Here is a 52577-nt window from a genome sequence, read left to right as displayed (position 1 = left end):
GGAGTTCAGCTCTGTGGAAAAGTTATCTTTTTGCTGAGCCAAGTATGGTGGATACATCGGGTGGCCCAGGGTGACAATGCCCAGCACGGGTGACATAGTTTCCCTTAACCTTCTGCACGGCTGTCATCAATAATCAACCTTGATATTTTTTCTTTCAAATCTGGATAGAATTTCAAAATGACCAGCACAGAACTCCAGGTGGCCACCACCAGGTTAGAGTTGGCGTGTGGAGTGAAAACTCTCTGCCATCTCCTGCCTCCAGTGCTCTGGGACGCGGGGCAGCGTGGGGCCAGGCGTGCAGCGAGGGCAAGGCTTGTTAGCACCTGCCCGTGTCCAGAAGCTGTCAGAAACAGCCTGGTCAGCCAAGTCTGCGTCACCCTGTGTGCCCAGGAGCCCTGTCCTGTTTCTTGGGGCCTGTGAGCCAGAGAAAAGGCCCCCGTCCCAGGGGAGTGACAGGCGGCAATTAAGCTGAGCTGGGTGGGGAGGTTCCCGGAAACCACTGCTCTCCTTGGAGCGGCCGCCGGCAGTTGGAGTGTTTATTTGATTTCTGACTTGGTAAGCCTGTAATTTACCTGGTGGAGCAGACTGCGTCCAGCTGCCCGAACCCTGAAATACTGTGTCATTAAAAGCAGAGCCTGGGCCCGCCCCAACCCACGGGCACAGCTCGGGACGTGCAGCCCTGGAATTCACTCTGCGCCCCAAGGAGGGGCTCCAGGAGCGCAGGTCTGGCAGCAGGGGTGGAGGCTGAGGCCTTGCTGCAGGACAGCAGCCCCTCTGCCTGGACCTGGGAGGGCCTCTGGGAGCCAGTGCACAGGAAGAGACCCTCCCCATGGACACAGGAAGGTGGTGGTCTCTTCTTTAGCCTGGGGCTTTGAGCTCAGGCTGGCAGTGAGCAGACCAGGTACCAGCCCAAGTGTCAGGAGACCCATATTCTGGCTCCAGCTCAGCCACTGATGTCTGGGCAAGTGCCCCCTGATTCAGGCTTCAGTTTCCTGTCTCTGGCATGAGGACATACAAGGTCTCCAAAGGCTGTTCCAGCCAGAGAATCCGCCTGCCACTCTGGCCGTCTCTTCTCAGAGAGCCAAGACATGGCCTGAGTGCCCAGCTGTCCTAGGACTTGGGGACAGGTCCCCAAATGACTTATGCCATTTCAGGGCCATATTCAGAGCTCTCTCCTCCCAACATCAAGGGCAGTGGAGGCTTGGAAACTTTTGACAAATGTCAATGTTAGGTTTCTTCAGTGCCTAAGCACATAACCTGGCATGGTTTGGGGCACCAGGGAAGTTTATGAAGTGAATGTTTTTTTTTGGGTTTTTTTTGGTTTTTTTTCTTGTAAAAATTTTTTTTTTAATTAATTTTTTGGCTGCATTGGGTCTTCGCTGTGGTGCACTGTCTTATCATTGCAGTGGCTTCTCGTTGCGGAGCACCGGCTCTAGGTGCTTGGGCTTTAGTAGTTGTAGCACACAGGCTCAGTAGTTGTGGCACACGGGCCCAGTTGCTCCACGGCATGTGGGATCCTCCCAGACCAGGGCTCGAACCCATGTCCCCTGCATTGGCAGGTGGATTCTTAGCCCCTGTGCCACAAGGGAAGTCCCGAAGTGAATGTTTTGAAGATGTGGACTGCCCTGCCATCAGAGGTGTAGAACAGAAGGAACATAAGATTGTGATACGACTCCCTTCTCATGCAATAAAGCCAAAAGTCCATCAGTCATGGCCTTCCTGACACTTCTAGCACCTTCAGCCATCCAGGTGGCCACCAAATGAAATCAAATAGAAAAGCCTTCAGAGAAGGGAGACAGTTAAGGACAGAAAGCTGATGAGGTGGCAGTGGTCAGCCACCTCGTTTATCTGGTTGCCCTTGGCAGTCTGGGTCACTTTCAAGGCTGCACATGAGAAGCATAAATAAGGGTGGTCAACTCAGGCCCACTGGCAGCAAAGTAAGCGCTGCTGGAGAGGGTGGGCCCAAAGGAACAGCAGCGCCTGGAGCCATGCTGTGTGGGCACAACCCTGGTGCACATCTTCATAACCGAAGTGTGATCCTGGCCCAGATGCCAGCTCATCTGGCGAAGCCCTATTCTTGTGTGTCTCTATGTAGGGAAGTAGGTGACATTCTTCAAGAAAGTCCCTGTCACTTCATAGGAAAGGAAGCTGTGACGGGAGAGGGTGAGCTTTGCAGCTAGCAGACCCGCTGGCAGCAAGCCCTGGCTCTGCCTCTTGTACATCTGACCACACTGCGCACCGGGAAGCCGGCGCCGCCCTCTGTAGAACGGGCTACTGGCTCTGCCCTGGCAAGGCCAGCGCAGGGAGCAGGTCTGTCCGGAGCACTCGGCACTGGCTCTGCACACCTGCGCTGAATGAATAGCATTATTAGTGGCCTTATTTTAAATGAATTTGCAAACGTGGGCCTCTCCCGTGTGCCTTCCTATTAAAACCCACTCCTCCCAGAATGTGTCCTTGGAGGTGCTGCTGTACTTACTTCAAAGCTGTGCTTTTCCTAAAAAAATAAAAACTTGGTAGTCTCCTGGGGTGAGGTGTGGACTTGCCCGCCCCTCCGTGGTGGGGGGTGGGGGAGGGTCGCGGACGGCAGGGGACATGGCAGCGCTGCCCCCTCCCCATCCTCCCACGGCCCTGCTCACTAGTGCAGCTTAAGGGGAAACTTTCTGGGGTTTGTCTCCTCACTGGGAAGCCTTGAGCAAGCATTTGGCCCTCTTTAAAAAAAAAAAGTTTTTCTCACTTAAGAAAATATTACTTGCATGTCGGGGACACTCTTGAAAATCAAAAGCAGAATACTAATACACACAATCTCACCACGTGGAGACAACCGGTGTTAATAATTCCTTCCAGGCTTCTTTCCTTAGCACATTCCTATCAGTCTCTTTATATAATATATGGGTATTCTACAAAGTTAGGATCGTACTCTATGCGCTGCTTGGTGATCTGAATTATTCAATCTATGACATATTTTGAACATTGCTGTTATTAAATGTTCTCTGGGAACATAGTTTGCAGTAGCACTCCATCCCTTGACTTCTGCCTTAGTTTCATCACTTACAAACCAGGGCTCACTATTTCTTCCCCAGAGGGCAGGTGTGCGGCCCCCCGATCCTGTCACCTGCAGCCCTGGCCCAGCATCGGGAAGGCAGGGAGCCAGGGCACGGCCACCAGGCTGGCCATTAGCTCAGAACACCTGGACCAGGCACCTCAGCTCTGAGGCTCAGGTCACCACCTGCACAAGGGTCACAGGTGATGACCTGCAGTAGTTTCTGGGGAAGCCTTTACACAGGACAGGGTGAGCAATCGGCCCCTGATGATCCCCCAACCAGCCTCTCTGGCCAGTCCACTGGTCCCACCTTCCCAGGGCAATCAGGGAGATCCAGTGACGAAGTCCCCCCGCCCCCACCCTACCCTTGTTTCACAAGGGCTTTGTGACCAGTCTTCCCTCCTGGGGCCTCAGGCCAGCCTGCTCCCCATCCCCACGTTATCCCTAGGGCCAGCCATGCTGACTCCGAGTACTTCACACACTTTCCCTTGTCTCTTGGACATCACACCAGCCCTGAGTGGCTGGCATTCTCCTGGCCTCACTGCTGCGTGTTCTGACAGCCACAGCTGACCACCAGTGAGAGGGACACCTCTGTTAAGTAGCGAGGGCCCCAGCCAGGAATACCGCAGCAGTGGATCCCAGCCACGGGAGTGGACCCCAGCCAGCCAAACGGGACGAAGCCCCACCTGAAGGCAGAGAACCAGGCTGGCACAGGGCGGCAGAAGGAGGCCTGGCATCCATCCCTCCGTAGCAACTGACCTGGGGGCACTGGGGCCAGCAGGCTGCCCCACCCCCCCGGCTCAACCTGATCTCAGCCCAAAATGAGACACAGGCTGAGGGAACCAGCCCAGCGCAGCAGTTTCTGAATGCTGAGACTCGATCCAGACAGCCACTTGCAGGCGGCAGGGGAGCAGGTGGCAGCCCTGGATGAGGTTTCTGGTGACTGAGCACCTGACAGGGCTCAGCCTTGGCATGGCGGGTTGCTGTGAGGTGGCCTGGCTGGTGTGGGTGACAGGCGAGCCTAGAGCAGGTGACACCACAGCGTCAGAGCACAACTTCCAGGTGGGACTGGGGGCGGGGCAGGAACCACCTCTGGCTTCTTTTATCTCCCCGGCACCAAGCTCACAGCCTGGCAAAAGAAGGGCCCTGGACTCTGCTGTAATACAATTCTGACTGTTGGTCCACTGAATGAACAATAAGTGAACGGGTCGCTGAGACGGACCACTGTGCCCATTAGACTCAAGACCAGCAGGTGTGAGGGCAGGAACGGGGCCTGGCTCACCCACCTCGCCTGCCTGGCAGCAGGTCAGAGACAGGAGACAGAGGCACTTCTGCAGCAGCTCTGACCTCTGCTGCCCTGCCGTGGTCTGACAAGGGTGTGCCTTCTGGGCCAGCCTGGAGGGGAGGTGCTACGGTCTGTCATCCGTTGCAGCAGGACAGGTTAGTCACAGGTGCAACCTCTGAGAACACCTGGGACCTGGCTGCGTGGCAGCAGTACAAGAACTAGGATTAGTTTTACCGGAAGATACAGCCAAGATCCACACAGGTGGGCCCAGGAGAGGCCCTGGCCTGGGAAGGGCACGCACAGCCGTGCACGGTGCGGAGGGCAGCACCCTGGCTCACGGCCCCACTTGGGGAAGAGCCAGAGGCGGCCCAGGCCGTGCCTGCAGAGGAGCTGCCCCACGCTGACCCCAAGGAAGGGCCAGGACACAAAGCCCTGCTTGCTGCAAACGGGACACCTGGGCTGCCGGTTCCCCGGGCTGACAGCTGCCCTCTCACACGTACTCCCCGCAGTCGGAGATGATGACCTTCTGCTTGGGTTTCCCGTCCTTGCTGCCCTGGGCCTTTGCAGGCAAAACAGAAGAGGAGGAATCAGGAGGGAGGGAGGGTGGAGAGGAAAGGGCAGCTCAGGATACCCGCCCCGCCCCCTGCCCCCACCCCCTCCAGCAGCAGCAGCCGTGGCCTCTCTCTCCAGGCCCCGGAGCCCCCACTCCTGCCCTCCCACACGGCTGTGCACCGGGGGCCCGGGCGGCCGCCCACCTCAATCTGCCACAAGGCATCCAGGCCTTCCGTGATCTCCCCAAATACCACGTGCTTGCTGTCCAGCCCATCCATCTTATCACCTCAGGAAGAACTGGGAGCCGTTGGTGTTTGGGCCACAGCTGGCCATGGAGAGCAGGCCTGGGGGAGAGAATGACCACATCGACCCCCTCCACCCTGCTCCCGGCCCTCAGGACCTCTGGTAGTAGAGGGCGGAGCGTAAATGCTGCTGGGATGTCTGGCCCTCAGAGGACGTCTGTGCACACTGCTGTCAGCCTTTCAGTCAGGCAGGCTCAGACTCTGGGATGTACAGAGTCTTGGATGCCTTGTTTTCCACTCAACTGATAGTCAATGAAACGCTAAGCATGGTTGTTTCAAGCATCTTATACTGGTTTGTCCTTTCATTAATTCATTCAATAAATACTTATTACTTCATAACCAGGCACCTGTTGAACCCTGGGGACACTGGTCCCAGCCCTGGTGGAGCCCACAGTCTAGCGGAAAAGAGTCACTCACAAGTTAAATATTGATTCATCTCAGGAATGCAAGCTTGGTTTAATATCCAGAAATCAATGTAATAAACCGTAACAATAGAATAAAGGACAAAAACCACATAATAATCTCAATAGATGCAGGAAAAAAATCCAACACCTTTTCATGATAAAAACACCCAACCACTTTTCAGCGACTGTGAAGTAGCGAAGGTCCCGGCTAGGAGAAGGACGTCGGATCTCATTGTTCTCCCAGCTTTTCGACTCTCCCCTGAAGCCCCTCAATAAAATGGCTTGATCCCCAAAAAAAAAAAAAAAAAAAAAAAAAAAACCCAACCAACTAGGAATAAAAGGGAACTTCCTTAATCTGATAAAGGATATCTACCAAAAAACACATAGTTTTCCAATTCTAGGTATATACTTAAGAGAAATAAATACATACGCCCATACAAAAACCTATATATGAATGTTCACAGCAGCATCATAATAGCCAAAAAATAGAAACAACCCAAATGTCCATCAACTTATGAATAAACAAACTGTGCTATATCCATAAGTGGAATATTAATTGGCAATAAAAAAGAATGAAATACTAATACACGCTATAGTGTAGATGAACGTTTTTAAAAACATGCTAAATGAAAGAAGCCAGTCACAAAAGCCTACAATTTTATGATTCTGTTTACATTTAATGCCCATAATAGGCAAATCCACAAAGACAGAAAGTAGATTAGTGTTTGCCTAGGGCTGGGGGACAAGGGGATCAGAGAATGGCTGCTAAAGAGTGTGGGGGTTCTTTTTGGGAGTGATGAAAACATTCTAAAATTATATGTGGGGATGTGGCTACATGACTATGTGAATTCATTAGAAACCACTGAAATGTATACTTTATTTTTATTTTCTGGCCACACCATGCAGCATGCGGGATCTTAGTTCTCCAACCAGGGATCGAATTCACACACCCTGCATTGGGAGCGCGGAGTCTTAACCACTGGACCGCCAGGGAAGTCCCGAAATGTATACTTTAAATGGGTGAACTGAATGGTATGTGAATTCTATCTCAATCAAACTGTTAAAAAAAAAAAAGGATAATTATGCTCTGAAATAGTGAAGCCTAGTGGCAGAGATGTTTGCTCAGTGAATGAGAGCACAAAAGACAGTCACCTCAGACAGACACACACACACTGGTGAGAGTATCACAGAAGGCTTTCTGGAGGAAGTGACATCCGAGTTTAGCCTAAAAGGCCTAGGTTTGGCAGGGGCTGATGGAGTGTAGCATGAGGAGCTGCAGTTCATCTGTGGCAACAAGAAACCCCAGCCCTCATGGCTGGGCCTCTAGAACGTGTGCTCCCTTCAAATGGGGACTGAGTCCCATGCTACTTTCAGGCCGGAGTTGATCAGGGTGCCTGACACATAAAGGACTGGCCCTGTGAATATCTGTCTTAAATATTTAAATATTTACTGCAGGTTTACTATGTGTCAGACACTGTTCCAGAATACAATGGTGAACAAGAAAGACTAAGTCCCGCCCTCATGAGGCTGACATTCTCAGGAGAAATAAGACAATAAATAAGTAAAAGAGTAAATTTATAATATGATTTCAGGTAACGAGTGCGTGAAGAAAAATGAAGCTGATTAAAAAGAAGGCCCATTTTAGACAGAGAGGCAAGGGCAGGCTTCTTGGGCTAGACGACCTGTGGGCGATGCCCAGAGGAGATGAGGTGTGAAGCCTGTGGGTGCTGGAGGAGGAAGCCTCCAGGAGAGGAGCCGGCACCTGCCATGGCCCTGTGGGGAGTGAGCTCTGGGTGTTTGAGGAATAGCCAGACTGCAGTGGGAGCAGAGAGGGTGAGCAGCACAGTCCATGAGCTTGGAGAGGGGCGAGGACCCAGGGCAGCCAGCCTGTAGGACCAGATGTTACACGAGATGCACCACGGGGGTGTTGTCAGCAGGAGAGCAATGTGATGAGAGTTATTCTTAAAAAGGACTGCTCTTGGGGCTTCCCTGGTGGCGCAGTGGTTGAGAGTCCACCTGCCGACGCAGGGGACACGGGTTTGTGCCCTGGTCCGGGAAGATCCCACATGCCGCGGAGCGGCTGGGCCCGTGAGCCATGGCCGCTGAGCCTGCGCATCCGGAGCCTGTGTTCCGCAACGGGAGAGGCCACAACAGTGAGAGGCCCGCGTACCGCACAAAAAAAAAAAAAAAAAAAAAAAAAAGGACTGCTCTGACCATCTCGCAGAGATTAGACTCTGCGGGGGAAGAGGCAAGAGTGGAAGGAGGGAGACGAGCTCGGGGACGCTGGTGGTGGTGGAGGAAGGTGAAGAGCAGCTGCACCAGGAGGTGAACTGAAGACAGATGGACCTGCCATCCAGGCAACAGAGGAGCGGGGCAAGGATGAGTCCTCAGCTTCTGACCAAGCAGCTGGGTAGATGGTAGCTGAAACAGGGGAGATGGGGAGGGAGCGCTCGGGGGTGAAGAGCAAGAGCTGCTTGGGCACGTGAGGTCTGCAACCCCGCTGGGACGTCCAGGGAAGACAGCTGAGAGCAGCAGCGAGACGTACATGGGGGCGAGAGAAATTCAGCAGACACGAGGGAAAGCCCCGGGACCGGACAGGACTGTCGAGGGCAGTGACTCTAAATAGGGTACTGCTGCCCCCTCGAGGCTAGCTGGAAAGTTCAAGGCATGGTTTTGGTTGTCAGTAATACTGGGGAGGAAGCAGGCATGTCCTGCAATGTCCCACCTGATGAAGAATTATCCTAAATCCTCTTAGACTTTCAATGCCCAGACAAACATTCATGCAGATGACAAATATCTGTTTATAATGATCTAAGCCTAGAACCTAACTCCATTTTACATGTAAATCCAAAGATTTATTATGTAGAATTTTTTCAGAAATGGACCTACCACATAAACTGAGGGAACAGTCATTTTCTTTTTGTTCAGAATACTACCAAGAGATTTTCACTGTTTCAGAAAATCATGTTGCCGTGACTCTGGTGACATGACATGCCAGTGTCAGTCAGTCCATGTTGCTAAGCTGCTCCAGGCAGAAGTTCATGTTTAAATATTGTTTAATATTTGGGGCTTCCCTGGTGGCACAGTGGTTGAGAGTCCGCCTGCCGATGCAGGGGACGTGGGATCGTGCCCTAGTCCCGGAAGATCCCACGTGCCACGGAGTGGCTGGGCCCGTGAGCCATGGTCGCTGAGCCTGCGTGTCTGGAGCCTGTGCTCCACAACAGGAGAGGCCACAACAGTGAGAGGCCCGTGTACCGCAAAAAAAAAAAAAAAAAAAAAAAATTGTTTAATATTTAAAGTGTTTAAATATTCCATACATGCAGTTGTGTCCAAGCATCTAAATACCGAAATGCATATTATTTTATTCTAAATTACTTTCCTTTATGTTATAATACTACTTTTTAAAAATTAGGTATTGGCAGGATATATTAGCTGTGACTTTCATTTCAGCATATAGTAAAGTATCAGTTCTAAGAGGTGGGCACGAGGCTAACGCGTTAAGAACCGTTAAGTAAAGAGCAAGTGTAGACAGAGAAGAAAAACCAGGGCTGAGCTTTGAGTCCCTCTAACAACTTGGAGGTGGGGAGGAGTGGAAAGGAAAGGAGACTGAAGAGGAGCAGCCTGTGAGGCACAAAGAGAACGGAAGATGAGGTGTTCTGCCAGCAAGTGAAGAAAGGGGCTCAGGAAGGGCGTGATTCATAGTATCAAGTGCTACTGAGAGGTGGAAAAAGAGGGCTGAGGCTTGGCTGCTGGCAAGATGGAGGCTGTTGGCATCTTCAACAAGAGCAAGGGGTGGTGGGGAAGAAAGTCTCACTGGAGGGGGCTGAGGAAAGAAACAGAGGCCATGAGCTTACACAACTCTTAAGAAGTTTTGCCAAAAAGGGACCAGAGAATTAATGTGGCAGCTGGAGGGGGAACACAGGGTCGAGGGAGAGTTATTTTATTTCTTTAAAGGCTGGCAGCACTGCAGCACGAGGGGGACTGGAGGATGCAGTAGAGGGAGGGGAGGACCCAGGGTCTGATGGGAACTGGGAAGAAGGGTACAGCAGATCTTTCTCCCTGTTCCTACCGCTCAGTGAGATAAGAAGCAAGATCATTAGCTGGGAGGGAGAGTGGAGGGGGCAACGCTGGAGATCTGAGGATCGAGGAGAAGGAGTGCTTTCTTCTCAGACTGTGGATGAGGATCAACCAGCGATCTGCGAGGACTGCTGGGCTGTGCTCCTCAGCCTGAAGGGGATCAGGTGCGTGGGCACGTGCTTTTCTCCAGCACATGGGAGTTTTGTACCGGGTGAGCAGGAGAGAGCAAGAAAAAGGCAGTAGTGCAGCTGGAAGGCAAGAGTGAGGGAAGCACACTGGTGACGGAGCCCGGGATGTGCGGAGGCAGACGCACACGAACACAGTGTTTGGGGGGTGGGGGAGGGGAGGGGTGGGACCACGACTGTGTGAGCGGATGATACATTTCAACTATAAATACCTCAGAAAGGACATGACTGTGACCACGATGAAACCTGAACATGCACTGTAGGTGACAGTACTGTATCAGTGTTAATTTTCTGCTTTTGATAACTATATATTGTGGTAATACTAAAAATGCCCTTGTTCTTAGGAACTAACACAATGAGGTATTTAGTGGTGAAAGTGCGTGAGGTCTCTGACTTACTCTCAAATGGCTGCCCCCAAATAGACATCGTCTATAAATATATACAGAAAGAGACTAGAATAAGTGGGGAACGATGGGCACCAGTAAACAACTGGTGATGTGGGTGAACGGCATATAAAGGTTTACAGGCAGGGGCTCCTTGTTCTGTTCTGGTAAATTTTTGGTAAACTGGAAATTATATAAAATAAAAAGTTACAGAAACAGTAACAACACATCACTGTAGCAGCAGGACCAGGCTATATGCCTCTTCCTCTTAAAAGGAGGCAAGCATGAACTTGAGTAAGTCAAAATAAAAAACAAAAAACCTTTAGAAGCCTAAAGCTCTAGCCAGGCGGAACGCCTCTCCTCTGTTCACTGGGTGGCAGTCTGGAGGAGACCAGAACCACAGCCCATCACTCCCCCTGCTCAGCCATCTGGCCCCAGCCCGGCCCGCTGATCACCACCACCCACCGATAGGGTCCCACCTGGTCCCATGTGTTTGAGGATGAAGTTTTCATCATCAAACTTTCCCACAGATAGACTTGCCCCCGGTGCTGCTGTGGTTGGTGAAATTGCCGCCCTGGCACATGAACTGGGGGATGATGCGGTGGAAGCTGCTGCCCTTGAAGCCAAAGCCCTTCTAGTGGGTGCACAGGCAGCGGAAATTCTCTGGGGCCGAGAAGGGAAAAGGTGCCGGGGTTAAAAATATCTAACTGAAGAGTTAAACCTCCAGCTCTCAGAATCTAAGAAAGTATATATTACCTTCACTTGAAGTAAATGTCTACTAGTGGTATGGCACACAAAGAGACTGAACAGACCAGGGGAATAGAACAGACAGTCCAGAAACAGACCAAGGTACATATAATTCAGTATTTCATAAAAGTTGTCATCTTAAAATCGTTGGGGCAAAAATGGACATTTTCTAAAATGGTGCTGGGACATATGAACAAACATTTGAAAAAAGGTGAAGTTGGATTTACAACTTACCTCACTTCAAGAATAAACTCCAAATGGATCAGATATCTAAATGTAAAGAAAAAAATTAATTATCGGTACTAGAAGACAACATGGGTTGGATTCTTCTATAACCTGGGTGTAAGGAAGGACTTTCCAACTATCACCAAAACCCAGGGGCAATTAAAAAAAAAAATTCAACAACTTTTGCATGGCAAAAAAACCATAAACAAAGTAAAAACAACAACAAAAAATGACAAACTGGGAGAAATATTCATTGGCAACATATATCACAGAAAATCTAATATCCCCATGTATGAAGAACTCTTAAAAACTGGAAGGAAAAAAAAGATCAAACTTAACAGAAAAAGCGACAGAAGACATAAAAAAATCATTTTGGGGGGACAGTTTTTGTTATAAGTCATTAAATATGTAAAAAGATATTCTTTGACAATCATAATAAGAAAAACGTAAATTAAAACTATCAATACTTGGAGACTCCATTTCTTGCCTATCAGACTGGCCAAAATTCAAAAACTTAAAAACGCCATCTGTGAGTGAAGCCAGGGAAACAGGTATTCCCACACATTACTAGAGGGAATGCAAAATGATACCTCTTTGTAGGAGAATTTGGCAATATCTAACAAAACTACCTGTGCATTTACCCTTTGACCCAGTAACCCTACTTTTAGGAATGACCCTGAAGATATACCTCCAACGATATGAAATCCTCATACACATTATTTGTAACCACAGTATAATGGAAACAACCTAAATGCCCATGCTCCAGAATCTTGTTGAATAAACTATGGTATGTCCACCTTGTGAAGTATTATGAACAAGAATAGGAGATTTCTGTGAACTGATATGGAGTGATTTCCAGGATATGTTGTTTAGTGAAAAAAGCAAAGTGCAAAAGAGAATACACAATATGCTACATGTTGTGAAAGAAGGAGATAAGGAAATGTTCCTATATCTGTTCATTTTTGCAAAAGGAAACAAAAGGAGGATTAACCAGGAACTAATGAAATTGGTTACTCATAGAAGGTGGGCGGGAATAGGGGCAGAGGGGGTGGGAGGGAGTGACACAACTCCACGTGTGCCTCTTGGTAGTTTTGATTTCTGAAGCCTGTCAGTGTTTATTCAAAAAATAAAATTAAATCAATAAGGCTGGGGGTGGAACCCCTAAAACGGAACACAAAGAGAAACAAGTGAGAACTTAGGTTAAATGGATAGCTTAGCCATACAGAAGGAAAGAAAGGAATCTAAGAACTCTTTGAACACAGTATTTGGACCCTCTACAGACTGAAGAAAAAGAACTGCAAAAAAACTATTTGTTGGTAGTGGTACAATTGTAGCAATTCTGAAACTATTTTGTACTGTAGGATTGAACAGTACGTGAATATACTGATGTTACTGGGAGCCAAGGCTCTTGCTGTGGGAGAAAGGAGATATAAATATGTAGTATTAGACAGAAATTAGAGTATCAGTATGAATTCATGACCTAAAGATACACACACACACACACACAAACACACACACACACTTCCTACTGAAAGGCTGAAAGGGCCTAGGATCAATGACACCCCAGAAGCAGTGTACCTACTCAGGATCCAGATCTTGATTTCTAATTATTATTTCCTACTAAAAGGAACAGGAGCTTCTTGGAGAAATGGCTGATTCCAGGGTCAGAGCAGAGAGAGTACCAGATAAGCCCAGATCTTCTTACTGTACCAGAAAGTAAGGAAATGCTCAAAAAATGAGTGTCAAATGGATATGATATAGGAGCAGACTTGAAGGGGCTCCTGATGGCCAAACTTAGGACAGTCTGAGCAACTGACAAGTGAGTGAGTGTAATGGAGTAGAACATGAATAAAAAGACTCATGAGTGCACACTGACACAAGGACTACTAACGCAAAACAAATAAAGGGGGAAGGAAGAAGAGAAAGCTCTTATTCATAGCAGAAGGCTAATCAGAATAAATGTGGAAGTGCTAATGTTTTTAATACAGAGGGAGCAATAATTAGAAAATTACCATCACGGTAATAATTGACTTAGTCTAGAATCAAAAACAGAATACCAAAAATCACCAGGTGAAAAGTCTTAAAGTGTCTCCTTAAAAGTCACTTATCAATTACAAAGGGGAATAAAAGTACCTTGTGAGTGGGAAAAACTGGCAGATACAACCTTAACCAAGTAACCCTCACCAATAATGGAAAAATCAACATTAGTGACAGGGAGACAGACATGTCACTTCTGGAGTACTGCAAAGAATACGAAAAATAACCTGAATCTAATCATGAGGAAACAAACTCAAATGAGGAACATTCTATAAAACAACTGGCCTGGAGTCTTCAAAAATGACAATGTCATAAAAGGCAAAGGCTGAGGAACAGCTCCAGATTAAAGGAGATTAAACTGACACAACAAACACAGTGCATGATTCTAGATTAGGGGGAGAAAGGTTTCTACGAAGGACAGTATTAGGATATCAGAAATGATATCCTGGGGACTTCCCTGGTGGTCCAGTGGTTAAGACTCCGTACTCCCAGTGCAGGGGGCACAGATTTGATCCCTGGTCAGGGAACTAAGATCCTGCATGCTGAATGGCTCAGCCAAAAAAAAAAAAAAAAAAAGATTTCCTGTAAGGACAGCCCTAAATCAGTGCTCATTAGCGAGTGCTATGTCCCTGGGGGTCCAGGAACCAAGAAGTAGAAGCTGGAGTGGTCCTGGTTACCATCACTCCTGTTACTTTCCATCCCTGCAACTCAAGCCTCTGTGGGTCTAGAGGTCCTGGCTCCTAGCGGGCACACCTTCACCAGTGGAGACAACCAGACTCCCATTACACTTTAAGCTACGCCACTGGGTAATCACTTCGGGCTCCTTGTGCCAGGAGACAAGCAGGTAAGATAAGGAGTCATCATCTTGGCGGGATTCTTGACCTTGGTCTTTAGGAGGTAGGTCTGCTGTTACACAACAGGGCTGGTCAGAATATGTTTGGGGGACCCATGGGACCTCTCTTGTACTCCCCTGCCCAATCTTGATGGGCAGCCATGGCCTGGGAAGGGCACAATGACCAGGAGCTCAAATCCCCTTGGATAAAGGTCTAGGTCACCTCATCAGGTAAGCCACGTAGACAAGCAGAGAAGCCAGCTGAGGTGAGGGTGAGAGGAATCTGGAATAAAGTAGAGGAGGGAGATGACAAGTATCGTTTGTGGTTCTGAGACCAAGAGCAGCAATGGGATTATAGTTCCATTAACATTCCTCTAGAAATTTCCCCAGAAAAAGAGACCAACCAGAGTCCTGGAGGAGCCATTCCCAGGTGAAGTAAGCGGATCTGAGTTGCGAGATGGGTGGACTGCAGTGGATGCTGCGGTTAAGCCCACAGATCCTCTCCAAGGCCAAGACCCGCATTCCCTCACCCCCTCACCTCCCAGGAGTGTTGGATGCTACCAGCCCCAGGATGGGTCCCATCCAGGAAATGCCTTTGGCCAAAGAGAGCTGCCTCACCACTCCTGGGAATCGGCCAGAATTCATGACTGGTCCATATGAGGGTACAAAAGCCTGGCCCCCTGGCCTAAAATTCAGAGCTGGACCTTCTGGAGGGATATCCAAGCTCCCAAACTCCCCATGGGATCAGCTGAGGTCTCCGTGTGACTGCAAGGCTGGTCAATTACTCTACTTTTGCCCCATCTACTCCACTCATTCTCTTACAGAAGTTGTTCCTGAGATCACTCCCCAATAAACTTCCTGCATACACCTCTCCATGAGTCTGTTTCCCAGAAAAACTGACCTATAACAGCCAAAAACTGAGAAAAATCAAGTAGCAGTAACATGAATATATTTTTCAGAGATACAGCAATAAAAGTCAAAATAATCACCTAAAAGAAAACAATGTTGCCTCTGGCAGGGCAGAAAAATTATGACGATGGGGGAGCAGAAGAATGTCATGTTTTGTAACAAACTCCAAAGGACAATTTTCTTTAAACTGTATGCAATTATGACTTTGATAAGCATTAAAAAAAAAAAAGCTAGATTGAAACAAACAAAAAAAAGGATCATGGGTAAAAAGAGTAATTATGAATATTTAAGGAAATAGGCAACATACAACAACTGTCAACAGTAGTTACCTCTGGGAGATGGGCTGGAGATAGTGAGGAGAAAAATTTTAGCTTTTAATTTATAACTTAAAAATTGTAACCTTCCAGGGGAGAAACCTGGCAGAGATCTCCTTAACCAAGTGGTCAAAGTTAACATCACAAACATTGGAACTGACCTCGAGTACTTCCTCATATGATGCACTAACAAGGAAACAATGTTCTTCTGAGGTATTCCTGCCGAAACACATAATCTAAATCTAATCACGTGGAAGTACCAGGCAAAGACAAACCGAGAAACAATCTTAGAAACAACTGGCCTGTCTCTTCAAAGATGTCAAGATCAAGAAAGACAATAAAAAAGTGAGAAACTGTTACAAATAAAAGGAGACTAAAGAGACCCACCCACTAAATGCAATGTGTGACTCCTTGTCAAGGAACAGAAATTGTTAACATTACTATAAAGAACACTATTGGGATAAGTGATGAAATTTGAATATGACCTGAAGATTAGTTAATAGTGTTATACTGATGTAAAATTTCCTGATTTTGATAGCTGTACTATGATTATGTAAGAGAATATTCTTGTTCTTAGGAAATTCATACTGAAGAATGATGTATGTCTTCAACTTCCTCTCAACTAGTATGGGGGTAAAAAAATACACATATGTATGTATGTATATAAACAAAATGATAAAGCATAAGGGCAAAAAAGTAAATTAATCAACAGTTAAAGGACATATGAGAGTTCCTTGTACTATTCGTATAGAATTCTTATTCTTTCTGTAAATTTGAAAATATATGAAAACAAAATTATTTTTTAAAAAACCCAATAAAATCAAATGGGAGAGTAATTAAAACAAATCACAAAACTTTCAACTGCTTACTCTTTCTAACAGTCCTAAGCCTTTATGGAATTTCAAAAATGCCTGTTCTGGGAGTTCCCTGGCGGTCCAGTGGTTAGGACTCCATGCTTCCACTGCAGGGGGCATGTGTCCGATCCCTGGTCGGGGAACTAAGATCCCACAAGCCATGTGGCGTGGCAAAAAAAGAAACAAAAGCCTGTTCTGCCTCATTTGTCACTAGATGCTGGGATCTAAGATGCCTCAGATAGACTCAGGTAGAAACAGTCAAGGGCCCAGGAGTCCAGGCAGCTTCCTCAGCCACTAGCTTCCCAGCCATCCTGACCGGAGTCCTGCTCACCTGCTGTCATGGGAACAATGTCTGAACGCAGGAGCATCTGGATGCGGCCTGCTGGCTTGTTCCTAACCTTGATATCCATGTACATCTGAGGGTTTAACTGGGCCTGTTTTACAGTGGGCTCTCCCTAGACGCAGGAGAATGGCCAGGTTAGAGAGAACAGCCTGACTCCCCGACTAGGAGAGCGAGTGTTCTTCTGAAGACACCCCAGAACCCACTGCAGCGAGCGGGCTGAGCAAGGCACCGACAGGGAAGGCCTTGGACCCTGATGGGGCTGCAGAAGGCACAGGCCATGGCCACGGCCCCCAGCTGGACACCCAGTGACAGGAGACTCAGCACCGTCTACCCGGAGCCCCACCCCTCAGGCATTTTATCTCATCTCACTCCCTCAGACGCGTCAGCTCGCTTCACCTTCACCCTCCCCTGCAGTCACAGAACAACGCTTTTCTGGCTCAAAACACACAACTCTCAACAACTTCAACTTCCAGTTCAAGCCCACCCACCTTAGTCAGTTAAACGGACCCACTTCTGCAACACCACCCCCTTCCTCTATGCTTAGCCCTGCATATCCACAGCCTGGCTGCAGTGGAAGCAAGGAGGGCCTAAGTGCTCAGAAAGGAGACAGTGGAGCAAGTTGGGCCTTGCTTAGTGCTCCAAATGGACAAGGCTGATTAGACGATAAAACATTCAATAGAAACCTTCCCACCTGTTTGACAGAGAAAACCCTACGGTCTCTGTCTGACCTCTTTGTAGTGTGGGCTAGGTCTCAGGCCAAGCCCTAGGTTATTAAATAAGATAGGGCTTCTGCCCTTGAAGGACTGGCTACTCAGTGAGGGTGGGGCAGCCACAACTGTGAGAGGCACACAGATCCTACCTAGAGCCCCACAGCCTTGGTTCAAACCTCAGCCCCACCACTTCTGAGCTATGTAACGTCCACAAGTTATTCGACCTCACTGTGCCCTAGTTTCGTCACCTAGACTTGGGGATAATAATAGTACTTACCTCAAAGGACTGCCAATAGGATTAAATATTTGTAAAGCCATTAGTGCCCAGCAAAGAGTAAGCAATATTTAAAATACGTTAAATAGGGCTTCCCTGGTGGCGCGCTGGTTGAGAATCTGCCTGCTAATGCAGGGGACACGGGTTTGAGCCCTGGTCTGGGAAGATCCCACATGCCGCAGAGCAACTAGGCCCGTGAGCCACAACTACTGAGCCTGCGTGTCTGGAGCTTGTGCTCCGCAACAAGAGAGGCCGCGATAGTGAGAGGCCCGCGCACCACGATGAAGAGTGGCCCCCACTTGCCACAGCTAGAGAAAGCCCTCGCACAGAAACGAAGACCCAACACAGCCAAAAATAAATAAATAATTTTTAAAATATAAAAAAGTAATTTTAAAAATTATTTTAAAATAAATAAATAAATTTTAAAATAATTTAAAATAATTTTTAAAAATTTAAAATAATTTTTAAAATGTTCTCTGTTTAAATAAATAAATAAATAATACGTTAAATAAGTAATGTCAAAACAATGCAGTAAACGCTAGGATAGCGGGTCCCATGGAAGCCCAGAGGCCATGCAAGCCCAGAAGGGAGGGATGAAAGATGAGTAGGAATTAGCCAGATTAAGTTGGAAAGGTCATTTTAGGCAAAGGAACTGCTTACGCAAAAACACAAGAGATTTGGGAACCCCCTGGCGGTCCAGTGGTTAGGATTCCCCGCTTTCACTGTCGAGGGAGCAGGTTCAATCCCTGGTCCGGGAACTAAGATCCTGCAAGCCACGCAGCGCGGCCAAATTTAAAGAAACAAAACAACACATGAGATTTGTAGGTAACTATAAATTTGTAGTCTCTTGTTTCCTAGAATGTAAAATGGGGCTACAATATAAAGAGATGAGCAGGGTCAGAACATGGAGAGCCCTCCTGTGCCTCTGATGTAGCCCAGACTCAATCCTATACATGAGGGAGGTCCTTCAAATGCTTGTGGAGAGCACTTATCCTCAGATCCATCCTTCAGAAAGCTCCTCCTGGCTACTCAGATCAGGAGGAAGCAGGCCTGCGACAGAGAGACCAGTTAGGAAGCTACTATCGTTATTCACAGGAGAGAAGATGGAGGCTAAACCAAGATAATGTAGTGGGAACAAACAGGAGAGGCAAGAGTCAGGAAGACTTAAAAGATAAAATAAGCAGAATATGGCAACGCATCATGTGTGAATTAAAATAAACTGAAGCTTCTGCTTTGAGTGACCAGAAGGCAGCAAAATTAGCTAAAATCGGGCACACAGGGAGACAAGAGTGAAAGGAAAGGGGAAATCCACTTGGGATGTGCTTTGTTTATTTATGGTGACTGTGAGACATTCAGACAGAAATATGTGAAACCCAGGAGAGAGGTCAGGGCTAGGACTAGAGATAAAGAAATCACCAGAACCCTGCCTGAGTGGCTGCAATAATCTCAGACAAGGGACAAAAGTGGCTGAAATGCACAAGGACAGTGTGGAGAAAGGAGGAGAGCGCTACGGAAGGAACTCAGAGAAACACCACTGTGCAAAGGGTGGACAGAGGAGAAGGAGCCCCTGAATTATTCTGAGGAGCAAGGGTCAAGATGTGTGTCAAGAAGCAGGAGAAAGCGCCCAGGCATGGGGAACCCTGGACCTGGGGAAGGGGCCTCTGTGGAATCAGGGTAGGAGCAGGAAGACAGGGAGCCTGGAGCGGGAAAGATCGGTGGATGACGGGTACTGGTGGTGTCCTTTCTCATCTGAGATACCCCCTCGTTGAACAGCCGTCACAAATCGACACCAAGCACACATAAGGCATTTCTCACCCAGTGCCCTACAAGGACAAGACACCCACAGTTTCTCCATTCAATTCCCCCAACACCACCCACAGCAGAAGTGTGCTGGGTGCAGAGCGCCAGCCTCTCTGGAAGCGCAGCCTGCAATCTCACCTCCTGGGTTTCCACTTTGGGAGGCTCTGACCCTTCTTCCTCTTTCCTTTCTTCAAGAGTCTTCCTAGAAAACTTTTTCAACCAGTCACCATCTGACCAAAATGAAAGGAAAGAATCAAACAGATGTTAAGAAACTCAAGCTATCAGCCAACTGCTCATTAGCCACGTCCAATTCTTTGCTGCTTTGGTCAGCACTACGTGGACGCATAACGTGGACACACTACGTGGGCTCTCACAGGCCACAGAAAAGAAGTTACATCTTAGGAGCTCCCCAGGGCAATGAAAGCTGTCACTGGGAAATGTCAGGCCTTCAAGTCCAGCTCTTAGCAGAGGTGGGTGCGAATACGGAGGAAGGACTCAGCCACGTCAAAAGGGAAGTCCCAGCCCTTGTCAAGGCTGGAAGGGCACAGTCTATGTCTATGTCCCAAAGCAAGACTTTCATGGGGACAAGGCCTCTAGCTTTCTGAGAATCTCAAGCTCTTTATTTCCTTGGAGGTGCTGCATTCTCTTCTCTACTCTACACCACTCTACTCATGTACACATTACCCCACAGCAGGAAGTAAGACAGGAATAAAAATGTAACAGAGGCCACAGTTGAGGACATGATGGGGTATCTGTGGTTGCCCCCACTTACCTGGTCTGGACAAGCCTTCCTTAATTCTCACTGGTTTGGCCAAACTGACATGGATTGTCCGCCCAAACATGTCAGATTCATTCTGAAAAGAGTGCAATACAACTCAGCTGCTTAAACCTTGTTAGGTTGAAAGAAGACCTGGCAGCCTTCCATTTACTTCTAAGACGCCTGAGACTTGCTCATGACTAGTCTTTAAGTTGGGAGCCTGCAACCCCCAATGGCCAGCTAAGCACAAAGCTCACCACAGAAAGCCCCTGAGCCACCACACACTTCCTTTATTTCACCACCAACAACAGAAAGGTCTGTGCTGGCATAATCTTTGGATCTGAGCTCAGGACTCTGAAATTAAAAGGGTAAACGCAGTTACCAAATACCTGAGTCCACCTTAAAAAGACAAGAGCAGTACTGAAGTGGAAAAAGATAGTATTGCTGACTGTTGAGGGGCATGTTTGATGAAAGAATGACAGAGAACATGGTAACATGGAATAATGTTTAAGAATATTTCAAAATCCAAGAATAACTGATACCAGGAAAAGGTGGGTAGATAGATTTTTAAAAAAGGTTTGTGGGACTTCCCTCGTGGTGCAGTGGTTAGGAATCTGCCTGCCAATGCAGCGGACACAGGTTCGAGCCCTGGTCTGGGAGGATCCCACATGCCACGGAGCAACTAGGCCTGTGTGCCACAACTGCTGAGCCTGCGCTCTAGAGCCCGCGAGCCACAACTACTGAGCCCGTGCCACAACTACTGAAGCCCACGTGCCTACAGCCTGTGCTCCACAACAAGAGAGGCCACCGCAATGAGAAGCCCGGGCACCGCAGCGAAGAGCAGCCCCCGCTTGCCACAACTAGAGAAAACCTGCACGCAAAGACGAAGACCCAATGCAGCCAAAAATAAATAAATAAATTTATAAAATACTTAAAAAAAAAAAAAGGTCTGTTTGGGGCCTTTTCATGAAAACTAAAAAAAGAAAGAAAAAGGGATTCCTTAATTTAATAAGATTTAGGTTACAATTATAGCTATGTCTTTGTTCTTCGAAACAGACAAATAAAGTACTAACTTTATTTCTAGCGATTAAGAAAAAATTGAATGATAGCATGAAATAACATCCTTATTTCACATTTAGTCATGAAGAGTGATCATAAAGATTTTTAACAAGGGCAAAAGCATTTGAGGGTTTTATAGCAGGCAAACTAATGGCCTGCCCAAAGATGTCCCCCTAGGGACTTCCCTGGTGGTCCAGTGGGTAAGACGCTGCTCTCCCAATGCAGTGGGCCCGGCTTCGACCCCTGGTCAGGGAACCAGATCCCACATGCATGCCGCAACTAAGAAGTCCACATGCCGCAACTAAAGATCCCACATGCTGCAACTAAACATGTCGCAATGAAGATCCCGCGTGCCGCAACTAAGACCCAGTGCAGCCTAAGTAAATAAATATTAAACAAAGAAAGATGTCCACCTACTCCCCAGAACCTATGAATATGTGATATTACGTGGCAAAAAGGAATTAAGGTTGCTAGTCAGCTGACCTTAAAATAAGGATATTATCCTGGATTATTCATATGGGCCCAACGTAAACACAAGGATCCTCTAAATGTGAAGAGGGAGACAGAGGGCTTTGTTTCAGAGTGATGCGCTGTGAAAAAAACTCACCCTGCCATTGCCAGCTTGAAGATAGAAGGGGCTAAGAGTCAAGGAACATAGCCATTCTCTAGAAGCTGAGAAAAAGGCAAAGAAACATTCTCCCCTAGAGCCCCCAGAAGGAACACAACTCTGCCGAAATCTTCATTTTAGCTCCAAAGTGAGACTCACTTTGAACTTTTGACCTCCAGAACTGTAAGATAACACATTAATGTTGTTTTTAAGCCACCAAATTTGTGGTAATTAAGCAACAGGAATTCAAATCATTTTCTTTTGAAGTACCCAACCTGTCATAATCCTTCTATAGGTTTTCTCTTTCTCAGTTGTTAATTGGTTTAACTTTATGAGAGCATCACTATTCAGTGGCTCAAAAAAGCCTCACATTTTTGACTAGAGCCAACTACAGAAGTTCTCCACAATCCCTTCCATACACTTCATGAGACCCTGCCTCTTATACAAGATTCACCATTTCACCTTGCAGTCAAGTTACACTCTATTTGCAGTATATTGCCCTAGCCTACAGGTTGGCAAACTTTCTATAAAGGGCTAGATAGTAAATATTTCAGGCGTTGTGGGATACATAAAGTCTCTGCTGCATGTTCTTCTTCTTCTTTTCTTTTTTTTTTATAACCCTTTAAAAGTATAAAAACCATTTAGCTCATAGGCCATATAAAAAAGAGCCTGCAGAATGGATTTGGCCCATAGACTTAGTTTGCTGACTCCTGACATAGATATAAAAATGTCAGGGAGAGACTGGCCAATAAGATGATTGACATTTATACAAATGTTAAATGGGGAGGATTTCTGAATAAGAATTAATTTTATAAGCAGCCAGTTCCTAGTGAATAGTTTCAAATAACGGCAACTTCTGCTTCCTCTAACTTTGAAACTGTGGAAACTGGAAACACAATATGTGCATCAGGGTCCCATGTAGCACCAAAAAACAGCTTCAGTGAAAAGCAAGATTCTCAGCTATACCATGTTTTTGATAGCTGCTTCGGCATCCTGCCAAAAGAATACAAGGAAAAAGTTGATGTGTGTAGTTCAACTCTTTTTGTAGTTAGCACGCAAATTAAAACTCAGTACCACAAGCTTTGGAAAAAAAGATGCTACTTCCCTTCCTACGGCCTAGACTGTATGTATTTAACAACAAGCATATACTAACTGCTTGTTGGAGCTGGTGGTGTAAAGATGGGTGCTCAGGTTATGGAGACAGAATACACACAGGAAATGGGAAACAGTAGTGCCAGGCCAGAAGGCTCAGGGCTCTGCAGGGCCTGTCTTTCACATTCTGACTACATGAAGGGAACTTTGAACCAGGGCTTGTGGGCCTTCCTTCAACCAGAACTTCCTGTCTCTTGGCAACTGTCACCACCAAGCCACTATAGGGGGTTGAATAGTGTCCCCCCAGATTTCAGGTCTATCCAAACCTCAGGATGTGACCCTGTTTAGAAATAGTCTTTGCAGATGAAATTAGTTAAGATGAGGTCATAATGAATTAGGGTGGGCCATAACTCCAATGACTAGTGTCCTTATAAGAAGAGAAGAGAGAGATACACGCAGTGGAAAAGACCATGGGAAGACGGGGGCAGAGACTGAAGTGATGCAGTTATAAGCCAAAAAAATGCCAAGGATTGCTAGGAAGAGTCAAGGAAAGATTCCTCAGAGGGACGCGGCCCTGCCAATACCTTGATTTCAGACTTCTAGCCTCCAAGTTATGAGAATAAATTTCTGTTGTTTTAAGCCACAAAGTTTGTAGTAATTTGTATGGCAGCCCCAGAAAATTACTACATCCACTCAAATGGAGAGTGGCACCTTTTGTAACCAATGACAACAGCAACACTAGTCAAATACTAACCAGGGAAAATTTCTTACCTCTGCCAACTCAGATTCAACAAAAGCAAATCCTCGGTGCTTTTCTATGATAGCAGAAATGGGTAGTTAATATGTGGGCAATAGGAGGAAATATGCCATAACCAGATGCCATTCAAAAAGCGAAAATCTAATTTTTAGATTTTTCTTGGTTTATTCAACAATGCTTCCAGAAATATTAAAGTCATTTTGTGTGTTTTAAATAAACATACTAAATAGTGAACTAAGTTTTTAAATTTTGTAGTATTCAATTCTACCACTACAGAATGGAAGATTTAAGTTACTTTCCAAGCATTTTGGGAATCTTTGTTTACAAGACTTACGGAAAGTAGAAAAAGTTGTCGATCTGTCAATTACTCATTCCAATTGAGCATCAACTGCATACAGAGCACTGACTTCACTACCGGGTTAGTTGACTATTAAAGCACAGTGCTTGGCCTCAGGAAGAAGTTAATTTAGTTGGTGGAGAGCAAGAGCAATAGGAGTTACTAATTTATAGAACTCAGAGGTAGAAGGACCAAAAAGCCAATCTTATCCTTTCATTTAAGCATTGAAGCAATGAAGGCTCAGAGAGTTTAAGTGTCGCACAAAGTTAGTGGCAGGGCTGGGTCTAAAACTCCTATCTTAGAAAATAACAGCCAAGGATCAAATAGAAACGTGCATATAACTGTGACACCAACTGAGGGAAAACTCACCCAGGTGAGCAGAGGCCAAGGCTCCCCTGCCAAGGCTAAGCTTGCCCGCTGCCCTCTGCTATTTAAAAGCATAGCTGCCGGGCTTTCCTGGTGGCGCAGTGATTAAGAATCTGCCTGCCAATGCAGGGGACACGGGTTCGAGCCCTGGTCTGGGAAGATCCCACATGCTGCGGAACAACTAAGCCTGTGCACCACAGCTACTGAGCCTGCACTCTGGAGCCCACAAGCCACAACTACTGAAGCCCACACACCTAGAGCCCATGCTCTGCAACAAGAGAAGCCGCTGCAATTAGAAGCCTGTGCACTGCAACAAAGAGGAGCCCCCGCTCGCCACAACTAGGGAAAGCCCGCGTGCAGCAACAAAGACCCAATGCAGCCAAAAATAAATAAATTAAATTAAATTTAAAAAAATAAAAACAAAAATAAAAGCATAGCTGCCAAGAAGGGAGGTCTGGTCAACAGGCATGGTGGGGTGATACAACACCCAGACCTTTTAAGATTTTTCTAAGACTATCTTCCTACTGGTCCTTTTTTTTTTTTTTAATTTTATTTTTTTATACAGCAGGTTCTTATTAGTTATCCATTTTTTTTTTTTTTTTTTTTTTTTTTTTTTTTTTTTTCTTTTTGCGGTATGCGGGCCTCTCACTGTTGTGGCCTCTCCCGTTGCGGAGCACAGGCTCCGGATGCGCAGGCCCAGCGGCCATGGCTCACGGGCCCAGCCGCTCCGCGGCATATGGGATCCTCCCAGACCGGGGCACGAACCCGTATCCCCTGCATCGGCAGGCGGACTCTCAACCACTGCGCCACCAGGGAGGCCCAGTTATCCATTTTATACATATTAGTGTATGTCAATCCCAATCTCCCAATTCATCCCACACACACACACCCCGCCCCCCGCCACTGGTTCTTACTATACGGTTTATATATTAAATGATCAGAAATCAAAGCCCCCAAATGATTCCAAGATAGAGAAAGCCTTCCCTCAAATCCAACAAATTGCCAATCTCTGTAAATTTCAGCCCATAACCACACCACCATCCTGGCCTAGCTGTCCTCAGAACATTCCATCACCAAGATCACAGTCACACTGACCTAGAGAGATATCCTCCTGAACTTCAATACATACCAACCATACGCAGAATGTTCATGACTTAAAATGTCTCAAGTTCTTTTCCTGGCATTAGGCAGCTGAATATGAGTGACACTGAATAAACACCTGTTTCATAATCCAGTGGAATCTGAATACCTGTGATGTCTCCAAAAGGAATAAAAGCACCACGAAGAACTTTGCCATCCATCTCCTCTGCCAGCCCACCTGCAAAGACACCAAGTGCTTTCTGAACCGATGGCCTTCACACTCTTGGTACGGCTGCTGCAACACCCTGTCAGCAAGACAGCCACAGGGAGGGCAAGGAGGGGTCCCTATAGTCTTTTGGGTATACAAATGACTTGTGAGGTACACTCCTCTCCCCATCCCTCTTCAGACCTACATCTAGCCCCTGGTTATTTTGACAGCTTCCTAAATGGGCTCACTGCTTCCAGTTTCTCTCCCTCCTCTACACAGCCACTAGAATGATTCCAAGAAAGGGCAAATCCGATTACATCACTGTCCTGCCAAATAAGTCTCCAAAAGTTCACCAATGACCACAGGACAGAATCCAAATTCTTAGCATGGCACGTAAGACTTTCAGAACTTGAGCCCTGCCCACCTCTCTAGCCTCTTCTCTCCTTGCTTCCCCAATGCAAACTACTTGCCCCAAGTGCTAGACTGCTTCACCACTCTGGGCTTTCACTCTCACTGCTCTCCATTCAAGCAGCAGCCTCTTCCAGCTTAGCTACTTGCTTAACTCCTAATCTTTCAAATCTCTGGTCCCTGTGCCTCCAAGAAGCTTGCCCGTACCTCTCTGGATGGAGTGGTCACTTCCCAAAACCCCCAACCCGCCTCTTGTTAACACTGCCATACAGTAGCATCATAGAGTTCACCAACCCGCGTAGCGAGGCTATTTCCGTAATTTCCCAACTATTCTTGGAGTTCCTTTACCTAAGGGGGCAGGGCTGCAGAATTTAGGGAATGAATGAGCATGACAGTTTGGGATGCGGTCTGAAGTCGCAATAACAGATCTCACTACCTCCCAGGGTCCAGGGTCAGAGGGGAAAGGGCTCTGGGCAGAGCTAGGGCCAGCAAAGCCATTAGGTCGCAGGTGCTGCTCACAAGCTGAGGGGTAGACCCCCACAAGAGACCCCGGCCCGGGCTGCCACACGCTGCCTGGGGCCCTGGGTCTGCACCCAGTCCACGCGGCCCCCAACTTGGACTCAGTCCGAGCCCCGCCTCACCCCCACGCCAGCTCACCCAAGTTGTGGACCCCTTTGGTGGCAGCCATCTTGCTCCTCGGCTCTTCCGCCGGAAGCCGTTACCTGGGCCCCGCCCCCTCACCGGCTGGCGCCCAGGCTCCCACACTGCTCAGGTCCCAGGAAGCTAGGTTTGGAGGGACAGTCTGATGTTAATAGAAGAAACACATATACTCGCATTAACTGCGGACATTAGAAGGTAGGGGAACCTACTTTAGATTGGGCCTTTACATCAGTTATTTAAGGTAAAAGCATACCTTGAGAAAAAGGGGGAACCTGCCAAGAGGCACGAACCAGGGAACATTTTAGGGAAAGGGACCGCGTCGGTAAGGCCCTGAGGAAGGACAGCCTGCCAAGTTTCAAGGAAGAAGGGGAAAAAAAAGTGTTGCTGCAGGACAGGGAGGGCAAGGAGAGTAGTTGACCCTGACCAGGTTAAGGTCGCTTCAAGGACTGTAAGAACCACAGAACACTTAGGCCTTCAGCCACTTGGATCTCTGGAAACTTTTCCCACTGCCAGCTGCAGAATCTGAGCAAGTGGACCTGCCTGCAGGAAAAACTGACAGCAGGAGATAAGAGGGGACTGGCAAACCCCGAGCAACATAGTCCAAGAAGGGAGAGGCAAGATAGGTTCTGCGTGTCTCACCACGTGTCCTTGGAAAGCACGCCAACACCACCCTTTACCCGATTTTCCTGTGCCAGACCCAAGGTCTGCTGTGACTGCACTAGACTTCTGTTCCCAGTATAAAGGTCCTCCCACGGTAGAACACAATGGGACAGTTCTGCACACCTTGCTAATCCAAAATAATCTGCTTATAAACATCAGGAAAGGATATAAGCTATACAGAACTTCATTTGACCCTATTTACATCCAAAAATTACTTGCAGTGAAAACTGGAATTTATATAGAAAACTGTGGCCAGAGAAAAACAGAGGCAGTTTTATGGAGATTTTTTCTTTATTGAGAAACTTAAGACTTGGGTACATCAAATAAAACCAGTTTCTGGGGGGGAAAAATCAAAACTCACAATAGAAAAAAAAAAGTTAACACTGTTTGGGCCATATCAGAACCCAGAGAATATATTCTTTTAATTGAAAAATTCTAGGTGCTTCATAATTGACCTTTTGATACAAAATGACCTATTAAATTTGCAATTTGTGGTTCTTGGTGTTGAGGTCCATAGGACAAGCTAGGACGTCTTCAAACCTTGAGCTGAATTCCATGAGGGTTTATTTGGCTTTTGAATCCTGAAAAGAAAAGCACCGACACTATAAATACAAAATCAAAAACACCTCAGAGACGCATGGAAATCTCTGATATAAGTACTATAGAGCAGGGTCTCAGTCTTGGTGCCCACTGACATTTTGGCCCAGATAATTCTGTGGGGGCTGTCCTGTGTATTGCAGGACGTTTAGCAGCATCCCTGGCCTCTACCCAACTAGATACCAGTAATATTCCCAGTTGTGACAACCAAAAATGTCTCCAGATATTGGCAAATGTCCTCTGAGAAGGCACCCCTGGTTAAGAACCAGTGCCTTCAAGGGTACTTGTATGTAAAGCCCCACCTTTGACCCTTCCTGGCCATCCTTGTTTAAACTCCAAATGACAGGGCTCAGGCCCTTGACAAGGAGCTATCACTATGCCAAGTCAAGCCCTACCAACATACGAGCTCTGGCCCTTACCTTGTGCACTTTTCCCTCGCCTCTGCCCATGTTCATTTGGTCCTCTCTTTTCTCCATCTGGAGGCAACCACCAGTCCTCGTCAGAGGTCCTAGTTAAGCTTCACTGCCCCAAGTCCCTGCAGACAGAGGCCCTGGCCCCCAAACGCAGAAGTCGACGGGAACACAGCTTGTAACTGTAGCCAAGTGTGTCTGTCTCTCTCACTCTGACACCAAGGCCCCTGCCTGCTGTGTTTCCAGAGCTAAACTGTGGATGCCACACAACTGACCTCACAACCTCAAGCCAAACTAGGGAGATGCTCATAGAGTGGGACTGGATTATGACAATGTCTCATATATCCACCATTATTCGAGGGGCTTCCCTGGTGGCGCAGTGGTTGAGAGTCCGCCTGCCGATGCAGGGGACACAGGTTCGTGCCCCAGTCCGGGAAGATCCCACATGCCGCGGAGCGGCTGGGCCCGTGAGCCATGGCTGCTGAGGCTGTGCGTCCGGAGCCTGTGCTCCGCAACAGGAGAAGCCACAACAGTGAGAGGCCCGCGTACCGCAAAAAATAAATAAATAAAAAATAAAAGTCATAACCACTGTAGAAAATAAAAAGAGTCAAACATACGGTTTGTCCTTGTCTAAGAGGTAGCAGCAGCAACAGCGCCCACCTTCTGGGCAGCTTCTTTCTTGGCATGATGAGCCTGTAGGACCGCCACAGCTTCATCCACCTGTGAGAAGCTCCAAGTGGTCAGTGACACCTGAGGAGAGCCCCTCCTCCCCTCCCTGGTGGCACCCAGGCCCAGCGACGGCCTCTCCTGGTGCTGACCGCTTTCCTAGATACCCACGCGCCAGCAGCCCTCAGGTCACAGGCGAGGCAGGAGGAGGTCACAGGGGCAGCAGACCCTTCTCTCTGCCGCCCCTTGGTGTCCAAGGCCACCCCGTGTCCTCCTGAGCCGAGTGAGCGGAAGCCGCGGGGGTCTGGGAACCTGCTCACCTTGGAGCGGAGAGACTCGGGGGACTCCAGCATGTGCAGCAGCTCCGAGTTGTCAATCTCCAGCAGCATCCCCGTAATCTTCCCAGCCAGGTTTGAGTGCATCGTCTGGATGAGCGGGAACAAACGTTCACCTGTGGGAAGGTATTCCGTGAAAAACCCAGTGGCATCCCAGGAGAGAAGGGACGCTGGTGTCCAGGTCAGTAGCAGCTCTGGCTCCCTCTTCTGCAAGCACGTGGGTCACTCACCCAGCATCTGTTTCTGTTCCTGCGGGGGTGCTGCGGCCAGCATGGACGCGGTCAGCGGCTCCTGCCCCTGCACGTGGACCGCAGGCTGGGGTGCCTGGGAACCAGGAGAGGCGGCGGGTTAGTACCCGGGTAAGTACAGTGACAGTGGTCATGTGCCCAACCACTCGAGTCTACTGAGTTAAAGAGGAGAAGGAGGCAGTTGTCTTTGCTGTCAGGGAACTGACTGTAGTCTTGGGGATGGAGGGAGAGGAACAGAGTGGTGTGAGCAAAAACCACAGCCAACCAGTTAAAATGCCACCTGCTATTCAAAGAGAAGGGAAATGACTAAGAAAAACCTACAACGCTACACAATCATCTACCAAATGATTTTACTTTACTCAAGGCTACAATCATAATTTACCTAAGGCTGCCCAAGACATCGAAGCCTTGTTAATAAGGTACTGTGAACATTTGTGTGTAGCCCTTTCCTGAAAGTTAGTTTTCCTTTAGGGTGAATTCCCAGTAGAGACTGGGTTGAAGGACATGAATAGGAAAATGCTTATAATTACATCCTGTATCACTTTTACTGAACCGCATGTTTTTATTGTATTAAATGCTGAGGACCGTCAACACACAATGTCAATACCAGTCACAGTCCTAAAAGTAGGGCTTTATAGGCAAAAATATTTCTCACAGCGCCAAGTTCTGGGAAATTTCCAACTTAGAGCACAGAGCAGGAGGAAGCAAGGCCCAGCACAGCTCCTCCAAGCAAACTGCAGAGTTCTGCCACAAGCGCGCTGCTTGGCCTGAGAGGCGCAACTCGAGAGACAGCACCTCCAGCTTAGAGAACCTGAGATCCAGGTCCAATTCCTCCACCCAGCCTAATACCTCTGAAGATGAACCTTTCATCTAAGATGTTCTTTCCCACCCAGTCACCTGGAAGAGCAGCTAAGGATCAACTCGACCACTGGATGTGAAAGTGAAATGGAAGCTTCAAAGAGCTGAGAGCGCCCATGCAGGTGGTGAGGAGAGCAGGAAGCACAGCTGCCTCCTCTGGGGCATTGCTGAGTCAACCGTTATCAGAAGAACACTTGCAAGCCCCCTCTCTCCCACTAGAGAGTCCCCCAAGGGCAGGGTCACCACATGGGACACGGCTCCCTGACACAGAGCAGGCATTTAATACCTGTTGAGGGAATCCAAGCAAGGCAGCCTTTGAATCATGTGGAAGTGGCGGGGGGACCCTTCTAGGGTTCTGTTTGGTGGACCTCACCTGCAGGGGCTGGATGGCGGGGTGAGGGCTGCGGACACTGGAGGCGTACTTGTAAGGTGCAACAGCCCGAGGAGCAGCGGCAGCAACAGCGGCACGAGGCGCTAGGCTCTGCACAGCTGTGGGAACACCTTAGGAAAAGGACAAGTAAAATTAAAGCCCATCGGTCTGGGCAAAGACCCGTCAAATCCCATCTTTCCCCATTCTGTGTGCATCCAATACCACCTCCAGACTGGCAGCTGTCAGTCAGCCCTTGCTGGGCGGCACCAGCCCCACCAAAGTCCATAGCCAAGCGGTCCGGGCACTCAGACCCTACAACAGACCAGCAAATGCACATCAGTGTTGGCAGCAGATGTCCAACTGGCCACGTCCCACGGAAGGAGCAATTCCAAAGCATGTTCATACAGCACACATCACACATGGGGCCGCTACCGCTACTTTCGAGGAAGAGCCAACAGAAAACATACAACTCTTGCCACCTCTTGGAACACAGGACAGAATCTGGAAAAAAGTCCCTTGAATCTCCCAACCCCACCCAAAGAACAAGCTGCCTCTGTCGTCATTCAGCTAACAAATTTCTACAATTAACCTTGTTCACCTGAGTCACCGATGAGGCAAAGAATCTTAAAAGGAACCAACACTCAGAACTCATATTGTTTCCCTGCTCCTTAAGTACCCACCTAAGCACACAGCTAAGAGTCAAGAACCAGGACCGGACAACACGGTGAGCCCAACGAACTGACCAACCCTGAGCAGAGCCTAGTCGTCCTGACTCCCTCCTCCCCGGGCCACACTTCAAGGCCAGTTTGCTCACCGACTCTCTGAGCGGTAGTAGGGAGGCCACGAGAGGCCGGAGCATTACCAGTTGGAGCCAGATGGCGAAGAGCTGGACGAGGCCCAGACTGGCGTATAGCACTTGGCATTCCTTGGAAGCCTGGTGAAGAGACAAAAAATGCACGTCACTGATGAACGACACAGCCGAACCTAGACTGTGTCTCAGAGGGGGCAGGGAGGGGAGGCCAGGACAGGTACATCCTGGGTGATCAAATCACTGTTCCCCACCACCTACCTTGAGGTCTCCCACCTTGCTGCCAGCGTGGATTAGGCCTCATCTGTGCTAACTGGTTAGGTGTGTAATATGGAGGTCTTCCCTGAGCCTGTAAGAAAGAGCAGCCAAGCCCTTTTATTTAAGGACCTGAAGCCACACTAGAGAAGTATCTCATCTCACTGCCAGGCCCTAGGCTAATTATTCAGGACAGAGGCGCTCTCTGCTCAAGAGCCGGGGGAGGGACAGCCAGTTAACGGGGACTCCTTTACTCTACCCCTGCCACTGTGTGTGCACAACCACGAGTTAAGTCCTTCCTCGTTTTATTTGAAGGATCTTTACTGTGACATTCTAGAACTCCAATATCCAAAAATCCCTCTCCCCAACCACTGTGGACTATAGGAGCAGCTATCAGCAGGCAGGTTCCAAGGAGACATGAGCATACTGCAGACCCACCTGTGGAACTGCTGGCACAAAGTAGCCCCCAGCTGCAGGCTGGAACTGATTTAAGATGGCATTGGCAGGGAGCGCTCTCATCCCGGCCACCCGCTGCATATACTGGTTGGTCAGGTGAGCCTTTCTCTCTTCTTTTCTCTGGGCCAGGGCAACGTACAGTGGCTTGGAGCCCACGATGCGTCCGTTCATCTCCGTGACTGCTTTGGTTGCCTCTTCAGGGGATGAGAAGCAGACAAAGCCAAATCCTTTGCTTCTCCCATCCTCCAGCATCACCTACAAAATGAGACCAGCCACTTAGGACAAAGGTGTCTGTGTGTTAAAACCTGGGTTCCACTGCAAGAGTTACCAGGTCTAGGTCAGGGCTTCACAGTCCAGTCCCACGATGGACCCCAGACCAACTGAGTCACCAACTGAATCACAAACTCTAAAGGGAGAAACTAAGCATTTTCCTTCCCAAATACTGTGATATGGCTAATGGTTGAACCAGGAACCCAAAGATGTTTCCTTGTACCTAGCATAGCTATCTCTGGGAACTCACAGAGATCTGGACATTAGCACCAAGCAATTTACTTGTAAAACTCATCTGCCCAAGACCTTGGTGAACAAAACTTAATAAGCTCTTAGCAAGGTTAGGACATGCTTTTGAAATATCACATGTGGGCAGGAGTCATAAAATCAATGACTGCCACCATTAATTCAATGGGAATAAACACAGCAGAACTACGAGCAGCCGGGAGACAAGCAGCTGGATTCTAGTCTCGCGCTGTAATCTCTACATTTCACTCATGTCTTAGCTCACCGTCTGGTGAGCCTCCTGAAGCGGAGGACATGGGAGTAAAGATGTGTATCAACCCAACACCTGTCTACCAACGAGGTGGACCAGTAAGGTGTGTGAAAGTAATGTGACACCTTGATCTTGGGCATGGTGCCGGGAAACTTCAAGATACGGCTCTTTTGCTCTCTTCTTGCAAATGCCATCTTGACTCCTGTGCTGGTCCGCTAGGAGAGACTATCATTCCTTGTGCTGCTGGAGGCCCGTCAAGGGGGTGATAGGAGGGAGGGGGTGAGGAACTGAGGAACTGAGGAAATTCCTGGGAGTGGCTTCTGGCCAACGCCCTGCAACCACTGATAATGCTCCTGGGTTGTGACAAGCTAAGGGCCAGGGCAGGGTCACCAAGTCTTTACCCGCCCGCTGGCCTCCTTTCTCACCCCCTGGAGGACTCTGTGACATCTGCCTCACCTCTGTGGAGCAGGCATAGAGTCTGCATCAGGTTATGCCCCCAAACTTTGTGATGCCATCAGTGCCCACCACAAACCCAAAGCACTAAGGACACACAATTCAACATCCTCACCTAACCAGCATTCTCTTGCTCAAGGACTCAACTCCTTATCTTCACAAGCAGGTTTGTACTTACTCCCCCAGCTAACTCAGTTGCTATGACTATCAAAGAAAATCAAGCAGATGATGCACGTTGCAAAACACGGAAAAACAAACTTTCCACTCCCCTCTCCTTCTTTAGGACACCAGAGGGAAGTTCCCAACCCCAGCTCCAAAATCCTCAAACACCTTCGTTCAAGGAAAAAGTGTGGCAGAGTTGTAGAGACAGGCCTCAAGACAAATGGAAGATAACCCGTCTGGATTTCCTCTGCTCATGCTGTGGCACCATCTGTCCCCACACCAGCACAAAGCAGCAAAGAATGGGAAAGATTCAGGTGCTCTTCAGGGGCTGGCAGGGAGGGACTGAGTCAGATGCATCTCCACATCCCAGTACTTGGGAGACAGTGCAATGTTAACCTAACAAAATGTCATTGTCCAGAGCGTATACTCAGATGGGTAACCAAATGCCAGGAGGAATTTGCTAGATGAATGTGGTAGCTACTCTCAGAAATGAACAAAATTTAGATCCTATTCCTTCAATGAAACAAATGCAATAAACCTCTGCAAGTTCACAACTTCTGCTTTCAATCCCCACATCTCAGTATAAAATACCTTAGCACTGGTGATTGATCCAAAAGGAGAAAACTCTTTCCTTAACTTCTCATCATCAATGGTGTCATCCAAGTTCTTAATGTAGAGGTTCACCCCCTGAAGCAGAAAGATCTGTTAATTGCACTTCTATACCTCACACATTTCCTAAGACAGTGGTTCTCAAAATATGGGCCCCAGACACGCAGTAGCAGTATCTCTGGGTACTTGTGAGAAATGTAAATTCTCAGGCCAGAACCCACACCTAATGAATCAGAAGCTGTGGAACCCAGCAATCTGTTTTCACAAGCCCTAAAGGGGATTCTGATATAGGCTCAAAGCTGAGAATCTACTGCTGAAGACTCTGACAGGACCATCGATACAGTCGCAGCCTTTCTCACGGCTGGTCTGGCTGACCACTGACCTAGCAGGGCTCTCCTTACACCGTTCCAAACAAAGTGGTACCGTTTAAGTAAACAGAACACACATGACTAAGAACAACAGGCTGAGGCTTCCAGAATAGAGTCCCTAAATGAATAAATTATCTTCATCCTTGTTCCAGAACCGCTGCTGTATCTGGTATGTACATCCTGTTAAACCTGATGATCTTGAGAGAAATGAGAAAAGGAGACTCATGGTCCCCAAAGAGAAAGCCTGCCAAACTAAGGATGCTTCTGCCAACATCTCGTGGTACATCCCCTGCTGGTAGGCTGGGCTGAGACCACCTCTTACCTGATACCGACTAATTCTCTCCTGTTTCAGCTGTTCAAATTTTCGCTTTAACTCGGCCTGCCGTTCCACTTTCTTCTGTGCACGGCCGACGAAAATGACTTTCCCACTGATTTCTTTTCCATTCATCTCCTCCACGGCCTGAAAAGGAAATACATGATTTTAAATCAAGATGCAGAGGCAGGGGCCTTGCTCTGGAGGTCTGTTAAGTCACACCAAATATTCTGAGAGAAAAATCTTCCCTACAGGGCTAAAAATTAATTTCACTCTGAAGTCACCTAAGCCAATCCAAACTTCCTCATCAGTAAAATGGGGTTAATATTTAAATGGGTCAGTGGTCCAGATAATTCAGTGAAAAAACTGTACAGCTGTATAAATACAAGCACAGTAGACATGGGCCTAGGTTGACAATCTGGCTGTCACTAAATTTCTTAGGTTCTTTCAGGGTATTGAGTGATACATGTTGAGGGCCTAGCACAATGCTTCTCCCAGAAGCGGCTACTGTTCTTTTATCAGATCAGCAACTCGGGGCCCTTGGTTCCCTCACCTATGAATGGGAACAAACGCCTGTCCTACTCTTTGAACCTACAGGGCGGAACAGCTGAGGTGATGGGCACATGCCAAGTGCTTTGAAAACAGTTATGTGAAATCCCTCAGGAAGACAATTCCAGAGCACAGTGACCATGCATCACTACTAGGTACTCAGACAATTACAGCTCCGCTCTACTATGTGCTGGCAAGGCCCTGCCCACACACTAGGGCCACTCTCCCTACAAATCCTCCCCGACCCTCATGGTGCTCTCACCTTATTGGCATCCTCGTGTTTTTCGTAACTCACAAAGCCAAAGCCTTTGGATTTCCCACTGGGATCTCTCATCACCTTGACACTTAGAGTCTTACCTATTACCAAAGACAGAACTATTAGTAACAGCATCTCTATCACAGCTCAAGGAGAGAAGGCTTCTCTAGGAGCCCACTTGAAGCAACCTCCTGCTGAGCCCAGATGGACTCTAAGAAAGAGGCACCATGCCTGGCCTTCTACTTCTGACCAAGCTGCTGAGATGGCCTTGGGGATGGGACAAAGTAGGATGAAGCCAAGAGCCGAGGCCTGGAGTCTATTCCTATCTACCCTGTGGCCTTTGTCATACAAGGCATTTTACTTCTGGGTCTAGGTGGACTTATCTGTTAAGTAAAAATAGATGAATTCCAGGTCTGGTGGACTGTGAAAGGGGACACGTGGGGCAAAGGACCCTGACTTACCAAACTGGCTGAATAGCTCTTTCAGACTCTCATCATCCACCTCTTCCCCGAAGTTTTTGATATAAACATTGGTAAATTCCTTAGCTTTGGCTCCAAGCTCAGCTTCCCGCTCTTTTCGAGACTTGAATCTGCCCACAAACCTAAAAAGAAACCATGAAAAACAGTGGTCACTCAGAGGAACAAAACATGATTTCCAGGGGCCCGAAGGAATGCAGGTTAAAGGCTGACAGGAGAGGTTAAAACACACGAGTTCCCATCCAACCACCAAGAGAGCAAGCTCAGAGACGTCCCAACTCCCCAGCAGAAAGAGAAAGAGGCAGGACTGTCCTACAAGGACCAGCCCCAGGGCTCCTGGCTCAGGCCAGGGCTCCTCCTACCACATCACACTGCCTTCGTGAAGAAACCTGATGACCATGTTTTTAAAACGTTCATTTCTGTGCATCTATGTAAATGCATAGAAAAGGTCTGGAAGGATACAAACCAAACTGTTAACAGTGGTTAATCCTAGGAATGAGATTGTTGGAGTGAACTAAGAGGTAGCCTTTGCTTTTTTTTTTTTTTTTTTTTTTTTTTTTTTTATTTGCCTTTGCTTTTTTTACTTTGTTTTGGTGCTGTTTACACTTAATAAGGAAAGGTATCCACATATGAAAAATCTTTAGGCTTCTTTCCAGTGATACCTTTAGAAGACCTGACCACTGGGCACATGCACATCATTAACACAAGCCATCCCCTGGTCTGTTCAGTAACACAAAGGACAGAAATGACTTTTGCTGGTCATAACCAAGATTTATTGACCCTTCTCTCCTTGCACGGCTTAACTAAGATCCCCATCTCTCCATTCTGAAATAACCACACCAAAGCAACAAGGTCTATTATGAACAGTCTTCTGCAATGGGATAAGACTTTTCATTGTAACCAAATTAATTATTGCTGTGGAGCCAGCCTTGTATTTGAAGACCACTGAGTCATAAGTTAGCCAAGTGGAGGGGACAATTTGCATCAACCCCTAGCGAGTGACCCCACGGACAGACCTGAATCACAGAAGGCCAAGGTCACATGACTAGTACACAGCTCCTGGTCAGTCCAGGGCCCTCTCCACTCTGCCGCTGGCCAAGACCCCTGCTCAGAGTGGGCTTAAGAGCTGCCTTCCAGCCAGCCCCTGTTGCCGACGCTCACAAAACCCACAGAAGGATGCTTTTAAGGGAGAGGCGGCAGGCCAGCCACGGCTTGGGCAGAAAGCCCACCTTGGCGAGTCAAAAGGGCTGCCACGGCTCGGGCAGGGAGACTCACCAGCCCTGGAGTGGAGAGGTAGGAGCAGGCCACACTTGGGCCGAGAACCAGTAGCCGCCTTGTGTGTGCCAGTTAATACCGAGGTGGGGCCACGGCTGGCTCATGCGACGGCTGTTGCTCCGGACTGGGACACTCACACTTTGCGGTCATTGAGGAGCATGCCATTCATCTTCTCGATGGCCTTGTCAGCAGCCTCCTGGGTCTCGAAGTGGACAAAGGCATAACCCTTAGAGCCGTTCTCATCACACACCACCTGTCAAAGACAAGGCGGGCCGCTTCAGCACCACTGCCCAGCTGCAGAGACTCGAGAGCCGTGTGGGCTCCTGGGTCTGAGAGGCCTCTAGCCCATCCATGTTCAAATGGCAGGAGACTACAGCAGGTACCCAGTAATGTTCCATTTACAAATGGTAGCCACCATTAAGCTGCTTCTATTCCAAATGTTTTCTTATTTCATTAAAAAAATATATTAAGATCTGGGTGCAAAACCACAGGGCCACAGAATGACAAACCACTTTCCAAGCCCACAACAGTTTCAGTCTAGTGTGGAGTCAGACATGTAAACCACCACCACACAAGCTGTACAAAATGCTCCACATAAACAGGTGTGTGGAGAAGGAAGAGGGTGAATTCATGCTTCTAACATGACTAAGTACAGCTTCCTGGAGACCAGAGGCATTGCTCTGGTACTTGCCAGCCCCCCACTCCCCAGGAGAAACCTTTTGATGCCTTCCAAAGCTAGAAAACAGGAAGGATATTTCAGGCAGAGGGAAGAATAAACAAAGACATGAAAGCGCCTGCTGGTTTATGCTGGGCCGTGGCACCGAGATTTGCTGCAGTGAACTTTTAGACTTCAGAGCCATTTCCAGCATTTTGAAAATTATCATACACGGTCACCCAATTCCAAGCAATTCCCCATCTAGTATTTGTTTTCATGATTCTGTAATTATTCTGCTGAAATCATTTAATCAGTGTTTACCTTGCAGGACAGAATGTTTCCAAAAGCAGAAAAAGTATCATAAAGTGCCTTGTTATCTATAGATTTGTCCAGGTTCTTGATGAAGACATTTCCCACGCCAGATTTTCTCAAAGAGGGATCCCTCTGAGACCACATGATTCGAATTGGCTTTCCCTTAATCACATCAAAGTTCATGGTATCCAAGGCCCGCTCAGCTGCAAGAGAGAAAGATATTTCAGTCAAGGATATAAAACGTTACCTGCCACCATCCCAGGAACAGATAACTCCAGAACTTTCAAGGTAAGCACTCTGATGAAATTCAACTCTATCAAAATTAAAGGACATCAGATTCCTCTAGCCTACAGTGCTACTGAGGCTAAGTTCTAGCTAATCGTCCTCCTTCATGGCAGAAGTCTCAACCCCTCTGGAGTAAGGAGGTTACACAAGATAATCTAAATGGGTTTATAGCACCAGGATCAAATAACACCTCACATTTGACTAAGCGTTATCATTTATAAACGACTTTGCAGCCTACTACCCACCAGGATGGAGGTGAAAGAGGTGAAATGATCCCTCTTATAAAATGGACAAACTTATGTTCAGGATGGCTAAACGGTATAGCTAACTACTGACTAAGAAACTAATGGCAGACTTTCTGAAAGCCTCAATCATCAAAATGATGGCCACACATGGAAATGTTCTTTGTATCATCAGGACAAGGATGAAACTGCAACCCCTTTCTGCCTAAGTTGACAGTGGAGGCAGGCCCTGCACCTAGTGGTTTCTAGGCTATCTAGAAGCCTTCATCTGCGTTCTACGGAATTCCAGGACTTTCAAATGCCCTGGTGCCCAACAAAGTTCTCAACCCAGTGCTTGGGGACGCTTCCTTAGCTTCCCAACCAAATCCATGTATACACCATGGAGACCATTTAAAGAACCAGAGACCAAAATAACCCTCACCTGTCAGCAGAACACTTCTCTTTACTGGTAGTAAAAAGGACCCAGACCCACTTCCCCTGACTTATGCACTGACGTCTCCCAGAATCTCCTCCTCCACGAAGGGATGGAGGTAGAGGGTGTTTCTCCTGCCTCAAGGCACCGTCTCACTTAAAACAGGGACACAATCCCTAACTCTGCCCCCCCACAGGCTCAGCTGTCCAGTCAGCCAGCAAGGTATCTCCTTTGCCCTATTTCCAACCATCTTTCCCACTTTCCTCAGGTGGGCTGGTTCAGCATGAGAGGGGAGGAGATCAGGGAAAGGGGGGACGGCAGATCCAAGTCAGTGCAAGTCCGGGACAGGAAGAAGGGCTCGCTTGTGAGGACTCTGTGATCCACAGCCTGGGACCCCTAACTGTGTTGCGTGAATTAGCGACGAAGGAGCCCATTTCAACACAGCTCCTGTCTATTTCCGGAGAGGGCTGCACAAGGCAACTCGGCTTAGTCTGACAAATCTGGCTGCACTTATTTATAGCAGGGAGAGGTCCTGCAGAGGTATGTGCTGGCAGACACACTAACCAATGGTTTCTGCTATTATCTCTAAGTGACAGGACTTTTGCTCAGAAGAGTCGAGGCAGACAACAGCCAATGTGCCCACTACTCCCCCCGAAGAAGGCCACACTCAGCTACCTTCTTTGTGTCCTGTGGCCAGACACAACTCAGAGCACACTGAACTGACGGGAGCAGTGCCCTGTGTCTCTCAACAAGTCCAATTCTCTGGTCTCAGCTGCATCCTGGGCAAGTGACATTCTCTGTGCTTCACGGACAGTGAACAAAGTGGCGACAAAAATAGGGACCCAGACATCCTTGGCCGCAGAATGGCTTGTTTCTCCCAGTAATGGTCTCTACAGTTGTTCCCTTTTATTCTGGAGTCACGTGCAGCCCCTGATTAGGTTTCTTCTGGCCTCACTCGGGCCAGGCCTGCAGCATACCTCTCCACGCTCCAGGCTATGGCCCCAGTCAGGGCTGGCAGAGTACTGCACCCACAGTCCCAGCTTAGCCTCCCACCTTTTGCAGCTGCTTTTCTCCCTCAGAAGTCCTATTTTCTTCGGATGGGATGAAGTAAAAGGGTTTTGACAAGTATAAAACACTGTGCACAGGTGAGGCGATAATCCCCACCAGCCTAGCGGATTTCCAAGAGGCGCTTCCCCAGACTACCTGCATACCACGCTCCACAGCCCAGGGCTTGTCCAGAGAAAGAACTCCTCCGCCCTGGTGGCAAACACGCAGACGAGGGAGCTGGCCCAGCACCACACACACTCTGGTGGTGCTAACACAAGTGCCTGCTCAAGTTCAACACACAACATTGTTCCCCTGCTTCCTACCTGCCCGGAAAAACCCCTTATCAGCACAAAGTCAAAGACTCTTAGCCCAGGGTACAGTAAGGGGAGGGGGCAACAGCTTTGCCTAGTATAATTTTTGAAGTAACTGTGTTTCAATCATCCTGGCTCTTCCACAGGCCTGTGAGGGGCCCGAACCCCTGGCCACAGACCAAACCGCCCACATACGGAATGACAGCGACTTCCTTCTGGTCCCGTTTTTACAGCCTCCTTGGGCTCCAACCCCACCAGCACCCATTAGCCCAAGGTCACCCGGTTAGCAAGTGTGATGGAAGCAAGACTGAAACTCCAGTCGTCTGATGCCAGGATCCCGCGTTCTCAACCACCATGGCCCGTCCCCGACTAGGGCTTCTGCGGCGACGTGCTGTCGCGATGCCCCCTCCACGGGGGTGGGGACCTGCCCGGAGAAGGAATCTTAGGGTCCCCAGAGAGCCCACGGACTTGTGGCCACCGCTTGTACTCACCGTCAGCCGGCTGCTGGAAGTTGACGTAGGCATAACCCAGGGAGCGGCGGGTGATCATGTCGCGGCAGACCCGGATGGACAGCACAGGCCCCGCAGGACTGAACTTTTCGTACAGCATGGCCTCGGTGACGTCCGAGTGCAGGTCACCCACGTACAGGGAGGCCATGGGGTAGCTGCTGGCCGCAGCGTTCATCTCCCCAGCCCCCAGTACCCCGAGCCCCGCCAGGAGGACTTCTTAGGGGGGGCCACACAGGACAAAAGGGGCTCCGCTCCGAGCCGCGGCCCACAGGTGGCAGTGAAGCTCAGAGAAGCTGGAGTCGGCTCCGAGGGCCGGAGAGGAGTGCGGGGACGGCTCGGATGAGACTGCCCAACCACAGACAAAAGGCTCTCAAAAACAATATGGCCCTCCCTGGGAGTTTGTTAATTTTCAGCTGTCCTGGCCTGGAAGCTCCCAATTTCAAAAAATGAAAACAATGAAAACAGGGACTGTCCTCCAAATTACAAAAATTCTTCCCGAGGCAACCCAGTGGTGCCCACGGCGGCCTCCGGAACGTGCGTTTCTCTATAAATATAGGCCTCGGGCTCCCGGCGGTTTAAGATTACAGCAACCCGGGGAAGAGGGAAACCAAATATTTGTCGGTGCCGACTCGGCAAGCCCCGCGCGGCCGGAGCGCGCAACCGCCTCCCACGCCGGGCCGGCGAAGGGCAGCGCGGACACGTGGAGCGCGGAGGCCGGCGCGCGGGGGGCGAGGGCGGCGGGCGCGGGGCTGCCACGCGGCGCGGCCGAGCGGCGGGCTGAGGCGCGTGGACGCGGGCGCGCGAGCGGCTCACCACCGGACCGACGGACGGGGACCGACGAACGCCCAGGTGCGGCGGCGGCGGCGGCGTCGGGCAGGCCGGAAGCGTGCAAAAGTGACTTCCCCGCGGGTTCTCCGAGGAGGATTCGCTCTTTTTTTTTTCTTTCTTTCTTTCTTTTTTTAAGATTTTAAAGCGTTTTCGGGTTTTTTTTTATCTTTTTCTTTTTTTTCCCTTCAGGCTGCTAGGCCCGAAAGCGGCGGAGGCTGCGGCGACCCGGGGCGGAGAGAGGCGGCCGGGGGAGCCACCGCTCCATTTATACCCGCCCGCCCCGGGCGCTGCTGGTCGAAGGGCGCCTCGCGACCTGGGCGCAGTCGTGCCCGCCCACTCGGCCCGGGGGCCCGAGGCGGGGCGGCCACGCGAGAGCGTCCCGGCACGGCCGCGCGGCGCCACAGCGACCCCTGGCGCGCGGAGGACCGCTCCGCTGGGGCCTCCGGCGGACCCAAGGGCCGCTTTCCCTACGAGGGGGTGGAGAGTAAATCACCCGCCCCTCCGGGACTAGAACCCAGGGATAAAGTTACCCACCGGCACGCATCATATCGATGTCTTGCCTAACTGTAAAATAAAGATGACATAAAATAAATTATAGTTACATAATAGGTGCTCCGCTATGTAAATGACTGGGCCCAAATAACGGAGAAGACGTTCTGAAGATTTTAGAATACTGGGAATCATTGGGAACACGACAGCTACTAATGCAGTAGTGCCCATGGGTGACGGGATTCTCTGGAAAGATGAACAAATTTGGGGAAAGCTTCAATAAAACAAAATACAATCATCTTTCTATTTACAAGGTAGTGGTGTTCCTGGAAATTTAGTTGATATTTAAGGGCACAAAATATGTTCTGTTCCCATGTAAAAGGGAGTCAGGGTCTAAGCTCTGATAGTTATGGAAAGATTTTTCATCTGCATGAGGATCTGGCAGGTCATTTGAAAGTCATGTGGTAAATGGGACAAGTCTAGTCCATGTGGCACTGTCCCCATGCATTGCAAGATATAATAGAGACGGCATCTCTTCTTCCATAAATGCCAGGAACCACCCTCATCATCACTGTGATGACCAAAAATGGAAATGATGAAAAGCACACAGACACTCCCATTGAAAAGCATTGATTTGATTGAATGAATGAAGAAATATTAGTATTTATATATTCATTCAAAGAAATGGGCTCACTCTCTGTCAACACCAGATAAAGGTGCTGGGGGATACCATGATGGACAAGGCAGAGGAAGTCCATCTCTCCCTCGTGAAGTTTATATTCTAGTTGGTGTATTAAATCAAGAAACATTTAGGGAGCATTCCATCTATAGGTAGATGCCCTCCTCAGGGAAGACTTCCTAGACCACCCAGTGGTTCAAAGCCTGACAGCACTGTTCATCCCAGCACAGTGGGTCTGTACTGGATAGATGGTATGATCTGTCAAGAGAGAGAATGGGTCCAGGGTTGGGAAGAGGAAGGAAAAAAAACTTCATTGTGAGGACATGGCTGCAGGTGAGGTCTCTGCAGCTGAGGATTCTGTAGTATAGCAGGAATGTCAGAGCTTTGCTTTCTGGATTCATTCATTTGTCACTCAACAAACTTTATATGGCATTTCTAAGAGCCAGTCTTGCTCTGTTCCAAGTACTAGGGAAGACATGTGAACTAAACATTGACGGACCATCCTGCCCTTAGGAAGGAGAGAGATGAAAAGCAAGCAAATATGGGTGTGTATAGAACTTGTGAAAAGGGCTTTGAATCTAGGGACTGTTTGAGTGTAAGAGCAGGGGAAACCCAGCCCCATCCTCCCAGCAGGAGGTCAGTTCCACCTACAAAAGCTCTATTTCCTATAAGCAACAATGGCTCTGCCCCTCAGGAAGGAAGACCCTTCCTTGTCCACAGACAGGGTCTTTGAGATCTTGGAGGTTTGGTCCAGGCAAAAGACAGCACAACTTTGGACCGATGTCACATCTCTGGGCCTCCTGCATCTGTATGATGGGCTCAGTCAGCCCTTTAAGGAAGAGGGGCCCAGTATCTGCCCACTAGAGGGAAGATGTTCTTCCCTTCCTATCCTCCAAGGAAAGCTTCCTGGAGGAGGTAGCAATGAAGCTGGACCTTTAAAAGAAGGTCGTGTTTTGGAAGGTAGAAATGGATGGAGGCAGGGAGATCATTCTGCAGACAGAAGTACAGAGACGGATAAACCATTTGTTAGCTTAGTAAGTCATTTTACACTCTTGGGGCTTAGTTTCCTCATTGGTAGAATAGACATGATATGAGATAGTATACGTATACCTTTACACAGTGCCAGGCATACAAGAAGTATTTGGTAGACAGTGGATAATATAATACTGTATTATTACAACATGACATTTTCAAGGTTGCTATGAGTAGCCCAATGAGGCTAGAACGTAGGTGTGTGTGTGTGTGTGTGTGTGTGTGTGTGTGTAGTGGGGAAGGAAACTGCAAAACAGAATTGAAATCTTGCAGAGGTCCTTGAATGCCATTCTAGAGTGTGGCATTTCCCAGGAGTAACTGATCCAATAAATACTATTATTTGGAAATAATGACATTAATAGCTAACACTGCACAGTACTTCCTACACCCCAGGCAGTATTCCAAGCTCTGTAGAGTAACTGGCCAAGATCAAAAAGCTGGCAAGAGTGGATTGAGGCTTAAGTTTTTTCTTGCTCTAAATCTCATGCTGTCTAAAATAATACAGGCAGACCTTGTTTTATTGCGCTTCGCTTTCACAGATACGGTGTTTTTTACAAACTGAAGGTGTGTGGCAACCCTGTATCAAGCAGGCCCATTGGTGCCATTTTTCCAACAGCATTTGCTCACTTGGTGTCTCTGTGTCACATTTTGGCAATTCTCACAATATTTCAAACTTTTTCGTCATTACTGTATTTGTTATGGTGATCTGTGATCAGTGATCTTTGATGTTATGACAGCCAAAAGATTATGACGTGCTGAAAGCTCAGATGATGGTTAGCATTTTTTAGCAATAAAGTACTGTTCAGTTAAGGTATGTACATTGTTCTTTTATTTATTTATTTATTTTAATTTTTGGCCATGCCACGTGGCTTGCGGGATCTCAGTTCCCCAACCAGGAATCAAACCCGGGCCACAGCAGTGAAAGTCCAGAATCCTAACCACTAGGCCACCAGGGAACTCTCTACAGTGTTCTTTTAGACATTATGCTACTGCACATTTGACTACAGTATAGTGTAAATATAACTTTTATACGCACTGGGAAACCAAAAAATTCATGTGACTGGCTTTATTGTGATATTTGTTTTATTGCAGTGCTCTGAAACCCAACCCGCAGTATCTCCAAGGTCTGCCTGTACTAATAATGATAACTAACATGTATCGAGGCTTACACACATTATTTCATTTAATGCTCACAACAGTAATAGAAAGTCAGTGCTATCATCCATCACCTTGCAAATGAGGGAACTGAGGCTCAGGAGGTTGAGTGACTTGTCCGCGGCTTGACCCCTGGTAGCTGGTGGGACACTGGGAGCCATGGAAACGTGCCATCCTAACTCCTTCCAGAAAGCCTGCTGTAGGGGTGTATTTGATTGACAGCTCTGGCTCCCTCTGGCTCCACCATCGTGTTCACGCAGGGGCCACAGCCAACGACGAGCATGGAGGAAGTATGAGTGCTGGAGTGCTGGCCTATTCCTGCCTAGCATGAGCCTCTCCTACAGGATATCCTCAGCTTTAGGACTCCCCATCTACCTGGCCAAGATTCTCTCGAAGCCACACTGTAGTGTGTGCTGGCCTATTCCTGCCTAGCATGAGTCTCTCCTACGGGATATCCTCAACTTTAGGACTCCCCATCTACCTGGCCAAGATTCTCTCAAAGCCACACTGTAGTGTGTGCTAGCCTATTCCTGCCTAGCATGAGTCTCTCCTACAGGATATCCTCAGCTTTAGGACTCCCCATCTACCTGGCCAAGATTCTCTCAAAGCTACAATGAAGTGTGAAGATTTTCCTACCCAATCCTTCCTTCCCACTCTCCCACCAGGTGTCAGATCTACATCATGGTCTGAAGGCTCACCCTGCCTGCTTCTACTCCCATCTCCTTTATCTTTCATTGGCATTTTCCTGATAAATCTCTTGCACACCTAATCCCATCTTGGTGTCTGCTTCTCGAAGCACTAACACACCGACCATGTGCTACAGACTCTTAACAATCCTGCCTCTTGCGGGTGACCCCTGAGGTTGACAAAGCAGTTCACACACACTAATCCTTTCAGGTCTACAAGAAGTATGTTCAGCAACCCTGTGTCTGAGCACCAGTGAACAGGAACCTGTCATGAAATTCTGGTGGCCATAAGCAGGGAAATGGACACCCAGGAGGAATATGGATGTGTGTGCTGCAGCCTGCAGAGCCCAGGGTAGCTCTGCAGGCTGCAGCTTGGCTTCCTGACCCATAGTCTGGCTTTGACACAGCAATAGGTACAGAGAAAAGAAGGAAGCCTCAGCAGGCTCCACTCATAGCTGGACGAAATCATCCCTCAGAAGTAGCCAGCTGCCCTTGCTCTAATTCACTCACCATGCTGACTCCTCATGTGAAATCTCTGATGTCGGGAAAGAACTCACCCACCCAGAAAGGGGTGATCTTGGTGGCTAGCAGGGTTAAAGCCACGTGGATGCCGTGTATGAGAAAGAGCCCAAATTCCCTGCCTTTCTGGTAGAAATCCTCTGCATCTCTCGATATCACCTGGGAGCTTCTTAGCAATGCAGCATCTCAGGCCCCACCCCCTGCCTACTGAATGAGAATCTGCATTTTATCAAGATCCCCAATAAAGGTGTAGAAGCTCCATACTGTTGTGTCCTACCCACCACCACTCTGCTTTGCCCAGGCCCCAGGCACTTATGATATCCATACAATGCAATATTATTCAGCTAATAATAATAATAATGTACTGGTACATGCTACAACATGAATGAACCTTGAAAACATCATGCTAAATGAAAGAGTCAGTCACAAAAGATAGCATATTGTAGGATTCCATTTAGAAGAAATGTCCAGAAGAGGCAAATCCATAGAGACAAAAAGTAAATTGGTGGTTCTTAGGGCTGGGGGTGGGAGGACCCTGGAAGGAAATGGGGAGTGACTGCTAACAGATGGGGGGTTTCATTCTGGGTTGATGAAAATATTCTAGAATTGATTGTGATTCTGGTTGTACAACTCTGTGAACACACTCAAGACAACTGAATTGCACACTTTAAGTGGGTGAATTGTATGACTTATGAATTATAGCTCAGTGAAACTGGGATATATATAAAAGGGTCTGCCTCAAAGAATTGTTGTGAGAACTCAATAAAACCATGCGTGTAGAGCTTTGGTTTTGCAAGAATAGCTACCATGGAGCAGGCACAGACCCTACCTTTGAGTAGCTCGCAGTCTAGTGAAAGAAATGACACAGGCATAAGAAACCAAAAATCCAGAAATGAATGGATAATGATCTCTAAATTAGGTACAGAAAACATGTTGGGCAGATCGTAAGAGAGAGAAGTAACTTGATTATTCATCCATCCATCCATCCATCCATCCATTCATCCATCCATCCATCCATCCATCCATCTATTCATCTATCCAGTAATTGCCTGACACCTATTATATGCTGGATATGGGGAGCAGAGATGAATAGATGAGAGGCAGGCATGCAAACATATAAGTTCCATCACAGCATGATAAATGCCTTGGAGAGGACATAGTGTAAGTCCAAGGGAGGGGTGTGTAATTAACTAACTAAAAAGGCCAGAAAGGGTCTCTCCAAAAGGGGACAGCTGGGCCCTTGTCTTTTTTTCTGATCTAACCTACTTTTCCTTTCAAACTAAAGAACAATGCTTGCTTATTGAAACAAACCAAACTCTGAGGAAGAGAATAAAGATAAAGGCAAATTTCCCTCTCCCCGACGGAATCACTGTTTCGTGGATTTTTTTAATACTTCTCTCTGTGGTCATAGAAATGTACATCTACTTGGCACTGTGTCATGTGTGATCTGGCATGCACTCAGGTCAACCCAGGTAGATCTAACTTGTTCCTTGCCAATGAGGGTGAAGCATAATTTGCTCAAACATTTTCTACTCACAGACACACATTGTTTTCAGGTTGGAGCCATGATAAAATATTGCCATGAACATCTTGACCTTAATTACCAGGGCCTTTAATTTGGCTGGATAGAGTCTCAAAAATGGGATTACAAGGGTCAAAGAGTACATGTATTTTAAATTTTAACAGGCACTACCAGAGTTTTCCAAAAGTTCGTTGTAATTCAGTCTCCCAAGAGAAATGTATGAAAAGGCCCAGTTCCCTGCATCTTTGCCAGCTCTGAATGTTATCAATTTTAAATATTTTCCTCAATCTAATAGGTAATGGTATTTTGTTGCTGTTGTGCTGTTGGTGCTAATAGGGTGACTGTCTTTTCATATGGTTATTGGCATTTCCTTGTCTTTATTTGTGAGTTGACTGAGCCTGGGTTTGAAACAAGCAAATGGCATTTACAAAGCAAATGGGACCCTTAGCAGCAAACATTCTGCATAGAGTCTGTGCAAAGAGCCCAGAGGAGGAAATCTGTTGAGGGAATTATAAGTGGTTTAATGTTGATAACTTTGCAGAATGATGAGAATGGCAGGAAATAAAACTGGACATGTGGATAGAGGGCCAAATCTTAAAGTGTTTTCATGCCATACCCCTAGAATCCCTAGACTTTATCCCCTAGGTGGTAGAGCCATCTCTACCTGGGTGGCTGGTACGGAGTTTGAAATAGTGAGTACATTAGTGTCCTAGGGCTGCCGTAACAAAGTACCACAAATCGGGTGGCTTGAAAAAACAGACACTTTTTGTCTCACAGCTCTGGAGGCTCCCTCTGAAACCTGTAGGGGAATCTATCTTTGCCTCTTCCTGGCTTCTGGTGGTACCTACAGTCCTTGGTGTTCTTTGGCTTGTAGCTGCATCACTCCAAATCCGTCCTCACGTGGTGTTCTCCCTCTGTTTCCATCTTCACATCATCTTCCCTCTTCTTATAAGGGCACCAACTTTACTGGATCAGGGGCCCACCCTTTTCCAGCATGACCTCATCTTAACTAATTCCATCTGCAATGAAACTATTTCCAAACAAGATCACATTCTGAAATGACTGGGGGTTAGGACTTCAACATAGCTTTTTGCAGGGGAGGGGGGTACTCGATTCAACCGATAAGGATGGGAAAAGTGTACTCATAAAGAGACTATTTAATGGAGCTCAAATGAGGACAGTGAAAGCAAGGACAGACAAAAAAGGATGCATCCCAGAGAAATTTAGGAAGTAGAATCAACAGGAATTGGTGATGGAATGTGAAGGGTGGCAGAATATGCTACTTTGGCATATTGGTTACTTTGATCTGTAGGCACCTGAAAAACAGTAAATGCAAGGAGAGGCTTTCTCTGAACTCCCCTTATCTGCCTAAAGACAGATCTTCTAGAAGGAACTGGATTGTCAAAAATCCACTCCCTGGACATTTCATCACCCAGGAAAGATTGACTCTCATAATAGGAGAAGACACTAGACATCAACACCACACCCAGACCAACTTCGTCGCAAACTGTTATATCTCCCATCTTCTAAGGGCCCATTCACTTTTCTAGAAATCATTTTCTCTCTTCTAAAAGGCCTAGATCTCCCCTCTTCTTTCCCTGTTAAGATGGTATTTAAACCTGAACTCTAAACCACTTCAGGGAGTTACTCATTTTTCCCTGGGTGTCTCCCATGTGTACCTGAGGTATACATGTTAATAAACTTGTTTGTTTTTCCCTTTTTAACCTGTCTTTTATTACAGGGGTCTCAGCCCAGAATTCTGTAGGATAGAGAGAAAATTATTTTTCTCCCCCTACAAATGCAAGGGAAGGTGAGGGAGAAAAAGACACTTCCAGACTTCCAGCTTAGGGTATTGGATAGATGGGGACTCAGTGGGGAGGGAGGATGCCCAGCAAAGAGCTAGGTATACAAGCCCAGGTGGCTCCGCAGAAGAGAGGTTACAGGCCAATATTTCCCACCTGGACCAATGCCATAACCTCTTAGCTGGCTGCCTGCTCCAGTTTTTGTTGCTTTTCCAATGCACTTTTCGTACAGCGGCCAGAGTAGACTTTTAAAAATCTTTTCCCCTGTATAAAACTCTTCAAGTTTTCTCATTGCTCTTAAAATAATACCAGACTCTTTGCTGTAACTTACAAAGCCCTGCACCGAGCTAATTGACACCCTTCTCCCCAATCTCATTTCACCTCATGTCTTGTTTAAGCTGCTCCAGCCACACAGCCCTTCTTTTTGTTCCTTGAACCCTCCCCATTTCAGGGCCTTTGCACATGCTCTCCCCGGGCTTGGAAGGCTCTTTCTCCAGTGACTCCCTGCCTGGCTTATTCACATTCTTTAAGTGCCACCCTAAATACTACCTCCCCCGAAAGGCCCTTCATGACCATCTTGTCTAAGGCAGCATGGCCACCACTTTACTCTGTCAATTTCCTTCCCATCCCATATCACTGTCTGTCGGTTCTAGTAAGGCCATCTTACTAGACTATAACCTGCACCAAGTCAAGGAACCATGTCTGTCTTGTCCACCCTTGTATCCCCAATGCCTGGCACAATGTCTGGCTTGGAGTAGGTTTCCCTGCATTTTGGTTGAGTGAACAAACGGCCATATAGGATTGTGAGTCATCAGCCTAAGTATGATTGAGGAAGTCGGTGGAGGGGAGAAGGTAGGACGTTGAAACCCTGGGGAGCATCCACTTTGAAGGGGCAGTGAAGGAGACTAAGGAGGATCCAGAGAGGTGAGAACAGTGATGGTGGTGCTCGCTGGATGGGATTTCGAACCGTAAATCCATCCAGGGAGGCTTCCTAAGATGGTGGTGCCTGGAAGTGTTCGTTACTGAAGAAGATGAGCCAGTGGAAGAAGTAGAAGATCCCAGATGGAGCAAAGAATCATGAGACAAGGTCCCCACGGCATGAGGAGGGGGTGTGGCCTGGGGCTCTGGTGTAGGGATTAGCCTGGGACAGAGAAATGGCACTCCCCTCCGTGGTCCCTCCTTAGGAGGAGAGGACAGGGTTCCTGTTCAGACTCTTCTGGAAGCACTCCTCCCTAGTTTCCTACATACACCCCAGCTGCACTGGCCTCTTGGTCCTTTAGGACCTTTGCATTACCTGCGACTTCTCCTGGTAGGCACCTTTCTCATTCTCCTGGTCTCAGCTCAGGTATCTCCTCCTCCAAGAGACCACCTCTGCTAGGAGGTGCCTCTGCAATTCTCTATCCTGGCGCTCTTCCTTCCCAGAATGCATGAAGGTCTAGAAGGCACCATTCATTGCGACTGTGAGCTCCGTGGGGCAGGAAGCCTGTATCTTCAGTTCCTCGTATACAGAAGGTGCGCGATGCACGCCCCCCTTTCCCACTCATCTAGTTGCACAAACCAGAAGGACACGGGCATCAGCCGGTGTCTCTTCGCACCCCATTGCCCCAACCCCCTCCAGCCAAACACCAAGCCATGGACCCTGGTCCCACCTACGAGAACCTCCAGACCTACCGACCCTCCCTTCCACTCCTGCTGGGCTCTCAGCCTGGGGGTCCTCCTCACCCCTCCCATTCTCAGCTCAGAGCTGTCTTTCCAAAGTGCAAATCCTGCCCCGCCCCTCCCTTGCTCAACCCCTTCCGGAACTCTTCTTTGCCTTTGGAATACACTGTAAATGCCTTGAAAGTTTCCCAAAGTCTTGCCTCTGCTCTCCTCTCCTCCTGCCCCATAGCCCTGCCCTCTACCTTCCAGTATAGCTCCAGCCTTTTCGAAATCCAGCTCAGAACTCTGTCCCTTTCCTTCCTCACGTGGCTGTACTGGAAAGGGCTCCTCCCCCACCGCCCGGGGGGTGCCAGGTTGTCCATCTTGCTCACCATCCTACCCCTGGTATTTAGCACAAGGCAGCACAGAGCATCCTCCTTCCCCAACCCCTTCATCAAACAGCTAGTGAACTGGAGGCATGGAGGGCAGTTTTGTTTCGCAGGAGAGTGGACGAGTAATGGTTTTCCAGCAGCACTGGGGAAGGGCCACTCCCAGTGGGGGTGGGAGGATGAGCAGACGCCCTCGGGGAGGCAGCAGCGAGGGAGTCAAGACTTCCAGTAGGTAGAAAGCTTTCGAGTGAGGCAGGCTACAGAGAGTGGGTAGTGAGGATGAATGAAGCAGTGCGGCCCAGTGGTTAAGGGTGGGGTCTGAGTCATCAAGATACAGGTGATAGAAACCCACCGTCATAGAACCCGCTTAGTTCCTGAACATGAGCAAAGTGATCAGTCATGGGAGCCCTTGTTGCTGGATTGGAAGCCACAGGACCTGATGAGATGTGACCCAAAAGTCCTAACTGTGATCAGCCGGAACTGGCCCAGGAAGCTGGGCTCTCATGAGTGCACCGGACACATTGTCCGGAATCCTGGGGCTGATACTGAGATGGGAGGATCACAGAAGAAT

At 48.1% G+C, this 52577-nt stretch overlaps 1 protein-coding gene and 1 pseudogene across 7 annotated transcripts; both read right to left on the bottom strand.

Annotated features, from left to right (window-relative positions):
* Positions 1-4552: 4552 nt before the first annotated feature.
* On the bottom strand, positions 4553-26632 carry LOC308605248 (peptidyl-prolyl cis-trans isomerase E-like; annotated as a pseudogene). The gene is made up of 10 exons (XR_014017866.1): positions 26602-26632; positions 25468-25566; positions 23560-23603; positions 22663-22689; positions 20046-20127; positions 19412-19512; positions 16478-16601; positions 10708-10891; positions 5081-5221; positions 4553-4884 (listed from the first exon to the last, which is right to left on the bottom strand). The product of XR_014017866.1 is annotated as a peptidyl-prolyl cis-trans isomerase E-like (transcript).
* Positions 26633-27536: 904 nt separating this feature from the next.
* PABPC4 (poly(A) binding protein cytoplasmic 4) lies at positions 27537-42413 on the bottom strand. Of its 6 annotated transcripts, none has more exons than XM_081226634.1 (16): positions 41250-42413; positions 38471-38664; positions 37632-37747; positions 36205-36344; positions 35750-35844; positions 34948-35085; positions 34240-34335; positions 32250-32522; positions 31833-31905; positions 31563-31682; positions 30974-31060; positions 30752-30879; positions 29503-29596; positions 29258-29388; positions 28889-28991; positions 27537-27845 (listed from the first exon to the last, which is right to left on the bottom strand). In XM_081226634.1, exons 1-15 carry the CDS (start codon positions 41440-41442, stop codon positions 28902-28904), a joined length of 1968 nt encoding a protein of 655 aa, XP_081082760.1. In that variant the 5' UTR covers positions 41443-42413; the 3' UTR covers positions 27537-27845; positions 28889-28901. The 6 variants fall into 6 exon arrangements, with proteins under 6 accessions (XP_081082760.1, XP_081082759.1, XP_081082761.1 ...); XM_081226633.1 differs by having other exon boundaries at positions 31818-31905; positions 41250-42412; XM_081226635.1 differs by having other exon boundaries at positions 31611-31682; positions 31818-31905; positions 41250-42412.
* Positions 42414-52577: the final 10164 nt, after the last annotated feature.

This window comes from Mesoplodon bidens (genome assembly GCF_964165515.1).
Source record: "Mesoplodon bidens genome assembly, chromosome: 2".
In the NCBI taxonomy this organism is placed as follows: Eukaryota; Metazoa; Chordata; class Mammalia; order Artiodactyla; family Ziphiidae; genus Mesoplodon; species Mesoplodon bidens.
This window is presented reverse-complemented; position numbering and strand designations above follow the sequence as displayed.

Coding starts and splice junctions, on each gene's coding strand:
- PABPC4 (XM_081226633.1), bottom strand. CDS start 41,442: ATGAACGCTGCGGCCAGCAGCTACCCCATGGCCTCCCTGTACGTGGGT. Junction 38,665..41,249: donor CTTCCAGCAGCCGGCTGACG/GTGAGTACAAGC, acceptor TCTCTCTTGCAG/CTGAGCGGGCCTTGGATACC. Junction 28,992..29,257: donor CCGAGTCTCTCCGCTCCAAG/GTGAGCAGGTTC, acceptor AGCTTCTCACAG/GTGGATGAAGCTGTGGCGGT.